This window comes from Cupressus sempervirens, chromosome 9 (genome assembly GCF_028749045.1).
Source record: "Cupressus sempervirens isolate cs-2001-9-10 chromosome 9, ASM2874904v1, whole genome shotgun sequence".
In the NCBI taxonomy this organism is placed as follows: Eukaryota; Viridiplantae; Streptophyta; class Pinopsida; order Cupressales; family Cupressaceae; genus Cupressus; species Cupressus sempervirens.
The window spans coordinates 495540346-495612434 of NC_143126.1; positions in this window are offsets into that span (position 1 = coordinate 495540346).

The window sequence follows — 72089 nt, forward strand, 5'->3', positions numbered from 1 at the left end:
AGCTTCTAGAACCTTCTATTTGGTCGGTGGATGCCTACTAGCACTTTCTAGAATGTACTCCTAGTCCTTAACCCTCTAGGGTCTATTTAAGGAGATTTCTAGCATTGTAAAAGGCAGTTCGGAGTGGAGTTTGAGAGGAGGTACTGAAAGGAGAAATTATCTCCAGATTTATGCTATTGTAAGCCCTTAGGGCATGTTTTGAAGTTTATTTTCTTTGTACTATTTTTACTAGCTTATTTTCTTAGTTAATATAATTTCCCTTTTCTATTGTGTCCATTCTATTCTTGAGTTGTGTCCCCATCAACATCCTTTGTTCCTACAATGAAATTAGATTTCAATTTGTTCTCCCTTTCTACACCCTAAAAGGTCAAATTTACATAATGGAAAAGGATTGAAAACCACCAATAAAGATTCCAAAGAAGAATATTCATTATTCAATGACCACAACCCCTATGAATCTTCCATGAAATTCAAAAAGATATCGGTTTATCATCTAGTACTTTCACTCTGACTTAGGTGCCCATTCTTGTAAGATAAATATTATATTAAACTTAATTAAAAGGTAGATAACAAGGGACACAAGTTTTATCATCCATGATCACTCTTTGAGAATCCAAAATGCTACTCTTTTTTTACTTCCTTAATTAATTAAATATCTAATTTTAGACATACATAGTGTTGGCATAAGTGATTTAGCTGATGAAGTTATTGAAGAAGTTAAGTTGCTAATGATTAGAAGATGGTTGAGAAACATTATATATCGGTTATATTATTTTTCATTGATGTCAAATTGGTTGACATATTGGTTTTACTTGTTACCATATATTTGAAAAAGAAGTAATTTCAAAAATGTTGAGAAGGGCATATAGCTATGTTGATAATGATCTATTGGGTAACAGTTAGAATAGATAGTGATGGATAGTAAAATTATTTGATTATTTGTCAATAGATGCATAAGAAGATACCTAAGAGGATACTAGTTAATAATAATCCATGTTAAAGTAAATAATTGAAGAAAATAGTTATGTTGAGCAAGTGACACTTACTGGGAAGACTATCAGAGAACCTAGGACTTATTAGAGAACTAGTAGTTAGATCTTATTAGAGAAAATGAAGTCTTATAAAAAATAATGTAGATTTGTAAGGAAAAGGAAATATATTGATTAAATGAATAAATGTGGGGATGAATTAAGCATAGTTAAACAATTAGTGTAATGACATGAAGATTGAGATAAGTAGGATATGAAGGATTGGTCAAGGAGCCTCTACAAGGTCAAAAATGGCTTATAGAGATCGAGGAATTTGCAAGTGTAAACTTGATGATTAATATTTGGTATCTACATTTAGGGTTTATGATAATATTGTTACTACATATAGGAGAAAGAAAGAGGAAGTTAATTATCATGATGAAGAGGAAGAAGGGCACTATCAAATATAGGAGATTATCGACAATACAAAGGAATAGTTTTGATCATAGAAAATAGATAGATTTTGTAAAAATATTATATCTATGTGTTATTATGTTAGACAAATGTAATGGGTCTGATATAGAAAGATAGTGCAAACTATAGATAATTGTTAGTTGTTTCTTTCTAATAATTGTAACAATAAATCCCTTAGCGGGTGACCCTAATAGGTCTATTGTAAATCCTTTAATAGGGTGGCATTAAAAGTATAGAGTATCTAAATCCTCTAATCAAGTTACCCTAATTAGGGTGTTTTTTAGTGGTGAAAATTCATAATTTTGTGAATTTTAAAGATTTTTTCTAGTAATTTGGCTAATAATTTAAGATTTAATGCAACCTAAATTGCCACATTTTTATTAAATTAGTTTTAAAATATTTAAAATATCTCAATAATTTATTTTATTAAAAAATTTAAACTCAAAAATTTGCCACAATATTCAATACATGATTAGATTTGATTCACCTACATATTATATATTATCGAAGAAATTAAAATTAATTTTACCAATAATTATCATAATTATTAGTTACTTTAGGGATATATTACTAGTATTTAGTTTTCACTGTTAATTTAAAATATAATGTAATTATCCTCATAATTTCCATGAGATAAAAACATGTTCAATTTCAATTAGTAATATTCTATGACAACTAGCAAACTTCCTATTATTATTGAGATTCACCAATATTTTCTACTCAAAATTTATGATTCCAAAATAATCACCTTGAAATAAACAAATTAAGAGATTTTCCAATAAAAATAATTTGGTTTTTCAAAATAATGAAAGATTTTCCAATAATTTATATCTTTTTTTGGAGGGGGGTTTCTTAAAGTTTACCCTACTCCTAATAGGATAAGGACTTCAATAGATCTCATGAAAATCCCTTAACAAAGTAACACCTAATAGTATTTTTGTAACCTACCCCTAGCTAAGCTCCTAATAGAGCATATTCTGAAAGAGTACAATTATTTGTGGGCACTAATCTCAAACTATTGTTCTCATGCTAATTAGGTTTCCACAAGATAAATATTAGTGTTTTTAAATATGTGAATATTTTACTAGTTGAACAGATGCTTAATGTTTAGTTAACTGGTAATATTTTTATAGGTAAAATGGAATTACTATCGATAAACTAGAAATAAATTTTGGATTGTGTTTTAATGTTTAAGTTGGTGATTAGCAATTCACCCCCAACCCCACCCTGGGTAATCTTCTTATACCAAAAATTGCTATCAGAGCTTGGTTCCCTAATTTTCAAGCTTAACTTTGTAGGGTAAAGATCTCAAGATATATAGGAAGGACACATCTAAGTTTAACAAATATGAGGATGACTTTGGTATGTGGGAAAGTAGGAATAAGTTACACTTATACAATGTAATAGACTATCTAACTAATGAATACACACAACCCTTTGACACTCTCACTAAAGAACAAAATAAAGAAAAGTTGATTCTCTGCTCTTTTATGATATAAATAATAATTGTTCTATGAAATTCTAAGTATGTTGACATTCAAGATCTTCCTTCAACAAAACAGATGTGGGATAAGCTGGTAGAAGTCCATGGAGGAGATGAACATGTCTTGCAAGTGAAAATTGAATGACTGAAAGGTAAATATGAGTCATGAGAAGGCATGAGAATGCGACCATTGTGCACTATGGAACAAGGATCAAGGAGATGATTACAAAAACCAAAGGAGCTAGTAGAAATATTGAAGAAATTGATGTTGTAAGTGAAATCCTCCAAACTCTTCCAACTAGATATGTTATTCAAATGTTTACTATACAAGAACTAAAGACAATTGATAAGAGTAAGATTACAATTGGTTAACTTATTGGTAGACTCATTTTATTTAAACTAAGTAACTATGATAATAGTCAACCTACTAATGAAGTTGCATTCCAAGCTACAACTTTTGTTAGATCATTAAGGAAAAAAAGCTATTTATGAAATTGATGATTATGAAGGTTTAGTAATAAAAGAAGAACTTGAAGCCCTAATCACAAAAAATATTTCTTAAAGAAAAAGGAATATACAAAGGAAAGATCCCCATAGCATGTTGGATTTGTAGAAAAATTGGCCACTTTGCATATAGATGCCCAAACAACCCAAACAAGGAACATGATAGAGAAAAGAAAGATAAATATAAGAATTATAAGGACTTTTCTCAAAAGAGAAAGAAGTTTTTTTACATTTTAAAAGATGAGAAGAATAAGTACAACTTGAGTGGTGATGAATATGGTGATGAAATAGTGGTTATTATTGTAAAAGAAGATCCCTCTACTATGAACACAATTATCGGTAAAGAGAAAACATTGAATTCAAGTGTGAATTGTAACAATGATTGGATCGTTGATAGTGGTTGTGCACATCATATGACTAGAGATAAGGAAAAAATTATAACAATGGAACAATGTGATGGAGGTTCTGTTAGGTTTGGCAATGGTTCATCATGCATAATTAGAGGTAACAAAAAAATTTCTTCATGTAATGATTTTATTTGTGAAGACATATATTGGAAAAATAGATTAAAGTATACTTAGTGTATCTCAATTGAATAATAAAGGTTTCATATTCAAATTAAGTAATGGTAAATGCAAGATATCTAGAAAGAATAGTAAGCTAATTGTTACCAAGGTAACCCTTTCAAACTAAATACCACTATTGGTCACTATTTAATTACAAAATTTGAAGATAGATGGATATGGAATAAGAGATGGTGTGATGTGAACTTTAATAACTTGGTAAAAGTTAGTAGAAAGAAAAATGTTAATAGAATATTGATATTGAATAGACTAGATAATACAATATGTAAAGAATGTCAATTTGGGAAAATGATTAGTTTAATTTTTAAGAGAAGAGAATACTCCACAGAACTTATTCTAGACTTGGTACATATGAGTTTATGTGGATCTATTGGACCTAAAAGATATCATGGAGGCATATACTTCATATTATTTGTTGATGACTACTCAAGGATGATGTTAGTAATGTTTCTAAAAGTAAAATTGTATCCTTTCCACAAGTTCAAAATGTATAAAGAAAGAGTCAAAAATGAAAATTGGAAGAACTCTAAAATATCTTAGATTAGATATAGGTGGTGGATTTATAAAAAATGAATTTAATGAACATTGTGAAGAACATGAAATCAAGAGATAGTTAATGGTACCAAGAATACCCCAATGGAATGGTATTGTAGAAAGAAGAAACAAGGCTATATTAGAATACATCAACACATTGTTAAGTCAAAAGGAAGTCAATCAAATTTTTTGGAGAGAACTTGTTAATACTGTAGTATACACACTTATTTGAGTACAACTCAAGAAAGGATTGAACAAGATGCTTTATGAAATATGGTATTGTCGAACACCTAATTTCTATTAATTTAGAATTTTTGGGAGAAAATCTTATATCAAGAAGGATGATAGAAAGGGAAATTTTGATAGTAAATGTGATGAAGGAATGTTTATAGGGTACTCTACTAAGAGTAAGGAGGCCTATAAGTATTTGAAAAAAAGGACAAATAAGATAGTAGAAAGTATAGATGTAAAGAGAGATAAATCTCATGTGTAGAATGAGGAAAAAAATTCAAAATGTCAAGGAACCTATAGAGAATTAATTTACTTTGAAGATGAGAAGACAAAAATAAAACAAGAAAATACAAGAACCAATAATGGACAACCAATAACAACACCACAATCCACAACAAAATGACAACTAACAACCACTCAATAAGGAAAGACTAGTGCAAGAAGATAATGAACCTAGAATCAAAGCCTATGACACCAAGAAATATAAGGATTAATCATAGTTTTTTGGACATAATTGGAGATAGGAGTGATAGAGTGTTAAAATTAACTTAATTAAAAGTTGGGGATAATACATATTTCCTATTGTATATAGAACTAAAAGTAGTCAACTATGCATTAAATACTGAAGACTAGATGTAGAAAATGAAAGAAGAATTTGACCAAATTAAAAAGAACAAACTCAATGAAAATGGTGAAGTGATAATGAACAAAGAAATATTAGTCTACAAAGGGTATCCTTAGGAAGAAGGAATTGATTATGGTGAAACATTTTCACTATGGGAAGATTAGGAGTAAAAAAATTATTTTCTTATAGAGAATATAAAGGACTCAAGATTTATCAAATGGATGTTAAATCAATACTTCTAAACAGAATATTAGAAGAAGAAGAGGTATATATGAAACAACCTAAAGGTTTTATAGCTAAACAAGGTTAAAACTAAGTTTACAAATTTCAAAAAGTATTATATGGATTGAAGCAAGCACTGAGAGCATGCTATGAAAGACTACAATCTTACTTAATCAATATTATATTTGAAGGAAAAAGTGATAATGGTAATGTTTCCTTGAAATATGAAAGTGAAAATAAAGTTTTAATTGTTGAGACCTTGGTTGATGATATAATATTCAGAGGAAATGATGAACTTAGTAAATCATTTGTTGTAGAAATGGGGAAAGATTTTAAAATGAAAATTATTAGTGAAATAAAGTTCTTTATTAGCCTACACATACAACATATTTCAAAGAAAGGTATTTATATATCTCAGTCAAACTATATATAGGATATATTGAAAATATTTAGAATAGAAGACTTAAAACATGTTGATACACCTATGACTACCAAGTGTAAAATGTCAAAGGAGGATGGATCTATGGAAGTGAATGAAGCTTGATATAGATCAATACACTATGTTGTTCGTAGAAGACCTAATATTACACATACAATTGGAATTATTACTAGATTTGCATCAAATCCTAAGGATTCACATATGAAAATATTAAAAAGTATATTCTAATATCTAAAAGAAACAAAATACTATGGATTATGGTACAAAAAGAAAGGAGAGTTTGATCTCAAAGTATATACAATCATAGACTAGGCGAGAAACATTGATGACATGAAAAATACAAGAGGAGAAGCATTCTATCTGAGAAATAGATTGGTATCATGCACGAGTAAGGAATGAAATTATATTTTGCAATCTACAATTGAAGCTAAATATGCGGAAGTGACAATTAATTGCCAACAAGTTTTATGGATTTATGAAGGAAATGGCTAACAAAAGTATAACTATTCACTTCAAAGACATAAACTTGGTATTATTATTTAGAATTTGAAAATGAAGTAAATTAATAAAATGTGTAGAAATGGATAAAGTTTAGGATTATCATTTTTAATAATTATTTGGAAAAATAATTTATATGTATTCCTAATTTTTAAGGATGATATTTTAGTTGCTGAAAAATGTTGCAAATTAGGGGTCTAGTTCCAGCCACCAAACTATATGGAAATTTAAAAAAAATCCCTTTGATCTCAAATTATGTTATAGATAATATTTATAGCTGGATCAATAAAAAAAAATTTAAAAATTCCTTTAACTTATATTTACTCTTTTATAGCAATTCAAATTTCAACTCAGCTGAAATTGATAATAACCAAAACAACAATTATACATTATAGAATAAGATTCTCTCTCTAGAATGTCATATACTTTAAAATATTTTTGATATGATTTATTATTTTTTCTTTCCATAAACCAACATCTTCTTTAGTGTTAAAATATATACTTGTATTATTTTTTAATTACAATATATGATATCTAATCAAAACACTACAAACTATATATGAGAATATTCTTGACTTTGACCTCCATAAAATGGTGTTTATATGTTATTGAAAATATATCATTAAAAATAGTAAGAGTTATTGAAACAATAGTTTTTTGAAATAGTTTTATTTCTTTAGTAATTGGACACAAAATAGTATAAAACATGCATTTAATATATATTTCTAATTGGAAAAGTGTGATAACATATACAACTTAGCTAGAATAACTTTATCTAGATCATATGTTTGAATAAAATTTATTTTTAGATAGAAATACTCAAATTTAGTCATTTTGATAAGTCAGCCTAAAAGGTGACACAACTTTGTACCCTTACCCTAAAGAAAATACTTGAAGGAATACATGAGAAAGTTGAACAAGCTATAGTAATACATTGTGATAATACAAGTTCTATCAATATATCAAAGAACCTAACAATGTACTCAAAGATGAAGAATATGGCCATCAAGTATTATTTTCTAAGAGAGAAAGTACATGACAAAGAAGAAATAATGGAATACATTCCTAGAAAAGGACAAGTTGTTGATATATTCAGAAAGCCACTACCTAAGATTTTTTTTGAATATCTAAGAGGTAAATTAGGGGTTTTACCCCTATCAAATATTAAATATGAAGATCATGTAGTGTGCATCCATTCATAATACCTTAACAGAATATCTTAAACATGAATTTATGTACAAGTGGACTAATCCAAGGGAAAACAATCTTGACATAAGAAGAAAAAGAAATACTAATACATAAATTAGGACATAACAGTAAAGGTTGGTCATCTTTAGCATTGATGTCAAAGGGGGAGAAATTAGTAAACAAGAGAGAAGTCAAAAAGAAAGAAAATAATAATGGTGATAGAATAAGGATAGAGAAGTTGATGAATGGGGAGTAATACATGTCTCAATGCTAAATATTTTCCATTAATTCCAAAGGGGTGAATTGTTGGCATAACTAATTTAGTTGATTAAGTTGTTGATGAAGTTAAGTTGTTAATGATTAGAAGAAGGTTGATAAACATGATACTAGTTAGACTATCTATCAATTATGTCAAACTACTCAACATATTTTTTGACTTGTAACCATATCATTAGAAAAAAGGCAATTGAATAAATATTGAGAAGGGTGCATAGTTATGTCAATAAAGATATGATTGTTGATCTCATTTTTTTTTTGACAAGGAGGTGAAAAAACACTTAAGTCATTACTTAATAGAACTTTGTATGTGCCAAGTAACTAGTTTATGTCAAGCAATATATGTAGTTAGTGTTGAGCACTAGTATGTGTCGAGTAGATGGTATGTGCCAAGTTAGTCAAGTGTTGAGCAAGACATATATGTAGAGTGATTCATATGCCAAGTAAAATAGTGGATTCCAAGTCATTTAGGTGATGGTTTATAGCACTGAAGATGTATTGAATATTGAGCATCAAAACTTTCAAGTGTCGAGTAAACAGGTTTGGACATAGTTGTTTGTAATGGAAAAATCTCCTATGTAAATTATTTTTGGGATGACTTAAGGATTTTTTTATGATTTTATAAGATATATATGAAGGTATATTGAGAATCCCTATGAAGTGCATGCAACTAATCAAATTAAGGGATGTTCTTGTTGGAAATATTCAAGACTAAGCTAAGTTACTAAGAGGGGAGGGGTGAATTAGTAACTTCTAAAACTTCAACAATTTCAACTCTTAATCCAATTAGAATTTAATCCATCACACATAATTTGATCTAATTACATGCATAAGAAATTGAAAATATGAAAGCATTTATAATATTGTGACACAAAGATTTGGTGACCCAGAAACCTTCCAAATAGAAAGTAAACTAGGGTGGGGATGATACCCAAAACTTTAGTATTGCAGTATAAAGTTAGCATGTTAAATCTTATAAAGTTAGCATGTTAAATCTTACATTGATCACTTCTAATGATTCACCTTGTTGGGAGCAATAAGGACTGCTAGGTCCACCCAGTGAAAGGATTTACAAACATACAATTAAGTATGCACTCAATAAAGAGATTTACAAAAGATTGTTAGGTCTACCTTGTGAAAGGATTTTCCTAATCCACCTATTAAGATGAAATAGTAGATGATCTTTGATTTGCAACTTGGTTTGCTAAATGAGATTCCTTTGAGTACTAATCACCTTACTGTGATAGATAAAAAATTTATGCTCCTTATACTATTATAGCCTTTGTAATTTTCTCTTTCTATTTTTCTCTAATTTCATTCACATTCACATCTTCATCATGCTCATATTTGGATATGAAATAATACATTACATATATATCAATCCAATCATAAAAATTAAAAAGTCAGCCACAATACAAGTTAACACAAATATTAAAAAGTTGGCCCACATGAAGACACTCATGTTCTAAAGATTAACTCAGTGAGGTTTTGATACTCGGCATCCACAGTCAATGCTTGACATCATCATGCTCTTGGTAGACATAGAAGCTTGGTCCATACTAATCACTTACAAGTAGTCTTGAACTCAATCTACACTAGTGACTTGGTAGATATTGTGAAACTCATCATATCAACTAAATCACTTGTTTACCATGGTAGGACTCAGTAAAAATTATCACCTTGAACTCGATATAAATTGAGTCACTTGGTTAACATTGAAAAGCTTAGTTAACACTGGACTTACATCACATACACTGTGAACTTGGTGAACATTGCACAACTCGTCTTACACTAGTAAACTTGGCATACACTATGATGTACAATTTACACTACTAATCTTCACTATAACTGTGACTATTTGGTAACCACTGATATTTGTCCAAAGGACTTGGTAGCAACTATAGAACTCGATGACAACTATAATACTTAACAAGCATTGATAGTTGTACAAAGAGCTTGGTAGTTGTATACAATTTGAATAAGTGTGTGTCACTAATAACAAACTTGATTGATATATCAACAATCTCCCCCTTTGGCATTAGTGACAAAAACACTTATCAACCAAAATTGAATTCAAAAGCTTTCTTGAGTAACTTTTATCCATCAACTTGTAATACTAGCTCGGTGGAGTATACTGATTTTAAGATTTTTCAAAATTGATCATACAATATACTATACATCTTTTTGTTGTATACAACATATCTCTTTGTACATATCTTACTCCCCCATTGATTTTTCAAATTATTGTATGATCTCTCCCATAACATATGACTTTCTCCAATATAACTTTTCTCCCCCTTTTTGACATTAATGCCAAAGATTTATTCTATTTATTTACATAGTAACACCAAAATAAGATAGAAAATTTGAATGTACCTTGAGAATGATCGCCAAGGAATTATCCCAATTATCTTACAAGATCTTGCATGTGTGAAGTGAAATTTGGACTTCTGCTAATAACTCTATCATATGATCTGCAATGGAGAAGTTATTGTCATGGATGAGAGTTTTTGAATGCACAATATGTTTCTACAGTGCATCCATGATGGGAAGAATCATATTTTGTATATCTATCAATGTGGATATAATCATTGCTTCTTTGCAAAGAAATTCTACTTGCATATCTAACAAAAACCTTATCCTTTGAAAATGTGCAAAGCTTGAACTAGGGTCAAGTTTCAATTGCTAAGCACTAGCTTTCAAATCTATTTTGGATAGTTTGTCCTTTATTTCTTTAGTAAACTCGAAAACATCACAAAGTTTTCCAAAAAGTGATGACACATTTGTACAAGATGCTTCTAAATAGCCCAAAATTGTAGAAATTTCTACTTGATAAATGGCTATCTAATGAGCAATGTACTCCAACACTTTATTATGAGACTTCTTCTTTGCTTTTTGCACTAATTTATCTTGTCCTTTAGTGTCTTCATTAAATTGTTGTATTGCCTCTGCTAGCTAATACAAAATTGGTTGAGAAGATTCAACCTCAATACCTAAAGCCTCTGCCAAAATGTTCTTTGCATCTTCAATTATTTTTAATTCCTTATCTCTCTCCTCTCTTAGTTTCTATTGTTTAGCTTTTTCTGGAGGAGTTCACCAAATAGATGGATTTGGTCTGAAGTAAGCTTGGAAATGTCTTAATTTGGGATTACAATTTCCTCATCTAAATTAATTTCTTCTTCTAGCTCTTTTCCTTTACTAAAAATTTTTATGCTTGATCAAACCTTGGGCTCAACTGTCCTTACACTTATTGCTTTTGTACCTAGAATAGAAATAATAGTAGTCATGCTAGGACAAGCTGTAAAAATTGATACTGTTCTTATTGAAGGAATATTTACAAAAATACCTAAAGAATCCAAAATTGGTTTGCTCAAAACTGAAGTGTTCAAAACTAAAGTACTCAACTCAGTTGATGAAGGAAGAGTCTGTAGCTTGATAGATGAAGTGGAGGTCACTTCTATCAGTGATGTGTTGAGTTGAGTAGGAGGAAAGAGTGATTTGATGATTAGATTGGTACTGGTGGTCAAAATCAAACTTTTTGGGGCTATCTTTGCACTTGATGTGGTCACTAGTTTTCTTGGAGAGTGAGAAAGTGAGGCAATGACTACTATAGCTATCTTAACTACATCAATCTCCTCATCATCTAGCTTTGCTTCCTTGGTAGCCTCTTGTCCTTGATCCTCTTCATCTTCTTCATTGTCAAAATGAGTTACTTCTTCAATATTCTCTTCTTCATCTTTCTCCTTATCTTCTTCATCATCATCATCTTTAACATCAATTGGAAAATCACTTAGTTTATGTAATAGATAAATATTCTTCCAAGTTTTTCTTGCATCCCTTAGAATATGTTCAATGTCCTTAATCAAAATCAAAAAAGTATTAAACTTTAGAGTCAATTTTTCTTCATTTTTCTTCAATGACTCTTTTACCTTAGCATTTGATATGCTTAGTAATAGCTGCCCCAAGCTTTGCCCATATATGTCTTTGATAGTTTGCATGGAAAAACCCCATCTTGGCTTTATCTTTACCAAAAAATAATTAGGAATTTGAGAAGCAAGCTAGTCTGGCGAGTATTTCCATTTTCCCATGTTATCCATCATGAGGTCTTCAATTTGCTTCTACTCCTCTACTATCTTGATCTTGTATTATAATGATTTAAAAAATTTTATTCTTGCCCCTGTTTCAAGATCCTTTAATATTTCTTAGAAGGTGGGTTGAGGTTTTCTGAATACAATGTCTCCTCCTTCCTTGTCAAATTTCTTCCTTGAGGATCTTCTAGTAAATACTACAGTAGATGGCTTGGCTAGCTTGGTAATAATTACCTTGCCTTTCTTCTTTAATGGCTCTTCTTCCTTAGATTCTTCATCCTCTACTTCCTCATCTTCACCTTTTCCATCAATTAACAAAAGCATTGAACTAGATTTGTATTTTGCAATTCTCTTCTTCCCTTTGTTCACCACCTAAGGAAGCTTTATTTCAAGTTCAATCCTGGCTTTTGCTTCATCATATGTTCCAAAATATGTAGCTTTAGGATCAACTAGCTCATTTACAAGAGCTTCAATGATGTCTTCAGTTTCATCAATATTGACCTCATAATCAAGAAGTTTTACCCACACAATTCTAGGCTTAATTGCCTGAATGTACACTTTGTCATAATCCACCATGAAACATACATCATCCTTATAATCCTCAACTAGTTTCTTCGGGATTCAAAACTTATTGTTCATTTTCTTTTTGAATACATCAAAGTAATTATCCATAATACTATTATAATTTTCACCTATTTCAGCAATAATCTCATTTATCTAATATAACACAAGCACATCTTTTCTCCACACAATAGTGCCTTTTTAAGGGAAGAATTTTTGAACATAAAAGAATAGACAAGTTAGCAAGGAACCAAATTTACATAGGTTATTCTTTGAAGTCCTTATGCTTTCCATGTTTTTGTCTAACTACCCCAGCAATAGCTTGGTAATGTCAAATGAAAAATTGTTCTTTACCACCTTGTATGCCAAGTCCACAACTTCTCATGACACACTATTCAACTTGCTAGAGATATAAATCTTATGTACAATGACATAAATACCAAACTTCAATTCCATATCAGAAATACTTCTAATTTTCATTCCTTTGTCATCCCATTCCACTAGGGTTTTCTTTTCCAACTCTACCAGACCTAAGGTTTTTTTAATTTTTGCCTTGGCTAGCATAAGGAGGATAGTGATTCAATGAATCATCTTTTTTGTGATTAACACTAGTTTTTCCAACCATAACTAGCCATTATACACCTCACTAAGGATAAACCTAATCCATTTAACTTGAAATTTGTAGGGAATGTGAGGGATATGAGTTAACCCTTTGGTTTTTAGGTGTTGGTGATCGGGTTTCAAAACTCCATTTACACATAGTTGACGTAGGGTATCATCCATTTCCAACTTAATAATTTATTGAATAACACATTTTAAATGAGTGCAAATATCATTGATCAGAAGTACCTTTGGAGGGATTTGAGATTGTGCTCCACCCGAATCTAGGGTTTCAATGATCATACGAGTGAGCTTGAAATTAGGTACTTTCCATTCCTCTCAATGAACCAATATGTCAAATCCTCACTTAACCTTTTTGTTGCTAGATGCCATCTTCACTCGGTAGGGTTTGAGGGGATTCAAAAAAAATCACTAGAAATTCACTCAAATTGCTTAGAAGCTCTGAAGATTGCACTTTTACAATAGCACTCAAAATTTCATGGTAAGAAATGATTTTGATTTCATGCTTTTTGTTCAAATTTCACCATAAATGCTCAATACAAAAGGTAGATCGATTGACATCATATTGACAGACTATCATCCACTATGCTTGCATTGAACACTCAAAGAAGTCTTCATGACTCAGTAAGTATAAGCATCTTTATCACTCCTGACCTTGCTTGATAGAGTCTTTGATCCAACCTTACTTGGTGGAGAAGATAACTTGGTAGAAACTTGTAATTGATGATCCCTTTGTATCTCGAATACTGATTTGGATCATTTTGCTCTTTCAATTTGGAACTATTTTGGATGTCCTCTTTGATAGTATAGTTCTAGTTTCTCCTTTGAGAACTCAAGTAGAAATGATAGAGTCACCCAATTCTTGAGAGACTTGATCATCATTACTTGGATTTGTATCCTTGGTAGACTTAGGAACTCATTGTTGTCTCATCTATTTTTAGATGTTATTAGCTTTTCCTTTTTCTCATCTTTAGTTCTACCAGTATTCATGCAGTTCTTGGAAAGATGACCAAGTTCTATAAAAATGAAACATCTTTTAGTACTGTCTCTTTTCCTCAAATGATGCTTTACACAATTTATTCCAATATGTCCAAATTCTCCATAATAATGACATCTGCACCAAGTGTTGTAGTCCTAGCCAAATATTGCTTTCACAATTTTCTCTTCTAGATTCAATACCTTGGTTTTGCATTCTAATGACTTCTGTCCATGTTTCTTGCATTTGTGACATTTGCCTTCAAATCTTGGTTTCTCTTTGAATTCATTCACCTTATGACCACGCTGATTGCAATTGTAGCATTTTCTATTGATTTTTTCTTTTCCATTGCTCCAACATTTGTTCTATGTATGACCTATCTTACCACAATGATTGCGAATAGGTCTTTTATTCTTTTGAGGTCCTTTCTTGGATGATTCTCCTTCTTTTGTATATCCAATTCCTACTTTTCCTTTTTGCCTATAAAGCTCTTTCTCATTCAATTGATTCATGTTTGCTTGGGATTTCATCATTCTTTCATTGATTTTCTTCTCAGAGTTTAGATCATTTCGTAATCTTTCATTGATTTTTATTTCAAGTTTTAGTTCATTTCTCATTCTAGCATTGATTTTGCTTTCAGAATTTAGATCATTTCTCATTCTTTCATTTTCAAATCTTAGGCTCATGGTTTCCTCATTTGCATTGGAGAGCTGATCAATAAGGTCTACTTGCTAAAGTGATTGGTTCTGAATTTCATTGTTCCTTCCATCTATTTATTCTTTTATCTTCTTTTTCTATTATATGGCTTCACATAACCTTCTTGACTAAATTTCTTGTTCTCTTCTTAGTTTTCTTACTTCTTCTTGTAGGGATCCATTCTTTTCTAGGAGTTCTTTGATTGCTTCACTAGCTTCATCTAAATTGCTTGAATGAAGGTCTTCAATTATTTCTTCAATGTAGAGATGATCATTCCTTTGAATTGGAAGTTATTTTCTTCTTTTTAGGGATTGAGAAACTTGCTCCTTTACTTTCTTGAGTTGGGCAATGGCCATTTCTAAATCTATCTTCTCATTATCAATAGCTTTGTCAAGTGTAAATATCCTAATAGCCTTGATCTTTGCTCAAGCTATTATACTTTCTCATAAGAACCACAAAGCTCTAATACTAATTGTTGGAAAGATTCAAGACTAAGCTAAGTTACTAAGAGGGGAGGGGTGAATCAATAACTTCTAAAAATTCAACAATTTCAACTCTTAATCCAATTAGCATTTAATCCATCACATATAATCTAATCTAATTTCATGCATAACAAACTAAAAATATGAAAACATTCATAATATTGTGACACAAATATTTGGTGACCCACAAACCTTCCAAATAGAAAGTAAAACTAGGGTGGGGATGATACCCACAACTTTAGTACTGCAGTATAAAGTTAGCTTGTTAAAGCTTAGATTGATCACTTCTGATGATGTATCCTATTAGGAGCAATAAGGACTCCTAGGTCCACCCTGTGAAAGGATTTACAAACATACAATTAAGTATGCACTAGTTAAAGAGATTTTAAAAAGACTGTTAGGTCTACCTTGTAAAGGGATTTGAATAATCCACCTATTAGGATGAAACATTAGATGATCTCTGATCTACAACTTGGTTTGTTGAATGAGATTCCTTTCAGTACTAATCACCTTACTATGATAGATATGACTTTTCTGCTCCTTATACTATTGTAGCCTTTGTAATTTTCTATTTTTGATTTTCTTTGATTTCATTCACATTCACATCTTCATCATGCTCACACTTGGATATGAAACAATACATTACATATATCAATCCAATTATACAAATTACAAAGTTAGCCACAATACAAGTTAACAAAAATATTTAAAAGTTAGCCCACATGAAGACACTTAGGTTTTGAAGATTGACTTGATGAGGTTTTGATACTTGACATCCACTATCAATGCTTGGCATTATCATGCACTTGGTAGACGTAGAAGCTCGGTCCATACCGATCACTTCCAAGTAGTCTTGAACTTGGTCTGCACTAGTGACTCAGTAGATACTATGAAACTTTTCATATAAACTAAATCACTTATTTACCATGGTAGGACTTGGTAAACACTATCACCTCAAGCTTGGTATAAACTGAGTCACTCGGTTAATGCTAAAAAGATTGTTTAATACTGGACTCCATCACATACACTTTGGACTTAGTGAAAACTGCACAGTTTGGCTTGTACTAGTAAACTCGGCATACATTGAGATGCACAATTTACACTTTTGATTTTCACTATAACTATAAATATTTAGTAACCATTGAGATTTTTCCAAAGGACTTAGTAGCAACTATAAAACTTGGTGATAATGGAAATACTTGGCAAACACTAATAGCTATACAAAGAGCTTGGTATTTGTATAAAATATGAGTGTGTCACTAATAACAAACTTGACTAACATGTCATCAATTCTAAGTGGAAAAATGGGTGAATCATAATTGTTGATTCCTACCTAACCCTAGCTCACCCAAGTCTTATTAAGAAGGGAAAACCCTAAAGATTTTGCAATGTATGAATGAGAAGAGAAGGATGAATTCTAAGTACAAAGAGAGAGCATTCATTGTGGCTAAGAAGGTTGTGAGAGAGATATGAATTACAAAATCAATTAGAGAGAATTGATGAAAGAAGAGAGAGGACATTAGTGATGCATTTGATTAGGAGGATCAAGTTATTGGAAATATAAGAGGAGTAACTAAGAGGGGAGGCATGAATAAATTACTACAAAAATAAATCCCATATCCCTTGGATGTTAGTACAAAATGCAAATAGATAATTGAATACTCGTGAGGCTCAGTAAACACACAGAATGTTGTAACTCAATAATAACTGGATTAACTCGATAAATGATTAACAAATAAATATTTAGATGTTATCTGTGATTATCATTACTTTAACTTAGTTTCAAACACATAAAATAAAATAGCAAGAACAAATTTAACAATAGGATTTAACGTAGAAACCCAATTTGGGGAAAACCACCAATTGCAACTAGTTACTATTTTTCACTCTTCTAAAGTGAGCCCTATTAGAAGCTAACCCTATTAAAGGTTACAAAACACATTGTTAGGTGTGACCCTATTAGAGAATTTAATCACCCTATTAAGAGTGGCCTTGTTAGAGGTCTTTGAGAATAATTCAATGGAATTGCCACCTTGTTAGAAGATTTTCAAATAGCTATTAAGTCAACTCTGTTAGGAGATTTTGATCATTGCTACAATGGTTAGAGAGTAACAATGAGATGACCTAATTTGAATGCAACTAAATTGCTAATTATAGATCTTTTTTATGGATTGTACTTGATCCTTCCTAATCAAATTATGGATTTGTTGCTCCACAAGGATATTCTACTTATCCTTCAAATTCACTTCTTCTACTCATCATTAGATCTTCAATCACATCATCATCACTTACACTTGAACACTTCAAAATCACAACTTGATCTTATACTTATATCTTCCACTTTGTCAAGTTGGCTCAAATACAACTTAGAATAATCAATATTCATCACCTCAGTCGGTTGGAATCAATAGATAAATCAATTAAGCTTAATACAACAAAATAAGAAAATTCTTTTTTAGCTGATGCAACTCAATAGAAACTAATTCAAAAATGATTTCTTTTGTTAACCAATAGAAGCTCAATTAAGACTGCAAACTCACAAAAATCTTTTGGCAACTAAGTGAACTCGATTAGCACTAGTTCCATCCAACTTTCCTTTGTTACCCAATGAGCTTAGTTAACACTTGCTTTCTGCAACCTTTCTTCGACACCTAAGTAAACTCGGTAGACACTACCTTCTTAACTAGGTAAACATAGGAATGCTTGGTAGACACTAAGAACTATCTTCACTACCCAAGTGAGCTTGGCATATACTGAATGATAATGATATGAAATTTTTTTAACATCAAAGACAACACACAATTAATCAATTGTATCCAACAATCTCCCTCTTTGGCATTGATGGAAACACAACATGTCATAGCACAATGAAATTTTGGATTTAGCCCTGAGAACTCCCTCTATTAGTATGAGTTCTTCCTTTCACTAGATTATGTCTGCAAAAACTGCTACCAAGTTCATTTAGAACATTCTCCATCTTTCAGCAAACTTCTTCTTTGAAAACTTCTCCCTCTCTGATTTCTAAATTTATTTTAGTTCCAAAAAATTCTCAGAGATATGACAGTAAACTTATCCCTCTTTGACAACACATGCCAAAGACAATAATTCTATAAATACCAATGTACCCTAAGAACTAACTCATTTGCAATATGCCCTTTCCAATTTTGCACCAACTTATTGATCTTCAATAGGTTCTGGTTGATGCATTCACTAAACTTCATTTAGTGAATTTCAAATAGGGGAATGACCCCTAGCTTACCTCTTAGATACAAAATGCATACTTAGGTAATGGCTTGGTGAATATGTCTACAATCTATTCTTTTGTATTCACATATTCCAATCTAACTTCTTTATTATGCACTAATTCTCTTAAGAAATGATATTTTATAGAAAAATGATTTATTTTGGAATGCATTATTGGATTCTTTGATATGTTGATTGCACTGGTGTTATTACAATATATGACAATTGTATCTTTGATCTCTACCTTTAGTCCTTTTAATAGTTGTTTGAACCAAACAATGTTAGAACAATTGATTGCTACTGCTACATATTCTACCTCTATTGTGGATTGAGATGTACAATTTTTCTTGTTACTTGTCCAAGATACTAGTCTTTTACCAAGAAAGAATGCTCCACCACTAATTCTTTTTCTATCATCAAAACTTCCTACCCGATCAACATCAGTAAATACTTTCAAATCTAAATTGCCTCCAATTTTTTACCATAAACCATAGTCTTTAGTACCCTTTAGATACCTCATGATTCTCTTTATTTCCATCATGTGATTTTCTCTAGGATTTGTTGAGAATATTTCCATCATGCCAACTACTAATGCAATACCAGGCCTTGTATGCACTACATACTACAATTTTCCAATCATTGATCTATATGTGGTATTATCTACTTCTTTGGATTCATCATTTTTAGAGAGCTTATGTCTAGTAGACATAGGTGTTCCAATAGGTTTTGAATTTTCTATTCCAAATTTCTTTAGCATCTCCTTGATATATTTGGATTGAGTGATGTAAATACCATCCTTGTTCTACTATATCTACAACCCAACAAAGAATTTTATTTCACCAAACATAGACATCTCAAATTCTTTACTCTTTTCTTCTAAAAATGATTTGCATAAGTCATCATTTCCTATAAATATAGTACCATCAACAAATATTTCTACCAAGACAATCTTCTTATCTGGTCCTTCCTTGATATATAGACTATTGTTATCATTAGTCTTTTGAAAACCAATCTGTGCCAAGTAATTATGTAGTTTTTCATACCAAGCTCTGAGGGCTTGTTTGAGACCATACAATGCTTTGTGTAACTTGCAAACCATGTCTCTTTTTCTAGGAACTACAAAACCTTCTAGCTGTTCAATGTAGACTTTGTCATCAAGAATTCCATTTAAGAATACAGATTTGACATCCATTTGATATACTTTAAATCCTCTATTTGTTGCACATGTTAGTAAAGTTCTAACACCTTCTAGTCTTACCACAAGAGAAAAAGTCTCACCATAGTCAATACCTTCTTCTTGAGAATAACCTTTGCACACTAATCTTTCTTTTTTTTTTGTTACTTTTTCATCTTCATTCAACTTATTTCTAAATACCCACTTTGTACCAATTACAATTTTATCCTTGGGTCTAGGAACAAGAGTCCATGTTTTTTTCTTTTCTATCTATTCTATCTCTTCATTCATTGCTTCAATCCAACTTTTATTTTCTAGACCATCCTCAACACTTCTAGGTTCAAATTCAACAATTAAACATGTATCTTTTAATTTTCTTCTTGTCATTTTTCCATCTGATTTGTCTCCAATGGTTTGATCAGGTGCATGATGTCTTCTAACATATCTTGCTAATATAGGCTCCTTGGTCTTTGAATGAGTTCCACTATCTTCTTCTTAAATTTTAGTTTCAAGCTTGGGTCTTTCTATTTGTGACTCAGGTCCATCAGGCTCAGTTTGAACTAGCTCGATAGCCTTTGTTTGTGACTTGGGTCCTTGTAGCTTGGGTTGCACTGTTTGCAACTTGGTAACTATTGAAGTTTCTAGGGACTTGAGAGATGAAGCTTCTTTTCTCTCAAATAGATTTGGTAGAGTATTAGGTTTATAGTAAACAAATCTCCTGTAACCTTTAGCTTCCTTGTTGCTTTCTTCTTCACTCTTTTCTACAAATTCATCAATTTTGACATGTCCACTTTCTATAATTTTGTGAGTAGACAAATTCAAACATTTGTATGCTTTACTTTTGTAAGATTATCCTAGAAATATGCCTTGACCACCTTTTACATCAAATTTTCCTTTTCTAATTTTTTTCAATATATAACATTTTTTGCCAAACACTTTCAAGTAACTTACATTAGGTTTGTAGCCATACCATAGTCGATAAGGTGTTTTGTTTGAATCTTTCTTCAACTAAACTCTGTTCAAAGTATGAATTGTAGTGTTGACGGCTTCCTTCCAATATTTGAGAGCAACATTATTTTCAATCATTAGGGTTCTTGTGCAATCCGTGATAGATCTATTTTTTTTTTCAACTATCCCATTCTTTTGTGGTGTACCAAGGGCTGATACCTATCTTTTGATTCCACTTTCAATGCAGAAATTATTGAATTCATGGGAGATGAATTCACCACCTTTGTTTTATCTTAAGCATTTCAACTTCTTTCCAGTTTCTTTTTCTACTCTTGCCAAATACCACTTGAATTTTTGAAAGGCTTCTAATTTTTCTTTTTGGTACATTATTGTCATCATTCTAGAGTAATCATCAACAAAAAGAATGAAAAGCTTTTCTCTACCATAACTCTCTATTCCAATAGGTCCACATAAATTAGTATGAACAATTTCCAAGACTTCTACTGACTAATAGTCCTTTCTCTTGAAGCTAGTCTTTTCCATCTTACCAATTTGCCAATTCTTGCATAGACCCATGTCATGTTTCTTCAAACTAGGAATATCTGTTGCTCTTCTATGTTTTCTTATTTTGACTATATTATCAAAGTTCACATGACATAGCCTTTTGGGCCATAACCATATTTCCTCTACTTGAGCAATAAAACATAAACAACCATTGAGATCAAGATAAAATAGATTACCTTTTGTTTACTTGCCAAATCCAATCAAATCCCATTCAACAATTTGGCCTATTCATTCATGAATTCTACCTTGAATCCAATGTTGTTCAACTATGCCACACTCAGTAGATTATGCTTTAGTCCTTCAACCCAATAAGCATTATCACATACAAGTTCTTTAGTTAACAAGATATTGTTGAGATTATAGATAGAGTAACTGAGAAGGGGGGGGGGGAGGTGGAGTGGGGGTTGAATCAGTTACTACAAAAACAAATCCACAGATCCCTTAGATATCTTAAATAACTAGTTACTACTAATACTCAATAAACACTGTAAAAATGTTGTAACTCAATAGATTAACTTGTTACTGATCTTCAAACGTTCATGCATGAAAAAGTAAATAAAATGAACATGAGAGACACCAAATTTAACATGGAAACCCAATATGGGAAAAACCACCAAGTAACTAGCTACCAATTTTCACTCTTCTGAAGTGAGCCCTATTAGGAGCCAACCCTATTAAAGGTTACAATACACACTATTAGATGTGACCCTATTATAGGATTTAATCACCCTATCAGGAGTAGTCTTGCTAGAGGTCTTTAGAACAATTCAACTAAACTATCACCTTGTTAGAGGATTTACAAAAATGGATGTTAAACCAACTCTGTTAAGAGATTTTGAAATCACTGCTACAATGGTTAGAAAGTAATAATGAATTGATCCGAATAAGATGCAACTGAATTTGCTGATTACAGATCTCTATTATGCACTATTAGATCCTTTTCAATCACATATAGCTTTGCTGCTCCTCAATGATCTCTGATCATCCTTCAAAATTTTCTTTCACAATAATCAGTCTTCCTTCTCATTCACATTACATCAGATCCATCATTTACACTTAGAATTCGCAACTTGACCTCTTATATATACCATTCAGACTATCAAGTCAGGTCATTCACAAGTTAAATTTACTAATAAACCATACATCAATCAGCTACAAATATTACTTTAAAAAAATAAACTTTATTTCACAAAACAATGAAATCCTTCACTGGCTGACCCTGCTCGGTAAATACTGCTTCTAGAAATAATTTCCTAAGTTAACCGTCTTAACTCGATTATCATTGCAAAATATGTAAAATCCTTTGGCTACCGAGTTAACTCGGTAAGAACTAAATTTCCTTCACTATCCATGAAAGCTCAGTTATAACTATTTCCTATACTATTTTCTCTTAGTGACTGAGTTTTCACAGTAGCAACTAAATTTCTTTTACTAATCTTGAAAGCTCAGTAGCGACTGAATACATAAGGTACAGCATGAGAATGCTTAGTAGACACTGTAAACCTTCTTTGCTAACCTTTTGAGCTTGGTAGACTCTATCTTTTGCCTTGCTAACCAACTGAACTCAGTATAATCTATCTAATGACTAATATGACATTTGTATAACATCAAAGACAACACACAATTGAACAATTATATCCAATAGTATATCATTTTTCTTTTATGTTACAAGGTTCATTTTTTCCAAATCTTACACTACCTCCATCATAGTATTCCATATGCTCAAATTTTGTTTTATCACTAGTCATATGATGTGAGCAGCCAATGTTAATAATCCATATATCATTTTTGCTAACATGAGTGATAAGTGCCATCTTATCTCCTTCATCATTAGATTCATCTTTTACAATAATATATCCCATTTCATCTTCATTGTTATTAGAGTCTTTAGCTATAAAACAAGATTTCTTACCTTTGTCTTTGGAGTTTTTGTACTTTTTGAACTCCTTAATTGTCTTTATGCTTGTTACTTTTCTTCTCATCCTTGGTTTCCTTGTTTGGACACCTAGCAACAATGTGACCAACTTCTTCATAAGAAAAGTAGATTAGAGGAACTTTACCTTTGTACTTTCCTCTAAATTTGGAGTACATCCTTGCAAGCAGGGCTTCAATAACTTCAAGATCACTGTTTGTACTATCTTCTGATGATCCACCTTCTTCACTTCTTGATTGACTAGATTTTGCCTTTTTTCCTTTTTCTTTGAGTGTGATTTTGGCTTTAAATGTAGATTGAATATTCTTTGAAGCAGGAACATAGTTATCTAATTCAAAAGCTGTCAATCTTCCACCTAGAGCATCCAGGCCTATTTTGTTATTTGGATCACATCTCTTTTCTTGAATAGTAGGCACTCTAATTGCATAAATAGGTAGAATAGTTCTGAGCACTTTACTTACAATAGTTTCCTCCTTAATGTCTACTCTAGATGCTTTGATTGCACTTATACTAACCTTGATTCTTTCCAAATATTTTGCAATGTTTTCATCTTCTCTCATTCTCATTTGATCAAATTATCCTCTAAGGCTTTCTATTTAGCTCTTCTTACATTTTCATCTCCTCCATAGATGTCCTTAGATTTGTTCCACATTTCAAAAATAGTTTTGCAGTCAATTACCTCATCAAGTTTAGCATAACTGAGAGTAGATGCAATATCAATCATCATGATATTGTGATTCTTCTTTTTAGCAATGTCTTCAACTGATAGAGTTCTACTGGGAGTCTTATATTCAGCATCCAGATACTTGCAACTTGAATCAATGATGATAGCTAGATGTAACCTCATTAGTCCTTTCCATGCTGCAAAATTGTCTCTATTTAGCTTGGGAATCTCTCTTTTGTAAGATATCCTAATCTCTAGCTTAGGTCCTTGAAACCTTCTCTACAAGCACCAAAATCTCAGATACCAATTGTTGGAAATATAAGAGGAGTAACTGAGAGGGGAGGGATGAATTAGTTACTACAAAAATAAATCCCAGATCTATTGGATGTCAATACAAAATGCAAATAGATAACTAAATATTGGTGAAGCTCAGTAAACACACAAAATGTTGTAACCCAATAATAGCTGGATTAACTCAGTAAATGATTAGCAAATAAACCTTTAGATGTTATCTATGATTACCATTACTTTAACTTAGTTGCAAACACATAGAAGAAAAAAGCATGAACACATTTGACACCAGGATATAACGTGGAAACCAAATTTGGGATAAACCACCAATTGCAATTAGTTACTATTTTGCAATCTTTTCAAGTGAGCACTATTAGGAGCCAACCCTATTAATGTTTACAAAACACACTATTAGGTGTGACCCTATTAGAGGATTCTATCACCCTATTAGGAGCAGCCTAGTTAGAGGTCTTTGAGAGGATTTGCATGGAATTACCACCTTGTTAGAGGATTTACAAATAGCTATTAAGCCAACTTTGTTAGGAGATTTTGATCACTACTACAATGGTTAGAGAGTAACAATGAGATGACCTGATTTGAATGCAACTAAATTGTTGATTATAGATCTCTGCTCTAGCTTGTACTTGATCCTTCCTGGTCAAATTATGGCTTTGCTACTCTATAAGGATACTCTACTTATCCTTCAAATTCTCTTCCTCTGCTCATCATTAGATCTTAAATCACATCATCATCACTTACACTTACACACTTTGAAATCACAATTTAACTTTGTATTTATATCTTCCACTTTGTCAAGTTGGCTCAAATGCAACTTAGAATAATCAATATTCATCACCTCAGTCAACTGGAATTAATAGATAAATCAATTAATCTTAATACAAAAAAGAAAAGAAAATCCTTTGTTAGCCAACCTAGCTCGATAGAAACTAACTCAGAAACAATTTCCTTTGTTAACCAACAAAAGCTCATTTAACACTACAAACTCACAAAAATCCTTTGGCAACTGAGTAAACTCTATTAGCACTGGTTCCATCCAACTTTCCTTCATTACCCAAGTGATCTCAATTAATTCTCACTTTCTACAACTTTCCTTCGATGCCCAAGTGAACTCAGTAGACACTACCTTCTTAACTAGGAAAACATAGGAACACTCATTAGACACTGAGAACTATCTTCACTACTTGAGTGAGCTTGACATATACTGATTGATAATAATATGACATTTGTGTAACATCAAAGACAACACAAAATTAACCAATTGTATCCAACACAAGTACACATTAGGAAAGAGAATATCTAATATCTAGCAGAGAGGTGATAACTAAAGGATCAAGACTAAAACATTCTAACAAGTGAATCAGTGAAAATATCTTAACTGAGTAGTCCTAGAAGGATTTTCTACGTCCTTTAATAGGGTGCTTACTTTATTTTAAGTTGAAGTCCTCTAACAAGGCACACTTTTAGTAGGGTGTTGAAATCCTTTAATAGGGTAAGATTTAACAGTCTTTGTAAGCCTTTAACTAGGTAGACCTTTTATAGGGTAAATCATAGTTTATGATCAAATAATTATAACCTTCATTGGATACACTTTAAAACTATAGTAGTGAAACTTTGTGGGTGTCATCCCCACCCTATTTTTACCTTCTCATTGGAGGATTTTTGGGCAACAAATTTATTGTGTCATGTTATTTGGTTCATGTTATGGATGAACATGTGTAGCTATCTATTTCAATTTACATAAAAATTGTGAGATGGATGTGTGGTGAATGTTTTTATGGTTAAATTTTTAAAGTAATATTCCTCCCCCCCCCCCCAACATTAGAGTTTACTTTCCCATTTATTATTCTAATAATTAGTATCAAAGACTTGTTTTTTGGAAAGAAAAGTTTTGTAGCTTTGAGGAAAGATCTTGAAGATGGAAGTCTACAAGTTGGGAAAGACTATTGAGAACTAGAAGATTGAAATATAGCTTTCCCCACACCAACTCAATAAAGTAAGAGATGAGTTGAAGTAATCATTAAAGAGAAGGAAAGTGATGGCTATTAAGGAAAGTAACACACATTACCAAGAGGAAGACACTACAAAATTGTTTGTTGATGGAAACTCAAATGAGTTTGATGCAATAGTTGTAGATCTGATGGAAAATAATGATGCCCTAACTGAAGAGGTCAAAAATATTTAGATAGAACAATAATTACAATCAATATTGTTATATGAGGTGACTAAGTAAAAAAATTAATACTGAGGAAGAAAAATTCATGATTGAAGATGACAAAAGAACACTGACAAATAGAATGGAAGAGAAGACATCAAAGGTATAAAGGATTTCTAACATGAAACTCAAAATAATGAATCAAGTGATGATTTCCAATCATGAATTGAATGGAAAGGACATTGAGATCACAACCCTAAAGTTACAAAATAAACAACGAAGGAATGAACTAAGAAGAGAAAAGGAATTTTATGAAAGTTTCAACAAACCCAGTGAAGCCATCAAATACTTTGAGAAACTAATGAGATCTCCTAGATCTAACAATGATACTACTATATTGGGATACACCAGTACAAAGTAAGGAGAATCATCTAAAAGTGGCGAAGAAAGAAACAAAAAAGGTAAGAACTACAATCCCACTTTTCATAATTGTGAAAAGTTAGGTCATACAGAAAATGTTTGTAGGAGCAACAATGCAAATTAGAACCCTAAAAAAAGTTCATGGGTTACTATTATAAGTGCAACAAGTAAGGACATCAGGCAAATGAATGTATGATCAAGACCTTAAGTACACAAATATTTGAAGATATTGCCACAACTGTTAGAAGTATGGACATAAAGCATATGAATTCAAATCTAATGTCAAGTGGACGTCATACAACATTAAAAAGTACAACCCAATGGAAAATCCTAAAATTGGGATTACAACACAAGGTATAGTTGTTACTAGTGTCAAGAGTATGGACATGTTCCTAAGAATTGCATTAGAAAATATTTTAGAAGTGATTACAGTAGATGGTTGAGTCAAACTACATGCTTTAGTTTTTTGAAGACTAGTCATATCAACAGAAAATGTCTAGCAAGGTCAAAGGCACAAGAAATGAATTCAATAAAGGCAAAGAGAAGGTTGATGTTGAAAAAGTCAAAGTGGAGATTAACAAGACATGGAAGAAAAAGGAAGATTGCAATATATCAAGTTCAGATGAGGTCACTTCATCTAATGGATCAGGTGATCACATCACCTCCAACTAGGCAATCAAAAGGTATGTATGGGACTAATATCTCAATGATATATTTTACATCAGTTCCAAGAATATAAGTTCTAAAAAGATTATATATGCATGAATTAAGATGAAATGGAATAGTTAGAACCTAGAAGAAATCTTTAGTTTTGTTAGTTTTCATGTTGTTTTCAAGCATGAAAGATTTCACATTACTATCAAGTGTGAATGGAATTTTAGTTGATGTTAAGTTGTGAAGGTATGGTAGCATTGGTTGAGCATGCTATGTGAATTGAGAAAAGTGGAAATTATGAGTAAGTCATATGATTTGGACACCCTATATTGACCAAGCTTATAGTTGTGTAAGTATTAAGCATCTATTAAAAAATTCTAAGGCTTATATATTCATTTCTCAACTCATTTGCATTCATTCAAGATTGAAGAGAGCATAAAGAGCATAGAGGCAAATTGCAATAGGAGATTTTTGCATTTGTGAACTAAATTCAACTGCAACTTGACACATTCATCATATTGGAAAGGTATTTTACTGGTGTCAAGTTTCATTATTTGGGTTTTTGTGAACCCTAGGTATCAAATATGGAAGCAAGCTCTTCTACAAATGTTAGGAAAGAGGGAAAGGAAGTTTTTAATGTGCAATTGATTAGTAATAAGATTAGGAAACCACCTTTTCGAGCAATACCTAAAATTGCATACAAAGGAGACCCGTTTGGTAGGTTATTGATCATACCACTGAAAGTCTTAATGATTTAGGATATTAGGTGTTGTTATACATGAAAAGTTGGAAGTATATGTGACATGGAGTTAAGGAAATTATTTAGTCAACTTTCTGATGAAGGATTTTTAAGTGAAGAGAATAAAATTATAGAAAGGAAAGGGTTGACCCATGCTCTAGATTTCCCTAATGTATTCAAGACTGAATGGATCAAGATTGTGCTTAGTAGAATACATAAAAACTTCATTTGGCTAGAATATGGACCCATTAAGATCATTAAAAGGAGTGTTAGTTGAGTGTCAAGGTATCCTACCCTTGATCAACCCAAGAGCATGTGAAGTGATTCAAAGGAGATAATTGAGAAAAATACAGGTGAGGTCTGGAATAACAAGGGAATGTCTATAGATTCTATCTTAGGCCCCCTAATTTCTTTTGAGGTGAGAGTGATAGATCACAATTTATTTCAATCTAGAAGATTTAATAGTGTGTCCTACATGGATGTAGATTTGGGATGCAAAATAGTAAGGAGAGACCACACCTATGACCTTGTCAAGTTGCAACTTCAGCAACTATCTAAAACTTGTAGGCCATAAGGAAAACCAAGAGTGCATCTTGCAAATTTGGATCTTCATTGGTTTATATATTCTTTTATGTGCATAATACATTTCCCTCATTTGGTAAAGTTTATTTGAAGACCAGCAGGTCTATTGCAGTTCATATTAGAGAATTCATAGAGCAACTTGGAGATAACTTTAAGTCAGTAATGACAAGTTATTTTGAAGACTTTAAGAAGTCTATGAAGAAGACACTAAGGATTCTAGTGTCACTAGTTCAAAAACATTATCATGATGGTTTCTTTCTAGTTGATGTTGATTATACATATGTGAAGGTAGTCCTACCATGGTTAGATGGCTTAAGCCCTTTCCATATGAGATCAATATTGATGAGGCATCAATAGTTATCACAGCCTTACTAGTAGAGGAAATAGATAAAAATACCACCTTATTTGGTAATTTAGAGGAATCCAAGTCTAGAATTACAATTGGTTTGAAGACACCTTCTGTGGTAAAAAGAAGAACAAAATTGTGAAGAAGCTAAAGGAAAGATTTGGTAAAGGGGGATATGAAGAAGAAGAAGATGATGGTAAAGAAGAGGAAGAACAATACCAAACCCCCTTGGAAATTAGTTAAGGAGAAGGAGAAGATGAGGGAGCTCATAAAGAAGGTGTTGAGGGAGAAGAAGTTGAGGAAGCACCCAGGCTTGGTTAAAAGAAAAGAAAGGTTAAAGAGCCTAAAGTGGAGAAACCTAAGAAGAATGTTATGAAACTATCACAATAGAAGCTAGAAGCTCCTGTTACTAGGGATAGTACAAGGGTATTCACTTAGCAAGTCAAGTTTACTAAGAAAACTAAAGGTAAAAGGACTATTGCTTCAATAGAGCTAAGCCAACCAGTCAAGATGACATATGAGTGGAGAAAATATGTAGCTCTAGTTGAGTCAGATGAGGAGAAGATAGAATTTGATGACATGAGTCAATTCAAGGTGGTAAGCCATAGTCCCTCCTTTGATTTAGATAATTTGTGTAACAATATTAAATCAAATGCAAATTTGTCTAGTTTTGCACACATAAATTTTGATAAGATAGGAAAAGTTGAACAAAATACTATAGAAGAATCTATATATGTGATGATGGATACATTCAAATTAAATCCTATAAAGATTTCCAACTCATTACCTAAGAGTCTTTATGAACAAGTTGAGAAGAAATGACAATACAACCTACATATAAAAAGAAAAATCATGGAATCAACTTTAGCCCAAGTAATGCCAGAACTGGATAAAAGATAGATCACTAAGGCTATGGAAAAGAACAAATCAAAATTTGCACCCAAATATAGAGCTTTCCATATATTGAACAAGTAGATTGAGGATGTGGTGACCAAGAGTACACAAATCTAGAAAATAATTATGGATCATCCATTCCTGCAATAAAAGAGAAAAGTAAGAAAGCATTACAAGAACCTAAGCAAGTAGGAGAGACTACAAAAGGTGAATCAGTCAAGGATGGTCATGTGGAAGGCACTGAGGAAAAAATAGGAGAAGAGGTCATAGCTAAGGGGAAGTAGAAAAATGATCAAAGTATACTTGAGGTACAAGTGTCAAGTGCTAGTCCTCCACATGAAGACCATGTAAGTCAGTAGGACTTAGTGAAAATCAAGAATGTTTCTAATAGTTCATCTCAGAACATCAATTCCTTGATAGATGATGATTTGAAGAAGATATTGAAGAGTTCCACCATGGCAACCTAATTTATGCTCAAATCTTGTATTGGTGAGAACTAATAAAATTGCAAAGGAAGATATGGTAGAAGAAGGGGAGAAATAAATTGACACATCTAGTGTGCCCCTAGAGGTGAAAACTGTAGAAACACATAATGCAAGCACTGAATGACAAGGTGTTGTTACAACACTAGTTGCATTACCTCTTGTTCCATTTATTTCTCATGAGAAATCCTTAATTATAGCTTATAAGGATGGAAGAAAAATCAAATTAGGTCAAGAAGCAAGTCTTGTACCTACACCACAAACACAAGTGACAAGAACAAAGAGGATAGTTAGATGGATAAGCCTAAAGAATTGAGGGTGACTACTACTGCAAAGGAACAAATTTCTATCTAGACTCTAGTTACCTTACTAGTTTCTCTTACCCCTACCAATAGTCAAGTTCTTCATAGGTCGAGCACTCTTGCCATACCATTCCAAATATCCAAGCCCAGTGTAGAGACATCAAGAAGTTTAGTAGACATACCATATAGAGATGTCAGTCTTGATGAGGTGATTGAACTTCCAAAGTTTGATCTATCAAAAATCACCATTAAGTATATGAGTATTCTGTAGGAAGCTCTTCTTAGAAAGAAACACCAAGAGTTACTAAGAAGGGAGCACAAGTAGAAGCAAGGGCTTCATGAAATAAAAGACATATTTCTTGATGCTTTTAGCCTCCCAACTACAAATGAAGATAAACCTATTCTTGAGAAACTGGTAAATATTGTGGAAAAGATTAATGATGATGACCTAGACTCAAATACTAAACTATTGGAATGGTCAAAAAATAAGTTTCAGTCAAAAGTACTTGAAAAGATATCTAGTGTCATTGCATTATGACAAGTTCAGCTAGCAACCAAGAGAGAGGGTTTAAAAAAGGTGTTAAAGAATATCTTTTCTCAATACATAAATCTTTGTGATGTGAATTTATTCACACAAGAAGCACAGAGGGCTATTGATTGGCTACAAGGAGATCTATAATGCATACGTACCACATTGAAACTATCTCCTAGTCAAATCTAGAGTCATTTTCAGCAATTTTTGTCTTCTCAAGGTCAGCTAACAACATTACATTCATAAGATGCCAACATCAAGGCCATCTTTATCATCATCCAATCCATGTTGACCCTACACATGGAAGTGTTAAACAAGGAACTAGCCTTTGCAGAAACTTTGATGAAGAAAGATTCTCATCTTTCCAATCATGAAGGTTTAGTCAACCTTTCTGCCCAACTAGAAATCTAGTATCAATCTCTAGAGGTAGCATGTAATAATTGGGATCAAACATTGAAGATCATCATAGAGGTCCACAAAACATTTTTTGACAACCACACTATCAATGTACCACCCAAATGACATGAGTGTCAAAAAAAAGGGGGAATGGGAAAGAAAAGGGGGAATGAAGATGATAAGGGGAATATAATTTTGAGATAGAATTAGGGGACAATAGTAGTACAACACATTTACCCATCAAGAGTTATATAGATTTCAGATACAGAAAGGAGCACTCAACTCAGTGGGAGTTATAAAATTTTAGAGAGGTATGATAGCTAAGTCATCAACTATGCAACATTTTGAAAATTTGAAATTTTGTATGAGATACAAATTATCTGAGTTATGTACATAAGTTAGGTTGTATATGCATGACAAAGTGTTTTTACCACTCATGTAAAAGGGCGGGATTGTTGATCTCATTTTGGTTTTAAGACAAGATCGTGACAAAATACTTAAGTCATTACTTAATAGAACATTATATGTGATGAGTAAGTAGGGTATGCCAAGCAATATACATAGTTAATATCGAACACCAATATGTGCCAAGTAGATGGTATGTTCCAAGTCACTCAAGTGTCAACCAAGAAATATATGTCAAGTGATTCATGTGCTGAGTTAAATAGTGGATGTTGAGTCATTCAGGTGATGAGTTACAACATTGAAGATGTAGTGAATGTTGAGCATCAAAAAATTGTCAAGTAAATAGTTTTGGACATAGTGTTATGATGGCACAAACTCCTATGTAAAATATTTTTGGGTTGACTTAAGGATTTTTTATGATTCTAGAAGATATATACTAAGGTATATTGAGAAGCCCTATGTAGTGCATACAACCAATCAAATTAAGGGATGTTCTAAGTGGAAAAATGGGTGAATCACAATCGTTGATTCCTACCTAACCCTAGCTCACCTAGGTCTTCTTAAGAAGAGAAAACCCTATAGATTTTATAATGTATAGATGAGAAGTGAAGGATGAATGCTAAGGGGAGAGAGGGAGAGAGAGAGAGAGAGAGAGAGAGAGAGAATTCATGGTGACTAAGAAGGTTGCAAGAGAGATATGAATTGCAGAATCAGTTAGAGAGGTTAGAGGAAAATAGAGAGAGGATAAAAGTGATACATCTGATCAGAAGGCTCAAGTACACATCAGGAAAGAGAAGATCTATTATCTAGAAGAGAGGCGCTAATTGAAGGATCGAGGCTAAAGCATTCTAATAGGTGAATCAGTTAAAATCTCTTAATCGAGTAGTCCTAGTAGGCTTTTGTAAATCCTTTACCAAGGTACTTACTTTATGTTAAGTCAAAGTCCTTTAACAAGCCATACTTTAGCAAGGTGTTGAAATCCTTTAACAGGGTCAGATTTAATAGTCTTTGTAAGCCTTTAACAGGGTAGACCTTTCACAAGGTAGATCACAGTTTATGATCAAACAATTGTAGCCTTCATTGGATACTCTTTACAACTACAATAATGAAGATTTGTGGGTGTCATCCCCACCCCAATTTTACCTTCTCATTGGAGATTTTTTGGGTAACAAATTTTTTGTGTCATGTTATTTTTTTCATGCTGTGGATGAACATGTGTTGCTAGCTATTTCAATTTACATGAAAACTGTGAGATGGATGTGTGGTGAATATTTTTATGGTTAAATTTTTGAAGTACTAATTCACTGCCCTGACTTAGAGTTTACTTTCCCATTGATTATTCCAACACTTATGATGTAATAGTTAGAGCAAATAGTGATGTATAGTAAAATAGTTTGATTTTTCTCTAAGATGCATAAGTAGATACATAAGAGGATACTAGATAAGGATAATCCAAGATAAAGTAAAGAAGTGAAAAAAAAAAATTTTGTTGAACAAGTAACACTTATTGGGAAGACTATCAAAGAAACTAGTACTTATTAGAGAACTAGAAGTTAGACCTTAACAGAGAAAATAAAGACTTATCATAAATAATGGAGATTTATTTGTAAGGAAAATGATAGATGTGGATTATATAAAGAAATATGGGCTAACTCAAGTGTAATTAAATAAACAGTTTGATGACATGAAGACTAAGACAAGAAGAATATGAAGGACTGATCAAGAAGTAACTACACAGTCAAAAATGACTTATGGAGATGGAGGAATTTGCAAGTGTAAACTTGATGATGATTTTTAGCATTGGATCTAGGCTTGGGGTTTATTGTTTATGTGTGTGTGTGTGTGTGTGTGTGTGTGTGTGTGTGTGTGTGTGTGTGTGTGTGTGTGTGTGTGTGTGTGTGTGTGTGTGTGTGTGTGTGTGTGTGTATATGAGAAATATAAATTATTTTTTTATCATGATGAAGAGGAAGAAGGGTAGTACCCAAAAAAGGAGATTATTGGTAGTACAAAGGAATAGTTGTAATCACTAGAAAAGACACAAATTTGTTCAAAAGATTATAATGATATGTTATTTTGTTAGGGAACTATAATGGATCTTATATAGCAATAAATTAAAAACTACAAATCATTTTTAGTTGTTTCTTTCTAACAATTATAATAGTAAATCCCTAATTGGGTGACTCTAATCTATCTATTGTAAATACTTGAACAAGGTGGAATTCTTAGAGTAGAGTGTCTAAATCCTCTAATTAGGTTAATCCTAAGAGGGTAAATACTTTAATAGATATCTATGAAATCCCTTAATAGGGTAACACCTAATAGTGTTTTTGTAACCCTTAATAGGGAATGCTCCTAACAGAACATATTGCAAATGAGTACAATTATTTGTCCCACACCAATCACACACTATAGTTTTCACCATAATCTAGTTTCCATTAGATAAATTATACTATTTAATTGTATGAATGTTTTACTATGTTGAATGGATAATTAATGTTTGGTTTACCAATAATGATGTTATAGGTAAACTAAAACTACTATTGATAAACTAGAAAGAAAGTTTGAATTGTGTTTTGTTGTTTAAGTTGGTGATTATTGATTCACCCCCCGCCCCAAAAATAATCTCCATATATCAACACATAGGTGGGGGAAAAAAATATTATATATTTGTATTCACAACTGACTTTTATTTTTTCTATTAAAACTCACAATCCCTTATGAATGCATTATAAATAATACTAGTAAATAAATATTGTATATTATTTTTTCAATACATACTAAGTGCCTTATGACACTTTTCGATAATGTTGGAACTATTTTATAGAAATTGTATAGTATAAGAAACCTTAATGCACTATTAAATCATGTATTCATAGTTTAGTTGTATCAATATAAATTATATTTGTGCGAGATATTGAACATATATTATAGTGGAACTTAAACAAAAATATTTGGAATTGGTTTTTGCACATTATTATGCATCATTCATCAAGAGAATGTTAATATTTAAGAAATTTTGAAGTTTTAGTTTGGAAATTATTTACAAATGTATCCTCATATATAAGATTTAAACATCTAGCTATACAAATTTCAGTTATGTACATAAGATCACTTTTGACATGACAATTCGCAACAAGAAGAATATAAAGTTAGTTATAAATGGATAAGTCATAATACTATAAATATGGTATCTATTTCCTTAATATAAATTCAACATCCTTCGTTTTCACAAGGAAAGGTGTCATCTTTATCAAGAAAATTCTATCTATTTTGAGATAAATGTGTAAATGGTAGAAATAATATAAGACGTGGAAATGTGTGAGTCTATGAATAAAGTATAAGTGATGTGATGAGTGGACATAAAAATGGTAGAGGAAGATGATGAGTTCTAATAATTATAGAATGGTAAAATATATTCATGACACAAGTGGAATGTGATTAATTCATGAGGGAAATAGGGACATATGTATAGATGATTTTGACAAGTTAAACATGTGGTGTGTGTGGTATAATTATAGTATACAAAGAAGAAAGTAAAAGGGAAGATAGATACTTACACTTATCAAGATGAGAATTTAGAACAAGGATGCACAACCTTATAATTGGAAGGAAGAATAAATTATATATCATATTGAGGAGACAAAAAGATTATGAGGTATGAAATTTAATGGAAGTCATATGTATGAGCTATCGGTGAAGTACAATATAATGAACTTAAATAAATAACAATTCATGTTAAGAGATCCAATATACCATGTACTTATTACTAAGTGTCAAATAGAGTGAACTATCATCTAATTTAATTTTTTTAATATCATATTAAAATGTGCAAAGATTATATATAACATGTTTTTTTTTATAAAACATATTCATTAACTATTAATCCAACATGTTAATCAATTTAAATTATTTACTAAATATATGAGAACTTGAAGTAAAAATTTAATAAATTCCAACCAAATGAAAAATCAAAATCTACAAGCAAGGGAATAGACTAATTATAAAAACATCACACAAGGTAGATCCTAGAAAAACCCTCACAAAGGAAAAACCTTGCCTCGAATTTAAAGTATCCATCATCAATGTTTAATTCAACTTGATAAAACATTAATATATATTTAATAGAAGAATATTTTTATGATCTAGTCCCTTTTATATTAATTAAATATTAAATTTACCTATTAAAAAAAAATGGGTTAGGGGATACAAGATCACCCCACAAAAGTTCGCACAATAGAGTTAGAAAGCATACAACTATTCATAAAAAATAACATATAAGTAACCCTTAGGTAGCTAAAGCAGTGCTAATTAAGGGCGGAAGAACTTGCTGATCATGGAAACCCCAAGAATCAACACATTTGGAGGGTGACTCAGGAGTAGCCCACCCATCATCAAAAACAATGTCTTTCTCTTTTTCCTCTCCCTCCGTCCTAGGCGGAGAAATTGCCAATTCCATGCAAGGGAATGATCCCTTAGGGTTAGATGCAGTAGGAACCCAAAATAAGTAGTAGGAGGAGAAACTAGGGACCAACCACAACCCCACCATAGAGAGGCAAAATAATGGTGGTGGACATCGCAACCACTATTGGGAGAGTGACAGAGGGCTTGGTAACACAACATTCATGAGCAACAAGCCAAAATATTGTGGCCCCGGTGATGACCATGAGGTGGTGTTTGATCTACCAAGGGAGGATCAAGTAAAAACTAGATGACTATACAAGATGAATTCTCCCAATGATTGAGAAGCTCCTATAGGTGGCCCACCTTTAGAGCTACCTTATTGGCTTGTACTTGAATCTACATTATTACATATACCAAAATTTAGTGTACATGGAAATATTTATATTAAGAAAGTTGTGAATGAATAAAACTGAATTTATATCCTTCCAAAGAGTGAAAAGAATCTCTATCCTAAACGCATGCCAAATCTGGGAAAACTTAAAAGCGATTTTGGGAGAATCACCCAAAAGAACCATATGCCAAGAAAAATGTTCTAGCTTGAAAGGCTTTAAAAAGTCATGTATCTAGAACCAGTATTGTTGAACTCTTCAACAAAACCAAAATATTGTAGGAAAGACTCCAGTTGCCCATAAAAAGGAAAATGAGGGTCAAGAACACCCAAGCGCTTGAGCTGAGTACCCAAGGGAAAACCCTAGAAGAGGACTCACCAAGAAAAGTGTGTAATCTTTGGCTTAGTCATGACATTCCAAATAATATTAAACCTATATCTCAAATTCTTCTATGAGGACTAAAGGTGCCAATGCTGGTTGAGAGTCTCAACCAAGGGAAAATCAAGCATTCACCAAAGGTATCCCATCTTGGGCTTGTAATTAGCAAGAGGAATACATAGATACCACTTCAAGTCTTTCCACCATGGCTTGATGGGTTGAATTCCCAACTTATAGAGCATATGAGGAGGTAAAGAAGAGAGTAGTAAATCAAAAGTTTGATGATCTGGATGAGTCAGATGAAATTGAACATGCATGTCCTCCCAAGATCTAATACCCATAGTAACTCTAGATAAGAGATCTTTAGGAGTCCTAATGTCATGTTAAAAAGGTGCAGGCACTGGTATCCCAAATGTTGGATAGAGGCACACCTTGAATGGAAAATAGACATGACTCCCAAATATTATGTTGATTCATAGAGAGACCCTATCTAAAGTCATCTCCCACCCAAAGGAGTGAAGACTTAACAACCTCCCAAGCTCTCCAAATGCTTTTGATAAAATTTGACCCCTAGATTTTCATAGGTTCTACCATGATGAGAAGGGTTCAAAAGCCAATCCCCTTCCATGTTTCTCTATTGATAGGGAATCCATAGGTGATGCAATTCCTAAGAAGAACTTTCTATGCCTCATCTATAATGATTACATAGATAATCCATTTAGCACATAATGTTATACCTTGTTTCTGCATGGAAATGAGGCCAAGACCTCTTGAATCCTTGGGCAAATAACAATATTCCCAAGTGACTCTATAAAAGTCACAAAGCTCAGAATCTGAGGCCCAAATAAAATATCTAAGGATATTTTTAAGCTTATGATAAGAAGCCTTGGAAGGAGCCTAATACAAGGAATAACACACATGGGTGCTAGCCAAAACCTTGTAAAAAATCTAGAATTTTCCAAGTAATGAAAGGGGTTTGGTGAGCCAATAATCCATTTTTTTGGAAATCTTGGCAAGCACAATGTTTCAAAGGTCAATAGTGGAGGCTTGGAAGGAAAAGAGGATTCCCAAAAAATGAAAAATCTCACCATGTTGAATCCACTTCCACTGGTATTAAAAAGTTGAAGGTGTAGCAAGGAGAAAGTATTGCCTCTAGTATAGAGTTTTCTACCATTGAATGACATACCTAGAAGCCAAACAAAAAAATCCTAAGCGTTGAAGAACATTTGAGACATTCTCCTCATCTTCAATGAGATCAAGGAAAGAATCATCAAAAAAATACTCATTGACAAGTTAAGTAGGAGACTTGGGTAGGGCTATGCCTCTAACATTTCCAAAGGAGATGGCATTGGCAAGAAGATACCTAGATCCTTAAACAACAAGAACATACAAATCAAGAGCCAATGGACAACCCTAGAAAATGGATCTAAAAGGCCCAAAGGCCTCAGACTATCCACCATTGATCATGATGCAAGAAGAAGAATCCTTGAGTAACATCTCCATAGAATGAAGGAAAAATGGACCAAATCCTAAGGCATATAGCATTTCAAGATTGAAAGCCCATTCTATACGATCATAAGCCTTGGCAAAGTCAATCTTGAGAAAGAGGGCTTGTTGCTCGGATTGAGGGCTTGTTGCTTGGATTGACGGACCCATTCTATACCCTCCCAAAAAAAATTATGTTGACAAGAATTTATCTGGATTTGATGAAACCATTTTATACAGGTCAAACAATCAAAGGAAATAAATGATGAATCTTGAGAAAAAGGGTTTTAACAATGATCTGGTAGGAGACATTCAAATATCCTGAATATCACACAATTTAGTTATGAATTGAATGTTACCATTATTAATAAGGATACCTAAATATTTAGAATAAAACATTTCAAGGTAAACCTTTTGCCATTTGGGTCCAATGGAGTCCTACAAAGCTTTGTAAATTTTATAGGGGAAGCCATCACACCCAGGGGCCTTGAAATCTTTTATAAAGAAGGAAACTTACTTGAGGTCACTGAGGGTGAGCATTTAATCACAAAAAGAATGCTTCTTAGCTACAATATAGTTAGGAGTAATAGTAGTGAATTCCTTCAAAGCCTAGGTCCTCTCAATATAATTTCCTTATGAAGAGAAAACCTTTTCATAATGTTAAAAAAAGGCTTCAAGAATGTCAGGCAGATTCAAGAAGATCTGTTGACCTTCCTTGATCTTCTTTATCCTATCAATTTGTGCCAAGATCTAAGAGCATAAAAAAATCCTTTGAGGCTTGGTCTTTTTTCTCATGCAAGAAAAGATGGTCCTCAATCTATACACCTTTGATAGCATAGTTTTTAGTAAATTACTTCTGTAGGTGAAGATTGGCAAGGCAAAGTTATATGTCTAAATCAAATTGGTTCAGGGCTAGGGCCTTAGAAGCTACATGAAGATCTTTGGTGACAGCATCATAGGAATGTCTATGTTATAGAAATTTTTTTGTCATAGATATGAATAAATATAGTTGTACAAGAGATGGTTTCATTCTACCATTGAATCCATCCAATGTGAGTGTGAGGTCAAGGCTCTAAATTCCAAACATGCAAGATGTGAGCAATAGTGGGATCATGATTGAATAATGATGTGTTGAGGAAAAATTGCATTTTAGAATGATGTCTTTGAGTTTTTTTTTATGTAATAGTAAAAATAATGGGATAGTGGTCTAAAAAGGTCACATCCTGTAGAGGAATGATAGGTAATTCCCTATCTTAAAAAAAGGAGAAAAAATATTTTGTAGTAATCATCACACGATCAATCCTTTTAAATATCATATTAGATTCAACTCTAAAATTAGACCAAGTATATAAAATCCCACTAGAATGGTGGTGATGGGAATTGAGATTAAAAAGGCCTAATTTATTATGCATATAGTACTAGGATTCTCTTTCCCTAGTTATTAATTGAAAAGGAAGAATGCCATCTTTCTTAGCAACGAACTCAGCCATATTTAAGTCCCCATAGACAACCTAAGTGGAAAATGGTAGAAAATCCACCATCAAATTCCATAGTTGTGATCTTTCCATGACATCATTGGGAGCATAAACATTAACTATGCCAAAGGAGTGATTATTGAAGGATAGCAAAATCTAATCAATCCTATGCATGAGGTCATAACTATGAGAAATAATAGAATAAGTTATACATGATAAGAGAAGAGTAACTACACCACCTTGGCCAAATTCATGCTGAGAAGAAAAAATAGCATTCTATAGATAGATAACATGGCAAGAAATATTGAGTGAAAACCCTTAAATTTTAACTTTCTAGAGGCACAAAATATCTAAGAAACTAAGCTACCTTTTGGTGTCTTACACATAATATTTGTGAGGAAGGTCTGTAAGACCCCACATATTCCATGAGATAAAATTCATAATAATAGTTCTTGCATGCCATCCTCATGTTCAAGAGAGGAGAAACTATTGTACAATAAAGAATTGGTGGTGAGAGTGGGAGAGGGATCTCCACCAGAGATGATCCTCTACTTGTATTAGAACCACCATCTAGCTCACCTCCACAACCATCTAGGTTGTGAGATCTCTACAAGGGCTAGGAAACTATCATGGAGGCTTCTTATGGAGTGTTGACCCAAGTGGGGTGAGATGCACCCATAGATGCCCTATTCCCCTATGATATAGGGTTTGAAATAGGTGATGGCACAACTAGCGTGGAAAGTGCAACAGTTGTAGTAAGTGAAATAATTTCTAGAAAAGGATGAACTACAACTCATAGAAGAAGACACTGGTTTTTTTGAGGGAAAGGAGGTTATACCATTGTGAACAATATTTATCCATTCCTAATTCTATCCATTTTTTATAAGCTTGGCCCACATGTCCTTTCTAGGGGCTATCTTGTGAGGCACTGCCAATAGAAAATCCTTGATCTTGTTATCAGTTTATTGATACTAATAGAAGGTATTTGGCATGTTTGAATAAAATATCCTCTAGGTGAAGATATGATCTCCAATCTGAATATCAATAGTTTCTTTAAGGTCATAGGAAAGGTCAACTTCAATGAAAACTCCTCTCTGGGGATGAGTGTTGAAGATCTTTTTCTTCCATGCAAACAACCTTACCTAGGGTTTGAGAAATGGTCTTGATAAATGAATAGCAAGGCATGGGGAGAACAAAGAACTCAACCCCTTTAACTTCTTTCCATCTAAGATAGAGAAGTCATGGGATCAATGTTGGAAAACTAGTAACAAGGACCGAACCATATAAGGCTTGTGGTTAAATACCACATCAATCTGGGAAGGGTTGGTAAACCAAAATAAGAAAAACCCCTTAGTGAGGCTTTGAAAACCATCTAGGAAGACCTCATAAGGATTCCAAGCCTTGGCCAACCATTCTTTGAGCATGCTTTTAGAAGGAGTTTGACCCACAAAATATCTTATCAGATTATGCTTTTCTAACCATTCACAGGCACTATCAAAGTCTTGAATGTTGAGTACAATATTAGAGGACTTACCTCATGGAATACTTTCAAAAAAAACTTGTGAGGTTGTTTGTTCATTAGAGGAACCATGAGCATCCATCTTAGCAATTCTAGCACCAATATGAACTATGGGGCCAAAGTTGGTCAAAGCCATAATAAAAAATAAAAAACCCTAATGTTCCCCCAGTAAATATGGTATGATAGGTGTAGAATGTAATGCCCCACCTGAAGATCCTTGGAAACAAGGATAAATATAAGCCAAGATAAAAAAAAATTTGAAAAACTATGAATGCACATGGAAAAAAAACATATGAGGATCACAAAGATTGCAATGGAAGAATAATCAAACATCCTAGTACCAAAGGATCTCCAAATACCACTCCTGACCAAATGACTTAACAACAAAAGACAAAAAATTGAGTTCAAATTAAAACATTTTGAATTCAAAATGTGACACCAAAGTATTGAAGAAAACCTAAGAGGGTAGCCAAAACACTTCCCTAAAACTTCGGGTCAAACTGAAAAGTGTCCATTGTCTGCCGGAACAAGTTTTTCCAAATACCATGCGATACTTCAAATTAGCACTGGATGATAATTTCCAGTATCATGTGGCCTTTCTTAAGAAGGGATGTGACACTTTCAAGGTTTGGGTGACACTTCTCAAAAGGGTGTGTGATACATTAAAAGTATTGTATGAAACTTCTACAATGGGGGTGTGATACTTTCCAGTATCATATGACAAAACTCTATTGGGCATGTGACACTATACTGTATCGCAATATGCTAACACATGGTCACCGAGGAATGCAAGAAATAAAATCGAAGGATAAACTAAAGAGATAAATAGAGTTTAGCACCTCCACACTAAGGAGTATTAGATCCATAATTCAAGGCGTAAACACTCAAACATAATACTAAAAGACGAAAACAAAATCTAACCATCTAATAAGTAGTGAAGGGAAAGTACAAAAGAAAACATTGCAGTGTATGAAAATAACATCACAATAACAAAAATAACATCACAATGAATAGTACAACCAAACTAAGTATGTGGTTCCTCCCAACCATAATAGGATCATAAGACCATCATGGGCCCTAGCCATCCCCTGTGCATAACATCCTAGGCTACCGATCAAATCGCTAGTACTATCATATAAGCATGTCACTACTAAAACATGCTACAACATAAGCATACGATAATCCTATGATTATAGATAACATCATCTATCATATGCTAATCATTGTAATAATGAAATGAATCAATAAATAACACCATCTAAACATGATATACAATCATCCCAATGAAAGTATAAATCACAAGAAATCATACTCTAAAACCTGAAGCACCAAGTGAAAACATCTAGCAACAGTCACACTAGGACAAGGGACCAGCTTTGCACGCTAGTCCCTAGCTATGGTATAGGTGTTGAGTTGTCATTTTGTACGATGCTTAATGATAGGAATCCTTTCAAACTCCTCTCTTGAAAAGCTAATCCAAGGATCAGCTCTAAGGTTTTGGGAAATCTTACGACCTACTGGAATCTTCTCAGTTGAAGATAAATATTAGTGTTCATGAGGAGGCCTTTTTTGGTTTGGATAACTTTGGATAAGATGTTCAATTTTTTTGTTTCTTCAAAATAAAACACACAAACAAAGAACTATGTTTTTGTATTTTTTAATTTTTTAATGAATACATTCTAACTATGCAACTAATATGAATTCCTAATTTAACAAGGTGTTAGTAAAACAAATAATGAAGCTAGGGTGACAAGAGGTTTAAGAAAATAATATGAAGATAAAATCCTAACAAACATAATCCTCAGAAAACAATGTGTGTGTAAGTTAAGCCTTTGAAAAGATTGGTGGGTGACCAATCAAAATAGAAGTAGTACTTCCTTAATTCCACTGATGCAATCATCAATGGTAATTTAGAAATCGTATGATGTTTCACTTTTTAGCAAATTTCAAGGCCACAAAAAGTGCACTCATGCGAGACAAAAAGTTATGCAAGAACAAAATTGGTGATCTCTTCTCGGACTAGATAAGTCAACAGAATTCATAAAACCGTAGGAAACACCAAAATTAAAAGATCACACAACCAAAAATAAAGTAATAAAGTTTTGGCTTAATCACATTCCATGAACATACATTCACAAAACATAACACACTTAGGAAAGAATAACTCCACTCCAAATGCAAGCACCAAAAGCATATATTATTGCAAAATAAAAATAGCCTTGTTTACATATTACAATCCCATATTTATAAGAAATCATCTCCTCAAATTTTTTTGAGAATGAGAGATATCTTTATGCAATTGTATGCTTCTAAATTAATAAAACAAACTAATTATGTACAAACTGACTCTCTCACTAGTGCTTAGTAGGACTCCATCCATTTTTATATCATTAATTGGATGCATGAGCCTTTACATGTCATAAAACAAAGAAATCATAAGAAAAATAAGAAGAAGAGAGCCTTATGTTGATGAAGAGAGCCCTATGTTGATGTAGAAGTATCTAGAAGTGTTGAAAATAGCAGCTCCATCTTTACTGGGCATCTATCAAAGTTAAACTACTATCAAAATGCATTTGCGATGCATGGAAAGCTCTAATTTTTGAACTAGTAGTTAACTGTTAGTGCACCTCTGACTTCTTAAAAATATTCCAATACAATGTGGCAAAAAATGCACTAGTGCTAGTAGCACACCTAACACACCTGGCATAGTAGCATAGTAGTGCACCTCAAAGACCAAAAAATGCAATATTTTACCAAGTGTCAAATTTGAAATTCTAGCATCTAGGTTATGTTTCCCTTTATCCCAAAGCTATATCTGGATATTTTCCCTTGAATTTATCTATTATCTCAGTGACCTACACTACATCCAATAAATCTAATGCATTATATTTATCCTTTACTTTATGTTGGTAGTTATCTACTTCTTTACAAGTTTCTGCAAAATCCCCAAGTTCATATCAAGCTCTAACAAAGCTTCCTCTACTCTAAAAGCTTGTCAAATGTCCTCATCATTGGAAACTTCATCAAAAAATTTCCAAAATCTTTGAACTACTATCTCTACATGTATCAAATTCTCCAATCCATCATCCTCAAAAATGTCTAGACATGCATCACTATAATGTCTCTCGACTTCCAAAATTCACTTTTGGGCTCGGCCTTGAGCCTGTAGATCTCCTCATGTAATGACTCTATTACTTTATTACTATTAGCTATCTTCTCAATACAATAATCTATTAGATCTAATTCCTCTATCATTTATACATCCATGAGTATTCGATACCTTTTTCCTTTGATCGACTATAATGTCTGTAGATCCTTTCCCCAGGTATGCACCTCATCTATTAAGCCAAAATCTTCATTCAAAATTGCCACTAACTTATCCACACTATCTTGCATAACATGCAATAGCTTCAAATTCCCTTGGATAATTAGTATGCCTTTCTCCTCAAAAATTTCCCACCGTTGTTGACAGGCATTAAAAAATGGGTCTAATTGCACCACTTCCTTATCTCTCCTTTCAACAATAGTTTTCAAAGTTTCATCGAGGTTGGCAAGATCCAAAGGGCCAACAAATTTTCTCAAATTTCCTTTTAGGATTTCATTCTAATTTTGAAGTGTTATCAAATTTTCCCCATCCTACTCTAAGCTCTTGAAAACTTCCTTCATACCTATAGTGACCATTAGCTTCACAGTTTCCAAGGTTGGCTTCCCAAGAAAAACTTCCTGGATCTGATAATCCCTAAGAGTTAGTTCTTCAACATTTGATTCTGAAGGAGGGATAGCCACATGAGCAAAAAGGTCCTAATTCAAATCACTCATAATGAAGGCTAATGGTCACACATCGTTAGGAGGTGAATTAGGTTTCCTTAGTACTATTATTAGTTCCATTTTATCCTCCTCTTTGGTAGTAAACTATTGTTTCTTGTTTCTGATCACTTCTTCTTGGAGCCACCTTGGAACATGTTGCATTGGGGACTTTCCTTTAGAGCATGAAGGAGTTTGTTCAGTTATACCCTTTCCCTTATCTCTCCTCTCTAGGGTCTTCTTCCTTTGTGAAGTCTCTTCATCCATAGTCCTTGTATCTGTGGAGCCCACAATTCTCACCTCTATGTCCTAGTAAGTTTGTTGAGGTTGTTCACCTATTTGTCCCTTTTCTAACACTTCATTAGTGGGTACATATTGTGGTTCTTCTTCAAGTTCTACCTAGACCTATTCAATTTCTATATTAGAAGGCAGAGGGATGGTTGATCCCTTGTCAACACAAAATGTGACCTATAACTAGGATTCTAAAACTATCTCAGGTCCTTGTGATTCAAGAGGCATCTGAGTCCAATCCTCCTATTGAGGTTGATTGGTGGGTGTATCTTTGATCTTGTCCCTAACCAACTCAGTACCTATGTGCATAAAATCAAAATTTGACATCTTAAAGACATTAGTACCCTCCACATCTTCCTCATCTATCCACTATTGCATTTCATCTTCTGATGTAGTGGTCTACATAGGTTAATTAGGGATAGATGATAGTGTGATCGTAGAACTTCTCCTTCATTATTTCTCTATTGACCTAGCTAGTTGGGTACTTTGACTCAATGGTAAATTCTCCTCTTCATCATCATCACCCTCTTCTTCTTCCTCTTTGGTGATAGGTTCAGCGATAAATGGAAAAGGGAACACTCTCTTGATCACCTTTTGTCTCCTCTTCGCTAGAGTCTTAATCTTTCTTCTTTTTGATGCTAAGAGTCAGGCTTGTCTTGCTTGCCGAGGTGGGGAGACCTCTTGGACTTCAATTTCTATCTTTGTTTGGCTTGGTGCAACTAGTGGTACCTAAGGATCACCTTGGGCTTGTGTGGCTTTAGTATTCTCTGGCCCATATATATTTTCTTCCCCTTACTATAGAGGTGTTGAGATTTATCCTTCTTCAGGTTTAGCTCTTTGAGGAGAAATCCTCTTCCTTTTTCCCTTGCCTTTACCCTTATAAGTTCTATAATAACCAACAAGCCTATCAAGTTGGTGCACCATTTCTAGCCTTACTAGTGACTGTGTTATAAACGTAGGGATGGTGAACTTTTTCCCTCTACCTTTGGCTAGATGGGCTTGTGCATGAAACATTCTTGTTTTAGGAATTGGATTAAATTTGAAAGGTTTCTTGATCCAATCCTACATCATTTTAATGATGTGCCTTGCCCTATGGTTGATGTCTGAATTCTCTTATCTATCAACCTAAGCATTCATAATGGGTTGTTCCCCAATTTTATCCTTGTTGAAGAAAGGATCAAGTAACTCCTCCACATCTTGCTATAGTATCTTCAATGGAATCTTTATTTTCAAGGCCTTTTCTACTAGATACAAAGTCATCCTACAATAATCCCTAATTCAGATATCATGATCATTTGTCACATTCATCCAATGATCTTCACTAGCTTCCTCATGTTGAAATGTTTTTCCTGCCAAGTATTGTACTCTCCTGATATTATCAAAACATGGAAGAGTAGAATTGTACTCTTCCAAGGGATATTTATCCCATTCACATTCAAAAGAGGGGATATCTTGCCTCTGATCTACCTGAAAAGGTCCTATAGTCATAGGCTAGGTCCAACATATTTTATGTTGCTTTCTAACTCTATCATAGGTAGATAAGAGTTGTTGAGAAATATCCAATAGAACAAGTCTATCACTGGGATACCTTGGGAGCTTCTTAGGGTTAATGGTTGTACCTACCACCCATAAATATGTAAATGTCCTGAATTGAATATAATAAGCCTCAACTAGTAATATATGTGGCACTACATCGTTTGATAATCTCTTCGCATAATCCCCTTTTATGAATCAGGTTATAGTGAATATGAAGGCATCATTAACAATTTTGTATTCCTTGCTATACTCTATGAGCCCTTTCTTTGCTAGTTGAGGATAGATGATATATGGCCATGCTCGGTGTCTTGCATGCTACCCTTCTTGTATAGCCTTGGATATTCTATTGCCCTTGTAGCTAACAAGTATACCAAATATGATGTTTGTAGAATTTCCTTTGGTTCTTCACTATGACCAACTATTCACACAAACTCTCACTAAGAGGGGAAGCCCAATCTAGTGGCATTTCTACTTTCTTTATTGTTTCAATAAAATGCACCATGAAGATATTTAGGTGTCCAACTGCCTACAAACCCATAACTCTACTCAAGTGTATGATTGAGTATCGAATGTCTTCTTTCATGTATCCTCTAGTCATGTCCACTTTTTTAGCCTTCTTTCCCAAAGGAGTTTTCTCAATAAGGTACGAAGATTGGATTATCTCAGAAGTCTCTTCAATTTGTTCCCAATAACATCTTTCTACTTGCTCATAGGTTAACCTGATGAATTGATATGCCCCTCTGAGATGAAACACTTTTTCAATGTTCTTGGGTTAAAGATCAAGATTGATCTCTCCCATTATGCTCTTTACAACCCTCTCCTTAGGAACAAAGAGTACTACAAGTGTCATAATAAGTTTTAAAAATATCACTGACACCAGATGAAAAGCTACATTGACAAGTCCTAATTAGATGAGTACAGAGACCATTTAGGACCTCTCAGTGGGTTTGTTGCATATATTCAGAAATTGTCCCAAATTAGTATCTTTGATCTCTGAGTTGTCATCCTAAAACCTTGATTTTGTCAAAACACCTTAGAACTTAAACACCACTAGTTTCAATGCCATTTTCTCACCAAGGGAAGATAAGGAAGATTCCATTGTATCTACACAAAAAGATCTTCATTAGTTTGGAATTAAAGGAAACATAATTAATTTAGACCCTAAAACTATGTCTAACGTAAAAACTAAAAATCCAATTGCTTGAAAACCAAAAAGATTTTTTTAAACCCTACAAAGTAAGAGGTGCGCCTAATGCACAATTTTATTAGATTTTTATATTTGGCTTTTAGGTGTACAATAGTGCACCTCATGAGGCGCACTACTATACACCCAAAAGAGTTTTTAAATCTTAGTTTAAGGTTTAAAAAAAAAAATTCAAGGGAAATTGATGTGCACATGGACAGGTGCACTAATGTGAACCCAATTTTGGGTGTATTCTAATGCCCTTTAAGTTTTTATTACTTTTTTAGGGAGAATATGGTGTACATAAACACACCTGAGGAGTTGTGTTGATGTGCACCTAATAACATGTTTGTGCTCATCTTTTTATAGGGATGCAAAGAGTGAGGAGGCAGAAGGTAGAGTATCACACTTGCTAGGGTGCAGAGATGTAGAGTATCATGCGGTGGAAGAGAAAATAGCAAGGTAAGGAGGGAGGGGATCCCCCCTCTTATATATACATAAGGACTCTTTGGCATAGTTGCATAACTACACAACTATTCATCTATATGCATAAAGCTATCTCATAAGGTTTTCTAGCACACTAGTGCACCTAGGAAGGTGCACTGCTGCACCTCCTAATTTTGCCAAAAGAATTATTCTCTAAAAGAACTCTAATTTCTTGAGACCTAGGCTTCTTAGTCAAGACCTGGACAAAAGTAGGACACTAGATAAGACCTCAAAAGAACTCGGATCTTGGACTAGGGCTCCAAAAGGCAAAAATATAAAGTAGGGGGTTCCCATCTCCAATCAGAAATGGGGTGTTCATTGTGGAACCACAACAATAGGTAGCTACGCCTCCTAACCACATGAAACCAACAGGCCCACTCCTTTCATGTTGATGGAGACGATGATCCAACCATGAACACACAAAGAAAATATCCATGGCTAACACACACGCTAGGCAGTATGATGACTAAAACCAAGACATAGACAATGCATAAACTATAGGTCCTGGTTAGACACTCAATGGGCTACTAAGTGGGGGCTAACATCATGGAGAGTCACTTGGCATTGACAAGCCCAAGCTCAAGTCATGTGGATTCAACTCCCTCAATGAAAGGCTCATGCACATAACATTTTTCATTATCTTAAGTTTTATTATGACCTAGTATTTTCTTTAGTTATCACTTAATTAAAGCTCCCTCTATGAACCTATGGTTCCATGATCACTAGGTTGTCAGATAGAAGCCCCCTCCATATGCTACCCTACCCTACCCATCCTCATCCAATGATGAGTGCCTATAGGCATGCAAATTCCAAACCCAACCCTAATGATCTAAACTTCTGAAGGTACCATGGAAGATTAGACCTTGCAAGTCATCCAAAAAATGTAAGTGCATGTATTAGCGTGTGGCGCACCACCATCATGATGATCATAACACAAGGACTAGATGAGAACACAAAGCAAAAAGTCACTCAACTGAAAATAGACTTAGGAGGATGGATGTCGCACATATCCCAATACAAAATAAAAGTGCAATAAAGGTCTAATTGATATCTGACTAGATAATCTAGGTCCAAAACCCAACTTGTGCCAAGAAAACTCGAGAAAATAGGGTGACACACAAAATGAGGTAAAAACCCCAAAAAACTAGAAAGTTTCAAAATTAAAACCCACTTGACCTTTGGGTACAAAAACCCCAAAAATCCAATAATATTTGGGTTCAGACACTGTATGCAAAAATGACCAGCATAATGGTGTAAAAGCCCAAACCCCCATCCAAAAAATTGGGAAAAATGTTCATACTCGACCAACCAAGCAAGACTAGTGAACATAAACAGAGCAGAAAACTAGTTCTTAGCCTCTAAAAAAATAGCTACCAAAAAAAAAACCTGAAATTGGACTGAAAAAAGAAAATGGGAAAGCCTATCTGACAGTAAAAGGGGCAGAAATTGAAAAAAACATAGTAAAATGAATTGCCCACTAAAACTATTGAAAGTGATGACAAAGCAAGGTCTCCCCAAGTTGGATCCAATGAGACTAATCTCACAAAAATCTCATGCTCACATCTCTTAGAACTAATAGAAATTCATTCCTTCAGGAAGAGGATTTTAGAAAAGCTCTCCAATTTCTAAATTGAAAAATTGAAAAGTGAGAAAACAAATCCCTTTGTCAATAATTATTCACTTTTTGAGTAAATAGTCAATTAGGTAAAATAACCAGTTAGACTAGCTAGACTTTGAATCAACCCAAATGAAAATAGGTTATTTCTCGTAATGAGAATTCACCTAAGGAAAAGCTGCTAGAAATTAAATTCGAGAAGATTTAAAGATCAAAAACCCAAAATCACAAAAATCATTTAACAACTTTCATGACAATGCAAACCTCTAAATGCACAAACACACTTACTAGTCTAATCACATAATACAAATGAGTTTAGATTTAATAATCACTGAAATGTTTTAATTAAACAATTAAAATAAGGATATGTCAACCATACAAGGACGACATTGGTAAGTTATGAGTATTTGAATCACTAACTCCATGTGCCATTACCAAGGATTTAATTCCTACACAATAAAACAAATGATCAAGTGCAATTGCATATAATATCATAGCCAAAGCAATAATGCATTAAATACCTAATAAATCCATTTACATCACTCATGTTTGCATAAAGCATAAAGAGACAAGACTAAAGTAAATCACCATAGCATAAAATCCATCACATAACATAATCAAAAAATATGTCCAAATACTAAATAATCAAATTTCATCATAGATCTACTATCATCTCAAAATGACATCAACATGAAAATATGATAAACTGGGTAGCATAGAAATAAGGCATTTATGACACTAAATCAAAGTATAACGTTTGACCCTTAGGTCATCTCAAAGTACATAAATAAGAGTATCAAGTATCTCTTGAATCAAGAATCAACAAGGGTATAGAATGCAAACATGAGAGGCACTACATAGAACTAGAGACTAACTCAGAGAAAAAATTTGTGCAATACACAAAAGCCTAGAAAAGTGCATGCCAAATATAAATTTTCCTACAACTTTTCACCAATTCATTCACACCTATCAAGAACTTGTGCATGTAAAAATAGTAATGTGAATCTACTGTAACATATAAATCTGATCAATCACATGCATGACAATAAAACCCATAACACAATATTTTTTAGCTAAAAACCCTCCAAGGTGAAGGTAAAACTGGGGTGAGGATGATAGCCACAAATCTTCACTACTACAGTAATAAAGTTAACCAATTAAGGTTACAATGTTTAAACATAAAATATGATCTACCTTATGAGGGTTCTACCCTCTTAAAATTTTAAGAGACTATTAGGTCTCACCTTGTTAGAGGATTTTACACATACAACTAAGGACTCTATTAGGGGATATACAAAGATTTGTTAAGACCACTCTATTAAGAGCTTTAACCTCGTTCAAGTCTATTAAAACTAATTCAATACCTGACTCTCAATTTTCTCTGCAAGCTGATTTTGAGTCTCCTTATTACTATTTGATCCTCTCCTCTGATCTGATATCACTTGTCTTTCCCTTTCACTTCACTCCCATGACTAAGTCACTTGCCCTATTAGATGATAACAGAACCCTTCACTGACTTCTGATCCTCTCAATTCTTCTTGTTCGCATTCATTAACCTCTTTTCCTTTGCTCTTACTTTGCATTCTTATGATCTAGGTTAAGATTGTCACTATTTAAATTGATTCATAAGCCATTTTCTAGATGGTTCCATATTTTGCCTCTTGCTCCTGATAGTAGAACACACAACATAGGGATCTATGATCCACATCATGTAAATGTTCTATAACAACCTTTGTAAGTATTAAATATTCTGTAACAACCTCTTCAAAACTCAAATATTCCTTCCAAGTCAACCTGATAACCATTTTTCCCTCAAACTTTGTTCCATTCCTAACTTTTATGTAAACTCTACATTGTTCGGTCTTTATTGTTTCCTGATGACCAACATTGATGTTTCTTAGTCTATATTATCCTTATGATGCTCGGTATGTCCTTTGCATGACACATACTATATGACTCAACACTTGTGTACTTGGAATTTTTTCATTCACTGATAACTTGATTGGTCTCTGATGAGCTCAACTCCTATAGAAAATACCATGTGACCAAAAACTTACTTGGCTCCTATAGAGCTTAGTACATACTCACTTATGTACATGACTTGACCTATTTAGAGTAGCATGGTCACAGTAATGACCATCTGACTTTGCCTTGTAAATGACTAAGTGGTTGACACTAATAGAAAATAATGGTCAGAGATACCAACAACTCCAAGAATATTCTAAAAGAATCTCTAAATATTACACATTGAGGTGCTTCTAGGTGTAAAATCTACATATTATAATTTAAAATATTACAATAATAAATATTTTATCCAACGTGTACAAAACACATTTTCCAGGACTAAATTATATGTTAAGAGGACCTTTTTTAGTTAGCTTTCTAACCACTCCATTTTAATCTTGACTCTTAGTCATTTTATAATTTTAAATGTAGACATTTTATCAAATGAGATGAGGATGATAGCAAGAACTTGGTATAAGAATAGTACACATACCATAAATGAAAAGAGGAAGATATCTAATGTAAATTTAATTTATTTTTTAAAAATCTTAGATTTGGAAATGGATTATAGAAATAAAACCCTTAGAGATTTAGCCTAAGAAAATGTGAATCTGGGTCCCATGTTCATAAAAATATGAAGAAATTAAATAGTTTTTTTTTTAAATTTTCATCAAGACTCTAAGGTTGATAAACTAAATCACACAATGACAAGAAATGAACCTTATAAATTTTACATGTAATAGTAATACAAATAATAGATCAAGAAATTACTTTTGAAAGTATTGCACAAAAAATAATATTATTTAATGAAATTAAATATTTATTAGATTGCTTCATTAACTATTATCTACTTTAGACCACTTTGAAACTACAAAATGTTCTTCATAACTATGGATCCAAATCAATTTATAGATTTGATCTATGATAGTATAAGTGATCTATACATAATGGGATGTCTAGACTTGTTTCACCTTAATGTTTGAATTCATTCTCAAAACTATTAGAAAATGAGAAGTGTACAACAATATAAGAAACTTGAAATCAACTATAAACTAGATCTAATAGTGTCTACAAAAAGGAAATAAAATTATCTACAATAATAAAAATATAACACCACAAAAAATTTCTTATTTTGGGAAAGAAAACCAACTACTATGTGGAGGTGATGGTGGCTTTTCAAGCTACTAGAATGGCTAAGGACATGGGTATTTCCAATTTGTGGTTGGAGGGTGACTCAAAAAATATTATCAATTATTTGAAAGGTATTTCAAAACCTTGTTGGACTATTGATTATATAATTTAATAAACTAAAATCATCATTAACACTATGGATAACTATTTTATATCCCATGTTTATACAGAGTCCAAAATGGTCATTGTCTCTTTAGATAATGTGGGTTTTAGACTCACTAGCAAGATGAGGTGGCAGTGGGATATTTCCTTGAGACCCTTCCTATGAAGGTTGTATCAAGTATCAATTATAATTTGATTAATGGTAGAGAAGGAATAATTCCCAAATATTTTGATGGTACCTAGACGTGATGCTTTTGTGATTACAAGGAAGGGATGTGTATTGATTTCCTCTTTTTCTTACATTTTTTCTGGTGATGTTTATCACTCTCTCAATCATTATCATTCAAACCCCATTCATTTGTCACAATGAATATTATTTCCTTGTGTGATATATAGAAAGTGAGTTATAGAAAAATAGCATGGCTAGCCAACAGAGACACAAGGATTCACCCAACAATGAGAAGTGGTGAAGAAGAACCAAGGTATGGGAGATATTAAAGAATGGTGGTCTTATGCATTTTATGAAGATGTTCCATGGGTCAAACCTAAAGTGACCAAGGTTTTTATCAAAACTTAGAATGAGGGTACTCTAGAAGTTAGAGGGTTAATTTCATGGAGGACCTCATGTCCTAGGTCATGGGGATTCTTATAGTTGTGAATAAATTCTGCAAGGACTAAAGATTTATATTGCTGCAGTTGAGGTGTTCCCTAAAGATGATAATAAGCATGATGTCCTAGTCAAAGATGGTAAGATGTACTACCTACCTAGTGCTATTAAGAAACTTTGTAGGTTTTCTTTATGTGTTATTATCTACTACATCACTCTAGATGGGAGATTTTCAATGTTTTGTACGAATCACTTTGTTATTTTGAATCACTTCAGGCATGTTATCAATATTTCCATTTCTATTACCTATATAAGTCTATGAATGCCAATATCAATGGGATTAGGGATAAGGTGGTTATTTATCCTCCATTGTACAATGGCTTGATAATTTTAATTTATAAATATTTTAAGGTATGTTCCAATGGAAAAAAAAATTGAGGAAAAGGGTGAGTTTAGGGTAGAAGATGATGACTCTATTTCAAAACATGATTTCTCTAAAACTAGGGGTACTAAAGATATGCATTCTAAGGACCTTAAGGTCACCACTACCAATGATAAAGGAAAGGGTTTTTCCTCCAAAAGTCCCTTGAAATTTGGTAAGGAGGAAAGTAAAGTGCATAAGATCACTAAAATGGTCATCTCCTTAGACAGGGAATACAATGAGGAGGAAGAAGATATGGATACATGGATAAAGAGGAACTAGAAAGTTGTAGGAAGATAAAGACCTCCCCTTCCCTTATAAAAAATAACAAGAAAAAAAATAATGTTATCTATAAGACTCCCAACAGAGAATAGAAGAAGTTTGCTAAAGAGTCTCACTTGGAGCTAGCCCTGGGGATTGTAAAGGATCATTCTACTATTAGGGATTCCCCTCCTATGCTAAAGAAAAATTTGTGGATGAATATTGATATGATCACAATAAAGTTAGGAATTTCCAAATAAATTATGAAGTTGGTTGTGAGGGGTTAGGAGACTAGTAATGTTGATCTTAAAGAGCTTATTGACCCTTGTATGTAAATTCTTAGTAATTCTACCAAAGAACCTCAGATGGATGTGTTACTTATTTCTAGGAGTAGTCTATTGAATAATTTTAGAGCCATTAAGGGGATTTTTCATGAGATTAATGATATTAATGGTAAGATGAAGGCCCTTGAGAATAGGGTTAAGAGTAAGAAGTACATTGATGATGTGGCAAGGGTTGGTGTGGTTATGGGTCCTATGATGCACATTCCTATCTTTCAAAGGATGGAGGAAAATTTTCTTGACTTAGACAACAGAGTTGTTAGATTAGAGAATGCTATAATGCATTGTTGATCAAAGATTCAAAATCTTGAAGGCCTCTAATGATCATGTTAAAATTCTCATTAGCAAGATGGAAGGTGTTTAGTTTGAAAATGGAAGCACTTTAAATAGGATGTAGACTTCCACTTTACATGGTCACTAAGCCATTCAATTGTAATGTGAAAGAAAAAGATGAGAATTTCAAAATATGATTCCACGTCTAACCCAAATTAGATTAGCTAGAACCCAAAAGAGGAAGGAGCTAATACTAAATCTAGATTATAGGGGGAATACAATACAAGGAAATGTTCTCTTTGGCCCTTTGATGGGATAATGAGAATATGAAATTGAACTAATTGCTTAGGAATTGTAAATCTAGATGCTATGTGAATACAATTATCCCAATTAAATACAAATCTAGGGTAAAGATGTGAAAGGAAAATAAATATGAAGGACATGTCTTGAAATGTGTAGAGAAAGATGTATTTTTGTTTAGGAACTCTTAGATCTAAATCTTTTATAAACTTCCGATTGTGGATCTGAAATAAAATGATAAAAGGAAAAAAAAACCCAAAAATTTCCCTGGAATCTAAAACTAGAGGACTATATCGACTTGGAAGGAGTCCTACAACTAGGTTGATGTAGTCCACAACTCTGAAACTAACAACTCTAGAAAGCATGTGACCTATAGGTTCTAGATCTATAATCTTTTTTACTCCCAACCTACAAATCAACACAGAAAATAAAGGTTTGGGGTTTGGGTTAGATGAGGGCTTTCCTTGGTCAAACTCTAGATTAAGAAATTAACTATAATTGATAAATGTAAATGTAAATGAAATGATTGCATGTAGTATATCTAAATAATATTAAGTGAAAGATAAAATTACCTCTATAGATCCAATCACCTTTGATGTGTGATCAAGTGTGTAAGTTTTTAATAGCCTTGACTCAAAGAAATCATAAGGAAATCAAAGAAGCCAAAACCTCATGTACGGAAATGCATGTGACTTGTCATAGATGAATAATGGAAGAACTTAAATGAATAGGAATTAGGGATCTTCTCCTTGGAGACAAACTCCACTACCACCTTGAAGGAAGAATCTTGATGCAAGAAGGAGATGATTTAAAAGCTTGAATTCTTGAAGATGTGTTCTTGAAGAACACCTTCAATGCTTCCTTTCTTGAGAGAGAATAAATTGAAAATAAGATATGAAATTTAAGCCCCCAAGCCTCCTCTTATACAAGTTTTTAGGTGAGAAAATAACTCAAGCTAACTAGGGAAGTTAATAAATTAATTGGTAAACTTGAAAACTTTTAGGCCTTGATTTCCATGATCACTGAGGACTAGGTTGACTTGGGTCAACTTAGTCTAGGTCAACCTAGTCCAGGTCGACCTAGTTCTAGTGGACAAGTCAAAAAGGTGACAATAAACTCTAGAATATGGTGTAGATGAAACTAGAAGATAATAGACAAAATGAGATACATGGTTAAAAGGGTATCAAGATGGTACCTAGAACACCGTGTAAGAAAGAAAGAGATGAGGGAGCATGAAATTGAAGATGAGAGGGGGAAAAAAAAAGACTTAAACCACACTAAAGAGGGCTAAGAGGTCTTCAAAATGAAGTGTGTCCATTTTAATATGGTATAGAAGTTTCCTTAGAGGATAATGCCATTGTTAAGACTACAGATGATAAGGAGGAGAAAAGTGAGAGCTAGGGTGGTCTAGGTAAAAGAATGAGATCCAACACAAGGAAGATGGCCTCTGCTACCACTAGGGAGGTCAAGAAACTCAAGCAAGTTGTTGAAGAGATGGATAAGGTCCAGCTTGAGGCTACAAAGATATGAAGAAAATGGGACAATTGGCATGTGTTGTTTGGGCTCTATGATTTTTTGGTTTTTTCTGTGTTGGTTCTTGCTTTTTTAATGTCATATGTTTCTGGCTAGCTTTTTGTGCTCCATTGGCCTTGTTATGTTTTTTTCATGTTTTTTCATATGGGTTGTAGTGGTTTAAATCTTTAGCTATTTTTTGTATAGGGTTTCAAGGCCCTTTTAAATCTATTTTACCTTAATTAAAAAACCACAAAATTTGAACACATAATACTAATTATGGGGAGATATTTGTTGAGGAAAATAATGGACAAAGAAGAGACAAATGCCTTATATTGTATTCAATATGGGATTATGATGCAACACTCTAAAATCATCTTGAGTAGTCAATCAAACAACATAACTTTTGTGAAGAAAAAATTGAACTAGCTATATCTCTCCTCAAGCACAAATCCTCACTATATAGAAATTGCTAGGAGTGGTAGACAACCATCCAATATTACAAAATAAATTAGTGCAAACCCACTTTAAAAATCTCGTACAAACTTCCTTGAAATCACCAACTCTACCCAAAAGAAACACTATAGATGTTCTTATAGTTTCTAAGGAATCTCTCATGCCTAGGTGTTTAAGATAGAAATCTTCCATATCTGGTATTATAAATATTGTCATCGATATCATAATATCTTATAAAAGTTGTTATAATCCCCCAAAACTAATGATTGTCAAGGTGGACATAAATAATGAGTAACTTCCTCATTTTACTATTACTTAATAACTTTGTGTTGGTAAATAATAATTACTGAGGCTAGTAAAAACATGTTTTCTATACTAGTAAGATATTAGGCCCTCAATTCTTTATAGGTGAATTACAAGCAATATTTGGAGTAACTAATTATACACATGTACAAGGTTGATGGCACATTAAAACTAATAAAAACCAACTTCAACTTATTCATGAACATGTGTAAGAGCCTTCTATATGAAAATCAAATTTAATAGTATGAATAATTATCAAACATGCACTAAGTAAACATTCAATATGTCTTGTCTATCATTGATATGGTAGATGTTTATGTAGTTTAATGATATAATATGATATGTGATAATTCTCTCTTAAATGTTGATTATAGATTCATAAAAATTATATAAAATGCTGCAAATTCTTAATATATATAAATTTTAATTAAATAAGATCTAAATTGGTTACTATCTTTTATATAAACATGTTACTTATATACTAATCATTGCATTCATGAAAAAAAAAATGAAATAAATCTAAAATAAAAATATATAAGTAATTACTAAAATATCTTGAATTGAATACTTAATTCAATTAACAAGAACTGCAATGGTGAAGTATATTTATCATTTTATTTTTTAATAAACATGTCAGAAACTTCTCACAATAGATATGCCTGAATGTATAAATATGTTGATAGCAAGCAAAAAAAATTTACAATAAAGTGACAAGCCTAATAATTTAAACATCTTAGTAACAAAGTGGTAATATAACTATTCAGCTTTATTGATGTTTGGTGTTAAGACTGTTTTGTATGGGGATTGAATTTGTTGTTCTGTGACAACTATGTATTTTAATCATTGTAATTGTTTTTGATTAGATAAACAAGTCTTATAGGGATCCTAAAACCCAAAAGTTAAAACATAAAAGGTTGATAATAAGCGTGAAAGCCCAGCCAAAAAAGTATAAGTTCAAAGGCTGATAATAAGCATAAAGCCCAGCCAAAAAGTAGAGTTCTGAGAAAAGACCAGGAAAAAAACAAGCAAAACCATAGCCTAAAGCTAGAACAAAAAGCCAAAAGACAACAAGAAAAAAAAGAATAGGCGAGAGTTATTCCTCATTCTTTCACTCTAGCTCTTGCATAACCTGAGCAGCCTCGAAGGCTAGTTGATTCTCCTTTGCTTCTAGTTGTTGCACCCTTTCATTCCCCTAGTCCTGATCAGGAATGGTGTTATCCTTTGCATAGTCATCCTCTATTCTAGCTTCATCCCTATCTTTTCCTTCCTCATCATCCTGCATTTCTCTATCTTTGATCCATCCCATAAGAGAGATGATGTTGTTGTTAATGGAGCTTAACAAAGAGAATAACTAATTCGCTAGGTTGTGATTGTAGTTCTCCAGGTTATGTATCCTTTTTTCTACTAGACTAAGCCTGTCAGTCGAATTCGTCCTCCTGTTAGCATCCATCACTTTCCTTATTGCCTCAAAATGTTTCACCTGATCTTTGACCTCCTCCAACTTGTGGAAAATCCATTTGATTGATCTAAAATTATTGATCATACTGTTACAAGAATTATTCAAGAGGTTCATCCCTATCTCTCTAGCTCTGTCCAAAATAGCCACAATCATCAGGTCAATGAGTTCCTCCAGCCACTATTCTTCTTGATTTTCCATGAGGATTTGGGGATTCATGGGCTCCCTAAAGATGCCCATTTTTGAAATCTTGACATTGACATTTATCCAAGCTTTCCTCCTATCATTGGTCTACACTTCCCCTTCCACATACCTAGCTTTCTCCTCTTTCTACTCCTCAGGTTGGAGATGAACAGGAGATAGGGGCAACACGGATGCTTCCTCAAACTAAGAGTGCACTTCCTTCAAACTCTCCCTCTTACGTTTCTTCCTTCCACTTTCCTCCTTAATTTCCTCCCACATCTCCTTAACCACCTCCTCAGACTCTGGCTCCTCCTCATCATCGTTGTCTCCCTCCTCAGCCTTCTTAGGAGGCTTCTACCCAAGATCCCTAGGGCTTTTTCTGTTAGGGGTAATGGGGGAGGGAAATTTTTTAGCTTGGTAAGTTGCTACTTTCCTCGAAGAAGAGATCCCACCTTTCTTAGAGCTGAGGCTCTGTATTTCATCCGAGTCAGAGGAGTAACTAGAACTACCAGACTCCACATTCTCCACATTCTCTACCTAAGGAGGAGCGATACTTATAGTATGAGCCTTGAAGTGCTCATGAATAAGCAGTAGTAGCCCCTCATGCAGAGCTGAGTTTGTGGTGGGCTTCTTTTTGAAGCTATCCACCGCCTGCTCATAGAGGTTAACAAATAATAAGGAAAGGAAATTTTGGCATTATTCTAGAAATGATTCAATATAAAAAAGTGGTGGGTGCGAGCTCTATCAAACCTAGGGTCCAAAGTAATGTACTCAATAACATCTTTCAAAACATACCTCCACTACTTCTTCATGGAGTCAAGGACATAGTAGGTGTCAATCTTTTTCAGTGCCTTCAATTCCTTCTCACTCTCCACAAAGTCCTTAACTGCATTGGCTGAGAGCTTCTTATCCCTGAAGAATTTAAAACCCTCGATAGGGATTTCGATGACAGTCACAATCACCTCCTCCATTATCCAGAAGTAGACACCATTCACCTTCACCTTGCCATCCTTCCAAGACCCCACCATACTTTTGGTCACCTCCTGATCAAATCCATGCAGCTTCATGGTATAATTGGTAACCCCACCCTCTTCAAGATTTTCCCACACTTTTGGCCTACTTCTCCATTTCTCAAAATCTCCCACTGGCTCCTTTCTTCATCTCTCACCTACCATTTCTACACACTGCACACCCTCTTTACTCATGTGCTCTTCACTTTGTGACTAAAATGGACCTCCAAGAGTTAGTAATGAATAGAGAAAAATAACCCTACTATTGCCCCAGAAGCAATTGTGAAAAATAACCCACAAAGCATGTCAAATAATCAATAATGGAAAATTGCATTTACGATTTCCCATGCTTCCATCTTGAAAAGTACCCTTATTTCTTAAAACCTTGATATTCATAATTATAGCTTGATTTTCTCTGTACTTCCTTAGATTTTATCCAAGTCGATCAGACTTTTAATGTCCATTGCCAAACAAGTTCTGAGAAGCCAAGTCATTTTTTTGTCTATGCCAACCCCTATATTCACAAACCTGTTAGCAACCAGGTTTGCTTCTTGGAAAGTATGAGTTATGTGGATTCTATTAAATTTGGTGAGGGTCACACGAGTCTCATCAATAAGATTTGCAATCATCCATGATGGATGTGAGTTTCCATTGATGCACTTTATAATGTTATTTGAGTCCCCTTCGAGCCATAAATTGGTAACCCCAATTTCAAAAGCCAGATTTACTATCTTTGCACGTGGCATTGGCTTCTACAAAATGATTTGTTTGGAATCTCAATGGGAGAGAAAAAGCCGTAATACAATCTCCATTTTCATTCCTTATCACACCTCCACTACCTGAGGATCTAGGGTTGCCCTTGGAGGCTCTGTTGAAGTTGGCTTTATGCCAGCCTTCAAGGGGGAGGAGCCACTTGGCTTCCTATCTTTTCCTCACTCTATCTTTTACCTTCTCCTTTTTCCTACCTCCAATCTCAAAATCACCCCCCTTCCTCACAGAAAAGTTTTCCTTTATGTTGCTGAAGATCTTTCTCCTAACAACTAAAGCCGACTCCTCCCCATCTCTAAAAATCCAATTGTTTCTCTCCTTCCATATGCTCCAACAAAAATGGGGTAGGATCCAAGAGCTAATTTCTTGCAAGGCAGAACCATTGAACATGCCATGCCATTGACAGAAAAAGTCCAGAACGTTAGATGGAAAGCACTAATTGTGGCCTAAGTCCTGGGTAAGGAAGCCCCAAACTATCCTGGAGTAAGAACAATGAACGAACATATGGTTACCTATCTCCAACTCTTCTTTACACAAAACACATCTATTGGGCATGATGTGACCTCTTTTGATGAGATTTTCCTAGGCGAGAGTTTTATCCTGAAGAGCTAACCAAAAAAACATGTTGACTTTTGGCATGAGGCCAGGGAACTAAGCCCTCAACCAAGGGGGAGACTCTTTTAAGCTCCATAAAGTAGAGTACCTAGAGGTAACTTAATAGAGCCCATTGGCATTATCCCTCCAAACCAGCTCATCCTTATTATTGCTAAGGAATAAGGAATTAAGTATGATCATGATTGGTTTGAGGTCCTCTAAGATAATGGAAAGGTCCTTCCACCCCAGTTCAGTCCTGTAATTGCTGACTTTGTGCCCATAAAGGTTGATGCAATCATTAGCCCATAATCCATAACTAGGGTTGTTCATAAGGGGGCCCTGAGAAAGCCAATAGTCAGACCAGAACAGAATGTTCTCCCCATTACCTAGCTTCCAGGAGACTTTTGAGTTAGCCAAGTCCCTGGCTTTTAAGAAACCATTCCAAACAATAGAGCCTCTTGGGATATCCTCACTAATTAGGGTGAACTAAATAGAGGGCCTTATTATATACTTATTTACCACAGTGCCTCTCCATTCCCCTGTACTACTAAAGATGCACCAGATTTTCTTTGCCAGGAGGGCCTTATTGAGGTGAATGAGCTTCTTGATTCCCAGACCTCCTTTCTTCTTAGGGAGGAAAACTTTGTCCCATGCAACAAGGGGGTACCTTTTATTCCTTTCAACTCCCATCCATAAAAAATCCATTTGGATTTTCTCCATCCTCTCAGCATATTTCACCGGTATGGTAAAAAGGCTTAGAGCATATATTGACAAGTTTTGGAGGATGGATTTAACTAGTTGACATTTTCTAGCTTGGCTAAGAATGGCTCCTTTCTAGCCTGCCAACTTCTTACTGAACCTTTCAATGATGCCATTCTAGAAGGATTCAGATGGGGACATTCCCAAGGGGAGTCCAAGGTAGGTAGAAGGAAGCTTCCCCACCTAAGATCCCAAGATTCTAGAGATTCTCTTCTATCTTTCCTCTGGGGTATTGATAAAGAAAAAAAAGCTTTTGCTCCAATTGATGAGTTGCCCCGACCCTCTAGAATAGGTGTCCAAGGTGTCTTTCATAGCCTTTTCCTCCTTAACCGAGGCCTCTCCACCCATAATAGTGTCATCAACAAATTGCTGATGTGTAAAGGGGGTACATTTGGAAGAAGGTTTAAAACCTTTGATCCTCCCTTCTTACTTTTTCTTCTCCATGAGTCTGCCAATGCATTCCGCTAGGATAAAAAAGAGTATAGGTGAAAGAGGATCCCCCTGACATAGGCCTCTGGTAGGTTTGAAGAAGTTAAAGGGGGGTCTATTTACTAAAATAGCTAGAGAGGGGGTGGTGACCAGCTGGGAGATTAGCTTACATGATTTGTCATCAAAGCCAAAAGCCTTCAACACCAACTCCAAAAAATACCAATCCACCCAATCGTAAGCTTTGGACATATCTAGTTTGAGTAAAATCCCTTCTCTCTTTCTAGCTTCCATAGAGTGAATCACTTCATGCACCATAATAATCGTATCTAAAATCTGTCTGCCCGGGACAAAACCAAATTGTTGCTAAGAAATAATTAGGGGGAGATGCTTGAGTAACCTTGAAGTGAGCACCTTTGAGATGATCTTATAAAATGAGCTGCATAAACTGATGGGTCTGAACTTATCCAGAGTCTCAGCTCTTGGCACATTGGGAATAAGAACTAAGAATGTAGAATTAATTTCCTTCAAAATACTTCTAGATCCAAAGAATTCTTGAACTACCTTTACAACATCCTTCATAATGATGGGCCAGTACATTTGGAAAAAGAAGGTGGGAAAACCATTGGGTCCAAGTGATTTATCCGTCAGAAGAGAAAAAAGAGCTTCTCTAACTTCAAAATCAGAACGAATGGCCTAGAGCAGATAATTATGGTGCAGTTGGAGGCTCTAAGGGATATAAGAAACAGTGTCATCCTGGTCCACTTCAAAGAGCAAAGGATCCCAAGATAGAAGGGAGGAGAAAAAAGAAATCGCTTCATTTGATATACCTTCTTCCTTTGTCAGCACACCCTGGTCTTTCTTCAAGCCTGAAATCTTGTTATTTGCTTTATGTTTAAGAGTGGATAAATGGAAGAACTTTGTGTTCTAGTCTCCTTCCTTGAGCCAGTTGATTCTAGATCTTTGCCTCTAGAAATTTTCCTTTTTGCTAATGATGTCATGTAAATTAGATAGGATGGACAACTCTTCTTCCCTATTTGAGGTATCATACCCATTTTCCTGAATGAAGGCTTGGATAAAAGAGATATTTGTAGAGAGATTTGGACATAATCATTGTAATTATTATTCAACTTCTCCAAAAAAAATTAAAATAAGGAACTCATTTATAACCACTTTAATCCAGACTTCTTACCAACCCATACACATCCAAAAACATTAAATATGATGCAATAATTTTGAAAAGATGAACACATGGGGACCCTCCAAAAGAGATTAATAACTCAAGACAACAAGGTAGAGGATTCAAAATTTCACAATCAACATTTGAATTTAATTTGGTTGCATAATTTTATTGGAGTGAACCTTACAATTAAATATAGTGAACTTTTTGGCAGCTTCTCAATTTGATAAGTAAACATTTTACATTAACAGCTAAAATTAACATAGATATTTATCATCAAAATTTCAAAAAAATATTTGATAATACTTGAATAAGACTACCTTGATGTCAATTACACTTCCAACTTTAAGGCCACCAACATTTATTTGATCAACAACTTGAATTAAGATTTCACAAGTTCTAGTTTTGACAGTGTAAACATTTTCATCAATATCTCAAAATAATGTTTGACAACTAATTTTATCAATCGCATAAAAAAATTCATTAACATTTTAAACTACCCCTTGACAACATTTTTCTATTATTCTTTAGTCAATTGTACAAAGAATTTCTTGAACATTTTAAACTACTACTTGAAAACTTTGATTTTTCAATAGAGTCAACTTTTTTCCTTTAACATTTCAAACTATAATTTGGAAACTTGTGACTTTGGATGACCATTTTTCCATCCACATCTCAAATAATCATATGATAACTTCTAATTTAAATTTAAGTGTACAAATATTTGTGTGAGTATATTTCTAGGTTCAATTATATATGTTTCAACATTTCTGATCACACTCAATGATCCATCATCCTTCGATTTTATCATCAACATTTCTTAATACCAAGACTCAACTTCAAAAAGCATCTCAATTAACAAATATTCCAACCAAAATTACTCTACAAACTAAGAACTCAATTAATTTAATCTACTCCTCTTGCAAGCATCTCTTCAAACCATTTAACTTCCTCCTCAAATGTTTTCATATAATCCTTATCTAATTCAACTATTCCTAATATGTTTCTAATATCTTCTCTTTCTCATGTAATTTTTTCATCTTCTTGTGAAATCCCACAAGAATCTAATAAGAAAAATACTCGGTCTTATTATCAATTTAGAAGTCGTGTTCATTTCTTGTAGTGTAAATAAGCTTAATTTATTCATGAATATATAGAGGTTTATTTTCATGGCTTAAAAAAATTCTATCAAGATCTAAGAATAAATAATTTAGGATTGAACATTTGTAGGGAAATAAATAATTCCGTGTGAGAATTAATCTATAATGAATAATGATCATTTTGTGATATTATAGTTATTTTTTACAGTCTAAATTATATATAGAATTTTAAATATACTATATTTTTTTGGCTTTTAAGTAGTAAGAAAATTCTTTCTAAAATTTGTTAAGCATTAAAAATTTAGAAATTGATCATTTGAAAATGTTGTTTGTAGTTGTCGATTAGTTTAGAGTATCAAAAGATTTGCACAATTGATCCAATACTTTTACACAATTTGAAATGTTCTAATAATGATGTAGCTATCACAAAAATACATCAATAGTGGTGTAGTATTAGTACCAATAAACTTGTGCAATTTCAATCTAATTGCTAACTTTTATTTATTTTTTCAAAAATGATTTTTTATTAGTTCATAGGTGATTTTCTAGTGGACTTTTGATTTGTAAAATGCAATGCACAATTATTAGAAAATGCTTCACTAGTGGTATTCTTCCCATGTTTAAAGTGTAACATCTAATCAACAAGATTAGATGTTTACTCTTAGATTTTTAATTTTTGAAAAATAAAAGTTCCATAAATAAATCAAGATCATAGATTCTTTACATTAGAATAAGATAATAAAATAATGAATTTTTGAAAAAATATAAAATTATATATATCAAAGATATAATAATGAAAGAGTGAGATGTGTTTTGGAAGCTAAAGCAAAAATGTAGACAATAAAATATTGGAGTGCAAATTAGACTCAAAGAAATAATATGAAGAATAAAATGAAAATAGATAACACAAGAGACCATAATTTACATGGTAAAACCTTGATAAAATGTAGGAAACAACAAGACATTGGTTAACATGGTGCTCAAGAAAAATAATTACAATCCTCATGGCTATAGCTATCATGATTGTTCTTTCAATTTGTAATTTTCATTCAATTAAAATTTAGAATTTGCAATTTAGAATACTACATTACCCATTTTGCCTTGACAAGCAACACAAATCTATAGTAGATAAACTTCTAAATGCAACTACCACCAACATACAAAAAATTAATTTTAATTCTTTCTTCAATAAAGAATTTTTTAATATTTTTTTCATTAAAGAAATTAGTAATTTTATTTCAAAGATAAAATCTCTTTGTTTCTTAAAAAGAGATAAGATGTACTTTCTTGATTATTGTCTATTTCCTTTTTCTATTGTTTTGTAACTTTGTTGGTGTTTCTAAATGATATATGAGATAATCTTAATGATTTTTCCTACCCAACATTCATCTATCTCATATCATTGTCAATTCCATGAATGTATGTCCCTTTAAAACAAGAGTTACTTCCTGCATTTCTCTTTCACGATATACAATACCAATTTAATATCAAAAATAGGTAAAATTCAAATTAGAGATTCAAGGTAATTGGCAAAATTCAAATTTGTGATTATTGAAACTTAGTTAAGATTAGAAAAGTGTTGTATTATCCTTAACAATAAGAATTCATAATACAACAAGAGAATAAGAATAGAAGAAAATAATTTATAAATAATTTTCATTAATCTTTCTGATACAAGTCTTGCAACTGTTCAAATATATTTCATACTACTACTTTGTAAGCTAAGTACAAAATTCATTTAATTATAAAACCCTAATCTAACTAGTATTAATTCCCTTTATAGAATCAAGAAACAAAATAAGCTATGAGATATCGACACATGTCAAAATACAAGTCATCCTCAATAAGATATATCTTTAGGAGTTTGCTACAACCTTAATAGAATGAAGTTTTAAAAAAAACACAACCCTGTAAATTTGATTTTGGAAAAAAAAAAAAAATATGATACAATCATAACAAAGGATACATACAAAATCAAGATAACAAAGATGACCAAGGAAAAAAATGGAGAAAATGGTAATGATGGGAAAACTAAGGAGAATTTCAATATTGTTTTACACTTCACTAATCTCTATCAAGTCCTCATTCAAAGTTAAATAACTTTTAGCTATGCCTATTATGCTTGGCTATCATGATAAATTCAACCTTTGTTCTCTCTTGTATTCAGGCCTACCTCATCTCTCTCGCAATATCTCTCACACTATGAGTTTATCATAATTCTAGTGGACCAATTAATACCATCATAATATGTTGGGATATGGTGACTCAACCTTATCATGTTTTATTGGTTTTTTATTTATGCATTTTTGGAAGATGCTAAATGAGACCAAATCTTACACAAGGATAGTTTTGGAGCAAAACATAGAAAAAAGAATTACTTGTCTTTATTCTCTTTGCTTTGTTTTTATGCAAGAGTTGTGCATAAGGAAGTTTTTAAACTATTTTGTAGATGCGTTAAATGGAGATGCTTTAGAAACAAATTTTTTTTTGTACAAAAAATCTATAAGTACAAGGCATTGTTGTAGAGAATTAAGATAGAGATCAGAAGATATTTGCACACAGTTATGCTGTCAGATTTTCTCTAGAATAGACCAAGATTTAAATCTCCATGTGAAGGTTGAAAATATATTATAACTAATTCCTAAATAATACATTAGTTAGATAGTTTAAAGAGTAGGGTTTTTACCTAGAAAGGTTTTCCCTACATATATTTGTGTCATCTATTATGTCTCATTCTTCTAGTTTCATCATTGTGGAATAATAATAAGTACGTCATAATACTGGTGAAATTTATCTAGATCAGTAAAATGAAATCACTTTCCTTTAAGGTTTTTGTACATGGAAAAAGAATGTGTATTCATGAAACTTTAAAGCAGAAAGCAAAAGGACTAATGACAAACTATACTAGACCCAAGACATCATAAGCAATGAGTAACCTCTACAAACGTCTCATGTCTCCCTAACTACAACCACTAAAATAGCTCTTAGACCAGCCTTTTAGTGACTGTTCTAGAATGGGATATTGCTAAAAATGTAGATCTATGATGAGAAATGCAAGATCAATGATTATAATGTAGATTATGTGTGAAATGCAACTCCTAGAAATGCTCTTGAAATGATCATGCCATGAGCTAAATATGCAATCATTGAAGCTAAATGATACAAAATGATGCTAAATGATATAAAATAATACTAACAATGCTATGAAATCACTATAATGAAAATGCTAAAACAATGAGTCTAAATATGCCTATAGTGTAGATGCATAAAAACTTGGGTCCCTTGTCTCTTAGATTTTGCTCCTATTTATAGGATTTCGGAAGGGGTTGGGGTAAGAACCAAGATTTTCATTTTTGACTGAAGGCGAAAGTGAAAATCAAAATATCTCATAAGAGGCTATGAGGAAGAGTCCAACAAACTTGGTTTTGAGGATAATATGAAGATTTTTCAAATTCTTTTAAATGGTAAAAGGGGGATTTTCATCTTGTGAGGATAAAGTGATTTTATTGATTTACTAAATGATTTATTTTCAACACTTTGTCTTTTTCTTCCTCCCTTTTTGTATTTTATTTTATGAATTTGAAGTGTTTTCTTCCTCTTTTAAAGTTCATTTAGGCCTTGTCAATTTAAAAAGTGATTAATGACCTGATGCAATTTTTGATTTAAAAGTTTGTTGTGTTTCTTCTGATTTCCTCTTTAATTTGGTCCTGATTGATCACGATTGCATGATTTAAATCTTTTCCAAATTTAGGGTGTCTACAAATTCCCCTCTTTGAGCTAATATGTGAAGCATATTAGTTCAAAGACTCTTGATTTTCTAATTTTAGGTCAATTTCTGATGATTGGATGCTTGTTCGATGATATTCTGTCATTTTATTGTTGTTGTGGTCTCTATCTATTGATGGCTTGATGTATGATCGTTGATGATTTGATGTTTGATCATTGATGATGTTTTGATTATCATTGATTTGATGGTTGGATTGCAATGTTGATCCGATGATTTGATTGCAATGGTTTTGTTTGGATACCTTGGTTTTGATGTTTGCAAATTTTTGGCTGGGGTAGATCATTTTGATGTTTTAGAAAATTTTAATGCCCTAGCTTGGATGTCCTAATTTGATATTCTACCCCCTCAAAAATAAAATTAGACAAAGGTAAGAAAATGCGAAAGTGAAGTATGTTCCAATTTTATTTTTGACATGGTGGGAGATTAGCGAGAAGGTTTGATACAATACTCAAGTTAGCTTTGGTGATAAAAAAAGGTACCAAAAAGGGGGTAAATAATTTGAAAAGTTGACATAAATGCCACTTGGGGGGGTTAAATAGGTCAAAAGGACCTTTTACCGTTGTGATTCTCACTTTTGGCTTTTACATTTGGTGATTTGGAGCTCTGATCCAATGAAAATGGTGGTGCCATTACGCGAGCATAGATTCGAGAAGGGTCATCAGTATGAGTGTCTAGTAGACTACGATGCCTCAGTATGTCGTCAAGATCCTCTTTGTTTGAGATTTAACTTTTTTTTATGTATGTTTTGTGATTTTTACATAAATTTGTAGGGTAGATGTGTTAATTTCATAGATTTAGTGCATTTGAATCATTGTAGCACATATGTCTAGTGTTTTAGTGCATGCAGAAAGCATTTTAGCACATTTAGAAACCCTAGGAATGTAATATATTAGCATATTTGGTAGATAACAACACATATGAAAAATATAATAGCACATTTGAAAAAAATAGTGCATTCGAATAATGTAATAGCGCAAATGAAAAATGTTCAAGTGCATTTAAAATAAGGGTGCATCTCGGCCATAAAACAACACTTTTGAGCATTTTTGTAGTGCATTCAAAGAAAGAGCACATTCGAGAAGTATTTTAGTGCATTTGAAGTATTTTATAGTGCATTCATAAAATAGTGCATCTGCAAGATGTAATAGCGCATGTGAGATGGGATAGCACATATAATCTATGTAAGGGCACTTTTGCATGGTGGATTAGAGCAGTTGAATGTTGTGACATATTTGACTAGGTGTAGATTGTTTGTTGAGTGCAAGATAACCCCAAAGATTAGAGTCTTGGTTGGTCAATCGATGATGGGCATAACAAGAAAACATTAGAAATTAGATAGTTGTGCAATGATGTGCGTAGGATTGCTCTGATGATAGATAGGTAATGCCAGACTCCAAATACAGAGTAAGCAAGCTAAGCCTATCCAACTCAAGATAGAGAAAGACAAGCAATAGGTCCAAGATAGAACCAGTAGATAGATGGCTAGACATAATTAATAGATTGTTTTTTGATGGTCACTTTGTGATGAAGACTGACGTGTTGTATTTTCTTGATGAATAAAAAATGTGTGGGCATAAGCTCATGGTACGGGGACTTTATCCATGGCCCTTAGAGTTAGTGGGTCAATTGTCAGATGTAGATAGGTAGGTGATAGACTGATGTGGCTTTTCATATTTATTATAAATGCCCCAGTTCTGAGTGAACAAGAGATTATTAATAGTTGTGGTTGAGCGGTGGCACTTGGACCACAATACATTCCATTTGTCGATGGAGGAGATGACAGTGACTCCCGACGATGTGTACAAGATTCTTTGGATCCTAACTATAGGGGATTTGGTGTATTATGATCAAAATGTTGGTGGGGCTACATTCTGAGACTTGTTTGGAGATGACAGTATCGGTGATGATAGTGTGTCCTAGTTTCAGATGTTGCACTATGATGCATTAATAGCATTATTAGTAGGATTGATAGGTGGATTTCTATTGCTAGATCATCAGAGATGAGGGTGTCCAGTTGGATGGGGGTGGTTAATTCAAGAGATGATTGATGAGCCATAGATATATGTATGCAATAGTTGTATTTTGGCTCATTTGTATCATGATTTACACCAGGTTGTATGTTCGGGGGCCTCGTCATTATCAACAAAGGACATTTTACTATAGGTATGGACATGGAAGCATCTACCCATTACATGTCCAGTGTGTGTATGAAAGCAGCCACAAGGCATGCCATATATGTATACTTATTCAGGTCCTATTATGTAGCCCCATTTGGGCAAGACAAAATACTGGCACTAGATA